This window comes from Danio rerio, chromosome 6 (assembly GCF_049306965.1).
Source record: "Danio rerio strain Tuebingen ecotype United States chromosome 6, GRCz12tu, whole genome shotgun sequence".
Lineage (NCBI taxonomy): Eukaryota > Metazoa > Chordata > Actinopteri > Cypriniformes > Danionidae > Danio > Danio rerio.
In genome coordinates, this window is record NC_133181.1 from 52,274,420 (window position 1) to 52,346,508 (window position 72,089).

General features: G+C 36.3%; 1 protein-coding gene and 1 long non-coding RNA gene across 2 annotated transcripts; one reads left to right on the plus strand and one right to left on the minus strand.

Moving 5' to 3' along the window:
• Nucleotides 1-1,071: 1,071 nt before the first annotated feature.
• LOC141386361 (uncharacterized) lies at nt 1,072-38,202 on the plus strand. The gene is made up of 3 exons (XR_012408215.1): nt 1,072-1,180; nt 4,436-4,522; nt 35,819-38,202. It is a non-coding gene; the product is annotated as an uncharacterized lncRNA (long non-coding RNA).
• Nucleotides 10,960-33,505, minus strand: apcdd1l (adenomatosis polyposis coli down-regulated 1-like). Its single transcript, XM_021471845.3, has 4 exons — nt 33,134-33,505; nt 17,607-17,790; nt 15,437-15,965; nt 10,960-12,998 (listed from the first exon to the last, which is right to left on the minus strand). Exons 1-4 carry the CDS (start codon nt 33,192-33,194, stop codon nt 12,234-12,236), a joined length of 1,539 nt encoding a protein of 512 aa, XP_021327520.2. The 5' UTR covers nt 33,195-33,505; the 3' UTR covers nt 10,960-12,233.
• Nucleotides 38,203-72,089: the final 33,887 nt, after the last annotated feature.

Here is a 72,089-nt window from a genome sequence, read left to right on the forward strand (position 1 = left end):
TAAAATATTATTTACTGTCATCATGGCAAAGATGAAATAAATGAATTATTAGAAATGAGTTATTGAAACTTTGGTTTTGTGTTGAAAAAAATATCTCTGTTAGACAGAAATTAGGGAAAAAAGAAACAGGTGGGCTAATAATTCTGACTTCAACTGTATATCTATCAGGCAGTAAAGATCACTGATTTTTAAAGAAACCAGAGCTTAAACGTGGCTATTTTATCATGGACAGTTCACTGGAAGAGCTGAAGCTGGCTGGCTGAATATTAAAAGTCTGTGTGCATTTATCACATTGAAACAAATGTAATCATTAGTCCCTTCAGCAAGAGTTATTGGCCCTTGTTTCTATACGTTATTTCCTAATTTATTTTATAATATTTCAAATAAAAAAAAAACATTACTAATTGTATTAACTAATGCAGTATGACTTTTAAAATGATTACTTGCAATAAAAAAGATAACAGTGAAAATCAATGCTGAATATTCAAGCAGAATCTGCCTTTGCCTTTATTTGCTTACCAGTCTCTGTCCTCGATCAGGTATGTACATTTAAACTAATTCTGATTAATTTACCATATGTAATCGACATATTTCATTTCAATTAACTTTTAACAATAAAACAAATAAAAGATTACATAAGATTTGAAAAGATTGTCTCTGAACAGCTATTATCCTCTTCTCAGATGGCATCGAGGCCAAATCAATGTTAGCGTGCTGCGTGGACCAACTTTGGCCTGCGGGCCTAGTTTGGCCATCTCTGCCCTTGATCATACTGTAGGGTATGTCGTTTTTTCCTTTAAGAAAAGGACTATTCAATAAAGCCTCCGTTGTAAATGATTTTTAACATCACAAAAAATGGAAAAACAAATTATATAATCATTTACATATTAAAGTCAAATAGTTTCTTCTCCTATATAAATATTCAAACATTTATAAATGTTATGTGATTATAATTCGTGATAGAATATAGTAAAAATATAATAATTGTGCTAATATAGTGCAATTTCTTAGCAACATGCTGATTTGTTGCTAACGGTGAGTTTATGGACGCGGTCTGCTGACGTTGAAGACGTACAAAATAGAAAAGCGGAAGGTTTTCAGTTGGCCTGCCGCTTCAAGTCAACCGTCAACATGGATCTGTGACCAGTAAGGACAACGTTTCTAAAGAGCTCCAATAAAGGTATTGTATGCTTGAGTATTGTGATAATATTGAGAGAATTTGACAGCTGTGACTTCGTTTCACATCAAATTTAATAAAGAACAAAGCTTGCTGCAATTTATTGGATTGTAGGAGTCTGTTTGATAAGTTTTGTTCACACGTTCAACTGCCATCTTATTCGTGAGACTTCAGGTTCATTGGTACTGGAAGAAAAGTATATTTTGAGTACAACTCTTGTAATGTTAAATATAATGTTGGAGTTATGTTTGTAATGTTATAGTTTTGAATTTCGCAGACACATGCCTAATGGTTGTGGTTAAAACTAGTAAACATGTTAGACTTGTGATATTAGCGTTAATAAATCCAGCTCTGGATCTATCGCAGTGTTTTTGATGTTTTTACACACAATTTGTATAAGTTATAGAAAATGACAGACCCGCTGTTAAAATGTTTACATAGCTTTAAAAAGAGTGTGTAGGTCTGTTCCAGCTAGCATAATACGCTTGTTTGGATTTTATACATTTGACCTTGAAGGGGTTTTGGATCCAGATTTGGTCTTTGCTTGTATAAAATGTACTCAACTCCTTCCAAATTTTAGAAAAAATACAGAGCAGGTTTTGGTCTGCACTCTTAAAGTCCCAATGTAATATGAATACTTTATTTATAGCTGGTGTTTTTAATAATTTTTTTTCAGCAGAATATCATCAGTTTTTTATCAGTTTATTGTTTGCATCAAATGTGCAGTCAACAGTTTTTACATTAAATTAAGCTATTAGCAATTCAAGAACATATAAGGAAGTACAGACAAAGTGAGAGGGGTCTGGATGCAGACCTTGTGCAGTGCAATCTGAGCTGCATCCAATGCTTTTTAATGCACTCACCTAACCCCACCCTTAACCCTATCCGTCACAGTGAAGTCACTCACTCCATTTGAGTGCAGTGTCTGACATTGCATCGCTGAGTGATGCAATCTCAGCTTGCATCTTAAAGGCTGCATCCAGATACTATTAGACAAAGTGGGTTAAACATAGTTCCGTGACATACAAAACTGTTTTTTTAGAGTAATAATTATGTTCTTATAAAAATTGTTTTCATTCATTTATTTTCTTGTCGGCTTAGTCCCTTTATTAATCCGGGGTCGCCACAGCGTAATGAACCGCCAACTTATCCAGCACATTTTTACGCAGCGGATGCCCTTCAAGCCGCAACCCATCTCTGGGAAACATCCACACACACTCATTCACACACACACTCATACACTACGGACAATTTATCCTACCCAATTTACCTGTACCACATGTCTTTGGACTGTGGGGGAAACTGTAGCACCCGGAGGAAACCCACGCAAAAGCAAGGAGAACATGCAAACTCCACACAAAAACGGCAACTGAGCCGAGGCTTGAACCAGCGACCTTGCTGTGAGGCGACAGCACTACCTACTGCGTCGTCAAAATTATGCTTTTATAAGTAAAAACTCAATTTTTTTGTAAATTTGTCGTGAATGACGTGAAATTGCAAGTTTAGAACCAAGCTTATTATATTAAATAGTATAGTTTAGTTACAACTAAGGCTGAGACTGAAATATTTTTTTTTTGTGGAAATAAATAAAAACTGTGTACGGAATCAGCTGAACGTAAAGTAAATATAATCAAAAGCTAGACTCAAAAGTGCAAAAAACATATATTAAAAGTTTATTTCTAAACTAATTTTGAGAGGATCACATGCTTATGATTGTCCACAGCTGATCCCGCATTAGATAACATGGTTCACTAACTGCATGTTCTCCCTGTGCCCGCGTGGGTTTCCCCCGGGTTCCCTGGTTTCCTACCACAGTCCAAAAACATGGGATCTAAGTAATTGACCATGCCAAATTGGCACTATATACAGGCTCTTATGCTGTGTTCACACCAGACTTGGATGAAGCGTCAAGCCTGAGTGATTTACATGTTAAGTCAATGCAAAGATGCGAATAGGCATCCTGCAGTGCAAATGTCAGCTAAAGTTCACATTTTCTAACTTGAACGATGCGCTCGGAACGCACGATATGCGTGTTAAGAATGTCAAGCGCACTAAACGATCAACTTGTGCAGCCTTATTCATGGGAATCGCACCATTTGCGCTGTCTCATTTGTGCAAATTGTGGCACAGAATGCCTATTCACGTCTTTGCATTGAGTTAACATGTAAATCACTAGCGCTTGATGCTTAACGTTTTAACCAATCAGCTCAGCTTAGTCGGAAGCACCGCTGAAAGCCTCCATCATTCAGGAATAGTTTCTGGAGGGGTTTATAAACTCACAGAGCTAGGTGAAACTCTGAAAGTATCTAGTGGACTCAGACACAGCGTCGAACGAATCTACGCTATTTTTCAGCCTTCTTAAAGCACATAAAGCTACTATCTCAATAAAATCCATGTTAGCCATTTATCAATAAAGCTAGAGTCACCAGGCAGACAGAAGCCCTGTAGAAAGTGCAAATCTGCTTTTATTGTGAAGTGAATTTGATACGCGAGTAAACTAACAATGTTTATGTGTCTTTTGTAAACACAACATTAGTAAGCAGTATAGCTATCCCTATAATCTGTCATTGGCCATCAACAAGTCATGGGAGTTCATTGAAATCTACCTCAATCTCCCCTCACCCCCTGTTAACGGGAGGGAGCCCAGTGTTCGAGAATCTTATAAGCTCAGGGCTCTCTCTATTGACAGCATGCAAAACATGCTTTATCATCAATCATCAGCTAAGTGTGAACTCTTCAAATTAAATAAAATGACAAAAATATTACATAAAAACAATTATTAATATTATCTTTCAGGTCTGTCTGTCTATCTTGGTTTCTACGAAGATTTGCTGTATTTCGGTATATACAACAATACACACCTTTTGTGTGTGAGTGAGTTTTGCTGAAAAAAAAAAGCAGAGCTAAAAATATTACAAAAGACTACACATGAAATGAGGTTAAACTTGGGGACATTTCCTCTGGTTTTCATATGGATGTCATTTGATCCAATGCAGGACCTCACACTTGCACTTTGAAAGCAGATACCGTAGAAGAGACCTTATAGATGTGTAATGTCTTTTAATATTTCCTCTTGTGAGTGGTTTAACCTGTGGGTTCTAGTCGATGTTGAGATTTTATTAGACAGCTGCAGCTCATATATACCGAACTGTACGGCCTTGTAATGGATGTTTCCAATGGAGTTTGCGAATGGATGTCTGCAGTCGAGAGCCTTGGCCTTGACGTAACTCTTTTAACAATATGACTTTGTCTTTTCAGATGATGGTGTATTCATGAATTGTGCATATTGAGGCCTTTACTGTACTTTGGAAGACTTTTACGAAGCCACTTGCTTGGTCTCAAGAGGTATTGTATCATTTTGTGGGATGAACTCAGTTTTATAATGGTTTGGGAAGGAGACGGTCAAATAATGACTCTTTTAAATAGTGCAAATGCTTACCATGTGTTAAGAATACTTTTGTAATGAGATACAATAACACTTTTTGTAAGCATCTAAAGTACTGTCAGTTGTCTGGCCGAGTGAGAAGATTTTGTTTTGTTTTTTTTGCCGCTGTTAAGTATGGAATGTTATCTTTTGTCATTTTAAAATTGGAGGGCTGGATTTCATCAGTCTGTTTAAGAAGTTGGTTCACATTGTTTCCTTACTAGGGAATTATTATGACGAGCCCGCAACGATTCTGAGGTTTGGACACATCAATTCGCTGAAGGGAAGGGAAACTTTTTTACTTTGGCATTGTGTTGTTGTAGGCTTTTTATTATTATTTGCCAGCCAGGAATTTGTTCTCCTGCTTGATTAGAAAATGGGAACTTCACGCCATATATGAACCGCTCCACCAGGGTAAGTGCGGACGTCAAGTCTCATGGATTTGATCTTTTGGTTCGGGTTTTTCAATGTTAAGCCCAGGTTTGAATCCAACAGTCCAGTCCAGGAAACATACGTGCAACTAGTTTGTAACAAACAAGGCTGTAATCGTCGTAGACTATGATCGTAATGAAATAATGTTCATTTTTGGAGGAACTACTCCTTTAATGATCCTCTCTGCATTACCTTACAAAAGTAATCAATTACAAATTACTGACTACTACTCGAAAATTGTCATTTGATGACTACTTCATGTAAAAAGTAATCAGATTACTAATTACTTTACTTTGAAGTTACTTTTAAAACATATAAAATATAGATACAAAAATACAAAATCAACTGCAGCTCTTTCAGTAATTTAATATTCTCTGAAAAACTTTACAATGGGTTGGTCACAGCAGCTTGACATTTTTAAAATACCTAAGGAGTTTGCCCAAAACTTCATCATTTACTTTTTCCAAACCAGTTTTTCTTCAAGACATGAAGAAAACTGAACAACTGTAACTACTGACATCCATAATAAGAAAAAAGAAGTGTATGGGTGTTCTGTGTTTGTTCAAGGTAATTAGTCTACCGAAATGTGTATTCCATACAAAGCATGAAGCTGATCGGTCAGTTCTTGTCACGTGACAAAGACGAGATATGTCGACTTAAACTGAACTAAACTGAACTTAAACTCTGAAAACTGGATGAACACAGTTTAAATTTACGATAATATTCTATGTTAAGCTGCTATGACACAATCTACACTGTAAAAGCGCTATAGAAATCAAAATGAATTGAATATGTGAACTGCCCCACACAACTATGCTTCTCTTCACATTCAGAAGATACCTTCACTCCCGATTCTGCACAAAAATACAGTTTTAGCCTGTTTAGGTTTTTGTTGTGTTTTTGGGTGCTGGTGTCTTCCTTGGTGACGAATGTTGACAGAATGCTTTCTGTTCAAGTGCTTGAACAAGTTGCTGGTCGAGTTTAAAGCAGTCAAAGTTCTTTAGAGATTGGACATAGACTGAATTTCCCAAGAATATTTTTGTTTTTACGCTCAATTAAATCAAAGTAATATCTGTATTTCCACTTGACGAAGCAGCCACTCTCGATAGCAACCATTTCAGCTCGCATTCTCCAGCAATTTAAATACGCATACTCATTAACTGACATTGCAGCGGGAAACGTGATTTACAAGAAGCATTTTTTTCTTCTAAAAACTATATTTGTATCGCTAGGAATGCAATTACATTGACTTTAGTAACTGTAATCAAATTACACAAATTTAAAATGTAATATGTTACATTATTGCATTCCTCAAAAATGTCATTAGAATACAGTAATGCATTACTGTGGAACACGTTACACATAACTCTACTCCTCTGTTTGTAGTTCAGACAATGACATTTTAAAGGAGACATATTTTGCAAAAAATGCAGTTGATAAATAAAGTCGTGTGGCAACAGTGTGTGAATATAACCAGACACTAATGACAAAAAATAATAAATTAGTTTTTTTATAATCGCACTGCATAAAAACAGTTTGCAGAAACACTTTGATCGACATTCTCCCTTTTGTAGATCTCATCAGATGAGGAAAACCCCACTCATGAGTGACAATCTCTCCCTCATTAGCATAGACAGCCCTGAATGAGAAGCAGCCGTCTGGCTTTAGAGTTTTTACCTGCTGAAGATAATGTCAGCGACTAGGAGGATTATAAATGTAGAGTTTTAAGGTGCACAAATGAACACTGCAGTCTCTAAACTGCCTTCTTCTGGACCACTTCTTTTCACATTTTCAGTTTTCACAGAGATAACATTTGTCCTGTTTTGAATCTATGGTCACAGATAAGCATTCCTAGCTCCTCCCTCTTTTGAAAAGAGCATAGACTTATTAAAATTTAAAGTGACAGTCACCAAAACAGAACTTTTTTTAAAGCCTAAAGGGGCAATTTCAGAGGGTTGTAATATATTATTTGTGTGGTATTTTGAGCTGAGACTTCACATCCTATAATGAGCTGGACATTCAGATCCTATAATCTATCAAATTTTTCTAGGTCAATATTTTTCAATTACTTTCCCTACCATATGTGGAGTCACACGACCCCACTTTAAGGCTAAATGATACTTTTTTTTATACTTATTATATTATTATGATATTGTACTTTTGCCAAGAGCATGTGAACAGTCCGGCGCAGCCTTCACATTCTCCTGCACCTCTCAAAAAATGTACTAACACATCACAATGATGTGTAGAAAAAGCTTTATGATTGGTCAGTTTGGTATCGTGACGACAGAGGGCAAAGACCACCCTTCATTCAAAAATCTCTCACTTTTATAATGCGATTGTATTTACTCTACAAAACTTGTCGATGAACTATGTGGGCAATAAAATAAAAAAATTAAATATTCAATCATTCATTAATCGTAATCAAGATAAAATGTTCAATTAATTGAGATTTTGATTTTTGGCCAAGTCGCACAGCCCTATGATAAAATCAAAGAAGGTGGGACTCGCCGGATTTAAGATACTCGTATGTTCAAAATCAGTGATCTACGCTGCCTGATTGAGAAAGAATATAAAGTGGTTCTCAAATCAGACAAGAAGCACTACATTCAATTCCATTGCTCCTGATAGCACTTAATGTACTTTTAAATGGCTTTTCATCTAATTTTATGCTTGAACAATCAAATAAACGGTTAGGACTCTATTTTTATTAAATTACAAAATCAATGCTGTTAAGCAAATCTTATGAAATTGAAGATAGTCACATCAACCTTTTAACCGGAGGTTTTTTGTGGCTGAAAAACACTTCAGTGCATTAAGCCCATTGCATGCTGCTATTGTCATGTAAAAATTATCAATAGGAGATGCACTCTTTCCCTCTTCATATGCACCCAACACTTTCTTATAAAGCCTCTTCTTCTTTGGAAGAATCTTTTCTCTCTATGTATATGTATTTAAAAAACTACACATCTATATAGTATTGGTACTCTATGATTTGAAGCCATTTGTATGTCACTGCTTGTAGGTGTTTCCCAATCCTGGCTTGCAGTTGGAAAGGAATACGTTGCATAAAACATATGCGTAATAGTTGGCGCTTTATTCCCCTGTGGCGACCCCTGATAAACACGGGACTAAACCAAAGAAAAATGAATAAATGCTTCTAGAAACCAGTATATTGACCACACAATCTAATTTCCATGTTCATCCTTTTTGGAAGTGAATATCTTGCAGTCAGTGTCTGTTTTTCTCCACCTTTTGTAGTTTTGTTCTTGCTTTTTGAGAATGTCATGCTTTTTCTGCTGGTTACTGATGCAGACAGCCTTTGATGTGCCTCTTTCCATTTTAAAAGTTGATAAGCTGGTTTTATTTGTCATTCTGACTTGGCAGGACCCACTAGTTTAGATCGGCTACTCTAGCACGTTGTTTTGCATCAGAAAGCCAATGATCAAAGACGCCCATCCCATTAACAATAATAATTGGAGCAGTGGAGCATCACGCAAAGACATCGTAACTAGGACACAGTCATGCTTCTACGCTTCATAACTTTTCACTGAACAGAGTAAAATAGGCCTTGTATTAAATCTTTTTATAGATTCTTTTGACAAGCAAGAAGCGTGATTACGAGCCTCAGGCTTTCGTGCAACATGATCTCCTGACAGTTGGATTTTATTAGTTTAACTGTAACCACAGAAAGAAATTGTCACTTGTTTTTAATCAGTTTCACAGCATTTGCTTCAGTTCATCTGTTGTTATTGGCCAACTTGTAACAGATGCAGCTGCTTTTGAGTGTCAGTATGGAAATGTGACTTATTCTCCCTCTCTCCATTTAATATTTCCAAAATCCCAGCCTTCGTAACTCTTGTTACAACCAGAAAGCATTACCTCATGGCACCCAGAGCCACCATCCTCGACTAGATTTAATATAAACAATCTGCTGCCTTCTGGATGTGACTCACAGACTCGTTCTGAACTCTCTTCCGTTACGTCCCTCGGCCAGCAAACATTATTTCATTTCTTTTAACAGAAAAACCACAAAGTCCATGCTTTCATGCTTCCAAAAGAGTTAAGCCTGCAGATGGTTATTATGATAGGATAAGTTAATGTAAAAAAAGTAGTAAACTGAAGTCTATGGAATATTTTGGCCAATTAATTGCGTATTATGAGTTTGCATTGATAAACGTTGCAAAATTAAGCATCCTAATTTATTTTCATGCTCAGCTTTGAACTTTGAATTTTTTGAAATAGCATTTAGTATAAGACAAGACTTCAATATGTGACTAAATATGTACCATTAATTTTTTAAAATTAATTTTCAGTTATTTAATAGATTTTATAGTATTAATTTCTAATATTTACAAGCATTAAAACAAAACAAACATCGATCTGTGAATCACAACATTTCAGATAATTTTTTTTTTATAATTTTGTATATTTTGTGTGTGTGTGTGTAATGTGTATATACTATATATATATATATATATATATATATATATATATATATATATATATATATATATATACTATGTGTATGTATGTGTGTAAGTGTGTGTGTGTGTGTGTGTGTGTGTGTGTGTGTGTGTGTGTATATATATATATATATATATATATTTATATATATATTTATATATATTTATATAAATATATATATATATATATATATATATATATATATATATATATATATATATATATATATATTTATATATATATATATATTTATATATATATTTATATATATATATATATATATATATATATATATATATATATATATATATATATATATATATATATATATGTATATATATATATATATATACACAGTTTAATTTTTTTTTCTTTTTTAAATATTTTCCAAATGATGTTTAACGGAGAGAGGAAATTTTCAGAGTATGTCTGATAATATTTTTTCTTCTAGAGAAAGTCTTATGTGTTTTATTTCGGCTAAAATAAAAGCAGCTTTAAATTTTTTATGAACCATTTTAAGCTATATTTTTTCGACTGTCTACAGAACAAACCATCGTTATACAATAACTTGCGTAATTAACCTAACCTGCCTAGTTAACCTAGTTAAGCCGTTAAGTGTCACTTTAAGCTTTAGTGTCTTGAAAAACATCTAGTCAAATATTATTTACTGTCATCATGGCAAAGATAGAATAAAAAAAGTTATTAGAGATAAATTATTAAAACTATTCTGTTTAGAAATGTGTTTTTTGTCAGGTAGTATAAGTATATAGAAAACCCTGCTTTGTTCATTTACTTTTAAAAATTCAAGCATGACACATTAAAAGTCATTACAGTGCCCAAAATACACATTTTAAACCTTTATACTATGCTATTATCTCTATAAACCCTTGTAACTAATATAGGATACTTGAGAACATTTCTTTAAGATCTCATTTTGTATATTGGTGTATACGATATGGTTCAACAGTAGTAGTAAATGCTTTGGTAATTTGCCAACCATTGTTCATTTGTGTAAGGGTCATGTCAAAACTATAACAATCAGTATTATGAATACGCTTTTATGTTTGACGGATTCATTTGGATGTCTTGGAAATGTTTTTTTTTTTTTTACTTCCAAAGATTGCCTCCAGAACAAGGAATCGCTCCACTCTGTAAAAACAGAAAATTGCACGCTCTGCTAAACTAAGACTGAATGAGTTGAACACTTCCTGCTCTTCCAAATAAACAGTGGGAGAGAATTGTACGCAGATTTCTGAGAACTCGTGCTTCAGATATTGGCGAGCGCCAGCATAATGTGGAAGCCATATGACAGCTCTTTTTAAATGTCTTGCACATGTATTCAACATTGGATGTAGAGAATTCAATCATTGTGCAAGAGCTCACCAAACGTGCATATGGTCACACGATAAATTATCTGAGTGTAAACATGCAAACTTATGTTTCAAATAAAACATCAATGAAGTTTCTTATCAAAATTACTTTAATGATAGCAATAAATATGTTCACCCTCACCGTTATTAAAAGATTAATGCTACATAAAATGTATTAGATGGAAGAATGAGACAAGTCACCTTGTCTTGAAGACAACAGACCAATGTATGAAAGAATACAGAGTAGTTTATGTCTGATGTAGTCCATATGTGCCCTTCAATGAAAATAAAATCTAATTTCTTCATTCCCAGTCATCAGATTGTCCATCCATATTTCCCATGTCTTTGGTTTGAAATCTGAAATGTGCCCTTTCTGCACTCGAATTACAAAAATAATGATTATTTCTGAAAGATACACAACTCTCAAGTCTCCCATTGGTCAGTCTCAACTAAAGTCCCGCCTCAAAATCACAGCATTGGTGCATCGTTTGCGTTTGACTGTTAATCTTCGGTAACTCTACTGGAATGTCGTTAAATCTACAGTTGAAGTCAGAATTATTAGCCCCACTTTAAATTTTTTTCGTTTTTTAAAACTATTTCCCAAATTATGTTTAGCAGAGGAAGGAAATTTTCACAGTATGTCTGATAATATATATATTTTTTTGGACAAAGTCTTATTTGTTTTATTTCGGTTAGAATAAAAGCAGTTTTTATTACTTAATAACCATTTTAAGTTCAAAATTGTTAGCCCCTTTAAGCTATCTATTTTTTCGAAAGTCTACAATACAAATCATTGTTATACAATAACTTGCCTAATTACCCTAACCTGCCTAATTAACCTAGTTAAGACTTTAAATGTCACTTCAAGCTGTATAGAAGCGTCTTGAAAAATATCAAGTAAAATATTATGTACTGTCATCATGGCAAAAATCAAATAAATCAGTTATTAGAAATGAGTTATTAAAACTATTATGTTTAGAAATGTGTTGAGAAAATCTCTCTGTTAAACAGAAATTGGGGGGAAAAATAAACAGGGGGGCTAAACATTCAGGGGGGCTAGAAATTCTGACTTCAACTGTATATTCTACAGAACAATTGCGTTTTAAATGTGGCATTTATCTTTATTAATTCAAATATTAAACACAATAGACATCAAAATGAATGCTGATATAATATATGATTAAAAGATTTTCTATGTACATTTTTGCTAAATGAAACTCTCTTCAGATAAAAGTCTTATTTCAGAGCATTTGCAGCAAGCGTTTTGTCGTAGCACCTAAGTCAATGATCCTTCTCTAGTTTTTCCACCTCTAGATTGTAAGTCCATAAAATTGAACAATGCATGTGAATGGCTTGTCATATTTTAGAAAAGATGAATAATCCATGCGTTTAGAAGCGACAGCAGGATCACCGAAGAGTGCAGTGCATTAGCAGAGCTTTTCTTGGGTCCTTTTGAATGATCGCTGTAGGGACTGTGGTGTGGCTCCACCCTGACGCTTGTGCTGCATTGCACCATTGGTGTCTGAAATGACGTTGGCCTTTTTGCAGGTCGTTCCGGGCTGGATCCATCCGTTGGCCTTTCCCCATTGAATAACAGTGGATGACCTTTACGATCCACCTCCATCTTAAACAGCTCATACTCTTTGTGTGGAAGTCGTATCCCCAATGCATCGCAACCGTTCGTCCAGGTTATGTCTTGCTCAATGCCTGCTTCCCATCCACCTGCTTGTCCACATCTTCCATTTTGCGTTGAATTCAGTTCTCTTAACAACGCCCGGTCGAACACGATCACTTTTGCGTGTGTCACTTTGAAGACAAGTTCGGTGGCTCCACGTACTTTTATGGACTGTCCCACTTTAACGTAATTACCTGATGCTGATAGTGTAAAGCTGGGCTGGCGGCACGTTGGGTCAGAGTAGTGGTGATATGTGCCCTCCCATGTGTGTTGCTCCTCGTTGAAAACAAAGAGGCGGGTGAGGAAGAGGACGGCGGGACGAGACTCGCAGCGTTGGCTTACCCAGTTTCCATTTAGATTCAAAGGGATGGAAGGGGATGGAGGGAGAATGGGCGGATGCTGCTCTGAGGCTCGATATACCAGGCCGCACACTGGGCATGGGTGGATGTGATGCTGAAAGTAAAAAACAATGTTTTGATTGATTGTATTAATATGTTTTTTTATTATAATTATTACAGCATATTATATATTTTTACATATTATTAGTAATATAGGGAGTAGTGCATTTCTGGAATGATAAAAGGTCATTTTAATCTGTAAGTATGCGTTAAACTGATAGAAAGTGGAGATATTTATATGGTTTGCAAAAAGTTTACATTTCAAATAAATGCTGTTCTTTTCAATTTTCTGTTCATTAAAGAACTGGAAAAAATAATTTCCACAACAAAATGAATTAGGCGGTTTATTCCGCTGTGGCGACCCCAGAATAATAAAGGGACTAAGTCGAAAAGAAAATGAATGAATGAATGATAAAATTCATTATTACACAACATTAATAATAAGAATTATTTCTTGAGATCCAGATCAGCATTAAATTATGTCTAAAGGAGTATCAATGTGGAACTGAACACATCTGAGCACATTTTTTTTTCTCGATTGTAATTTTTTTCACAATATCTTTATTTTGACCAAATAAATACAGTCTTTTTGTACATCAGATATAAAGAGACCTAGATACATAAAAAAGATACCAACCCCAAATTTTTAAATAATACAGTATATACATCTACCATTCACTTGCTTCTGTGTAGTGGAACAAGCTTATTTCTAGCCTTATTTGTGCAGTTAAACTCACTTAATCAAAATCAGCTTGATTATTAGTAAAACATATTTTTAAAGTTGGCAAGGAATATTTTGTTGGCTCTAATGCAAGGAAAAAGTAACAAACCTCCATTTTCAGAGACACTAAATATTCAATAATTTGTGCCAGTGCTAAAAAAATAAAAGCTGGATGTGCTTTTATATAGGCAAGCTTCCATGAAATTATAAATTTGGCAAGACTGAAAATAGTTCATAGAAATCTCAACTATAGCATACATTGTTGCATTACCATGCATCCATTGCATGCCAACAACTTTGGCATGAGTACATCAATCTCTACGCTCTGTTTCTTGTACAGTGGCAAAGTGGGTAGCACGTTCGCCTCTCAGCAAGAAGGTCACTGGTTCGAGCCTTGGCTGGGTCAGTTGGCATTTCTGTGTTGCGTTTGCAAGTTCCCCGTGTGTATGTGTGTGAATGATTGTGTATGGGTGTTTCCTACTACTGGGTTGCAGCTGGAAGGGCATGTGCTGCATAAGTTGTCATTTAATTCGCCTCTGGCAACCCCAGATTAATAAAGTGACTAAGCCAAAAAGAAAATTAATGAATGTTTAACAGGGCAAGGAAATTTTCACATTATCTGATAATATTTTTTTTTTTCTGGAGAAAGTCTTATTTGTTTTATTTAGGCTAGAATAAAAGCAGTTTTTAATTTTTTTAAAAACATTTTAAGGTTAAAATTATTAGCCTCTTTTAAGCTATATATTTTTGTGATTATATATTTTTTGTCTACAGAACCAACCATTGTTATACAATAACTTGCCTAATAACCCTATCTTGACTAGTTAACTTAATTAACCTAGTTCAGCCTTTAAATGTCACTTTAAGCTGTATAGAAGTGTCTTGGAAAATATCTAATAAAATATTATTTACTGTCATCATGACAAAGATAAAATAAATCAGTTAATAGAAATTAGTTATTAAAACTATTATGTTTTGACATGTTTAGTCCGTTAACAGAAATAGTGAAAAAAAAAAAAAAAAAACGTGGACTGATAATTCAAAGGGTTTAACAATTCTGATTGCATATATATATATATATATATATATATATAAAAATCATTTATCGATTTCACACGCATCTTAATACCAGCCATATATGTAAAGCAAAAATAATGTTCTTCAATTCAGTTACGTCCAGCGGCCGTCATCCTTCATTGTAAGCTGCTTGCTTTTCTGTCTGTTCCACTGCTCCGTTTGTTAGATGTTTATTCCCACTTTCATTGCGGTCTGAAACGCGTCAAACGTACACAGTGTCCAATTCACTCCACAGGAGGTCTAATCCCATCTTTGCATTGACTTTACATGTAAATCACTCGCTTTATCAGCGTCTAATTACTGCATAAGTTGCAAAACACCCTACCCCTCTCAATGTAAGGGTGCAGGTGGGACGTCATTTTTCAAGAGACGCCCAAATACATCTCGTGGGCTACGTATTCAATGTCAGTAAGTCATGTAAAACAATTAATTGCAAACTAAAATAAATATATTTTGATTATATAGTTTGGAATTGAATGTTTTATGATATCATTTACATTTTTTGCAATTATTTTGCATTTAAATTAAGAATTTTGCAGGATTGCAAAAAATTTAAGCTTTTTGATGATATTGTGTTGGATGCAGCGATCACTGAATCGTGAAAAACTAGGGAGTTTGTATAACCATCATATCAATCATATTAGCATACCAAAGGCACTTTTAGGCAACAAATAAAAAGTAGTCTTAACTCTCACCATTGCATTTTGTAATGGCTCCTGGTAACCACTTGGCCTATAGTGCACTCTTTCATTCCATTCTGTGTGAACATCCCCTAAGAACAGCTCCTGAGCCGGTCTGCCGTGTGGATGATGATGCGTCTCCACCCGCAGCAACTCCAGCTCCATCATGGAGAACCCAAGAGCACCCAGACAATCTTTCTCTGCTTTGGCATTGAAGAGTTCATAGAAGCGATGGAGCACCAGGTGTCCTTCAGCTTTGAGTCCCAGGCAGGAGGAGGGCAAGCGGGTCGCAAGATGATGGATGGCCTTCTGACTGTGAATGACCATCCCTACTTTATGGAGGTGGTGCTCTGCTTCGGTGGCTCCACGGGTGATCCACGAGGCCTGACGGAGCCGCAGTTTACCCCTTATCACAAGAGAGTAGGTTGGGACTTGGCACTCGCTGTCGGAGTAATAGTGTTGGAGGGCCCTGAAGAGACGCGTGGGGCTTTGGTAGAGTGTGTAGGATCGAGTGAGGAATTCTGGACCAGGCCGCACTTCACATCTGAGTGGGAAATAAAGGATTCAAGTCAATAGGTTTGTCAGCTTGGCAATTGAAAACTATTTTCTTCTATAATGGGATGGAATTCTAGGAATTTTGAGCATTGTTTAAACCCCTGGTTTTAACAATTATTTGTTGACTGCACATCCATGATGATTATATAATTTTCCAGCACTTCCTAAAGATACTTAGTTGGATTGAGATCTGATGTCTTTAAAAGACATTTGAGTAAATTGAACTAATTTACAAATCAGTTTGACATGATTTGAGCTTTGTGATATGTTGTGCTATCCTGTTTGACATAGCCATCAAAAGAGGAGTACACCTGGCAGGTTGTGTTGTTTAAATGATTGTCAGCTGATTCTGAGTGACCCAAAGTGTGCTAAAAACTAAACCACATTACACTGGTTGTCTGAACTGTTGATTCAAGATAGTATGGATTCATGCTTTCATTTTGTTTTGTTTGTTCTGACCCCACCATCTGAATGTCATAGCAGAAATTGAAACCTCAAGAAAACCTTTTTTATTGTTCTGATGAAGCATTTAGGTGACCTTTGTGAACCTTAGCCTGGGTTTCTGTTCTTTTTGACAGTAGTGGCACTGGTTTGATCTTCTGTTGCTGTAGCTCATCTGCTTCAATGTTAAATGGGTTGTCATTTATAATGAGTTGTTGAGTTACTATCTTTCTATCAGCTTAAAGCTGTCAGGCCATTTTCTGACTTTTGGTGGTTTATTCCACTGTGGCAAACTCTGACAAATCAGTGATTAAGCTGAAGGAAAGTGAATGAATGAATGAATAAATGTGTCAACAAAACCATTTCTGCTACAGAACTGCTGCTCACTGGTAATGTTCTTTCTTTTTTGACCATTTTTTGTAAACCCAAAACATGATTGTGTGTGAAAAGTTTGGTTTCTGAGATACATATATAGACCAGTCCGTTTGGCACCACAAAAATGGCCCTTTGATTTAACCTTTCTTCCCCAATCTCAATGCTCAGTTTGAACTTCAGCAGATCATCTTGACCTCATCTGCTTGCCAACATGCACTGAGTTACTGCCATGTGATTGGCTCATTAGGTATTTTCATTAACAAGCTTTTGAACAGGTCTACCTATAACGTGGCTGGTAATTGATTGTGGATGTATCCGAAATCACCCCCCCCCCCCCAACCCTCATTCAATATTCCCTACATTAGTCCACTTTTTTCTTTGTGTAAAACGATTTTGGATACAGAGTGTGTGTGTGTGTTTGTTTTCCATTTAAATAATATCTCTTACGGCGAGGCTGTGGCACAGTAGGTAGTTCTATTGCCTCACAGCAAGAAGGTCGCTGGTTCGAGCCTCGGCTGGATCAGCTGATGTTTCTGTGTGGAGTTTGCATGTTCTCCCCGCGTTTACGTGGGTTTTCTCCAGGTGCTCCAGTACCCACACAGTCCGAAGACATGTGCTTTAGGTGAATTGGATAGGTTTAGTGTATGAGTGTGAATGATTGTGTATGGGGGTTTTCTAGTACTGGGTTTCGGCTAGAAGTGCATCCGCTGCATAAAACATATGCTGGATAAGTTGGCGGTTCATTCCACTGTAGCAACCCCTGATTAATAAAGGGACTAAGCCGAAAAGAAAATGAATGGATAATATATCTTACCTGCTTGACACCCAGTGGCCCTCTAGTTTCGGTGGTATTGTGGCTGTGATTCTCCCTTCATTCTGTAGGTGGCGCAGCTGAGCCTGACACTGTGGCTCCCAGAACAGTCGGGTGCTGAGGTTGGTGTGGGGTACAAGAGGAGCAGTGGGCACTTCCCAAAGCTTACTGCCTCTCACAGACAGAACTGAAGACAAACAGAGAAAATATAATCATTTTCAATCATGTTAAAAATTTGCAATAACTGTTCAGATTATATTTGTGTCTGGAAATGTTTGGAAAGTTTTTTTTATCTTTCAAAAATTCTAGTTCACCCAAAAATGTAAATTTTACTAATGTTTACTTATCCTCCAATTATTTTAAACCTGTTTGTGTTTCTTGTGTTAAACACAAAGGGATATTTACTGAAAAGATATTGACCTCCATAAGATTTTTTTGTTCCTACAGTGGATGTCAGTAGCTATGTTTCCATCCAAAACTGTGAATAAAATTTATACGCAAAACAGGAATATTGCATAAAAGGCGTGGGAATAAAGCAGTGTTTCCATCAAACAAGAGAACAAAATTGTCATGTCTTAAATGAACTGGTGCCAAATATCAACAGTTAAAACAGAATTTGCTGCGGTGGGAAAAGCTGCATGAATCTCTTCTTTATTTAATAAATTACTTGCGCCTTAGAAGGCAAATGCCGACATGCAATGAATGCGTGTTGGTGTTTGAAGGTATGAGACACTCTTGATTCTAGCGGTAATTAATAATATTATAACACTTATACTGGCCGTTCATTCTGTGGCGACCCCAGATAAATAAAGGGACTAAGCCGAAAAGAAAATGAATGAATGAATGAATGAACACTAATTCTCAAACGGTAAGGCATTTTAGGATGACCAAAACAACATTTCAGATGTTTTACAATGCGGTCAGCCTGCTGGTTTCTCCATTCACACATTTTTATCATGACATGAACTCTTAAACAAATTCACATGACTTTTTAATGCGCATACTGGAATTTATTTGGTAAAAATGTTTCCATCGTAGTTTATGCGCATCTTTTCTTATTGAATCAAAAGTTTATCCTACTCAGTCATGCGCATACGTTTATTATGTGCATTTTTAAAACTTATGTGCATCATAGCGTTTTCATCAACCTCTTTTTTTGTGCGCATATCCAAAATGCAATTTGATGGAAACAAAGCTAATGGCATGCTTTTTTGCAACATTCTTCAGAATGCCTTGCATTGTTTTCCACAAAAGAAGTCTGGAACCACTAGAGTGTGAGTAAATGATGAGGAATTGTTCATTTTTGGGTGAACTGGGCCTTTAAAAAAAGTTTGAATCAAAAATGGATGATTGTGGTAGGTTATTCATGGATTTCATGTGATTGACAAGTTGATCCCAATAGATATTCAGTAAAGAGAGATCATTGAAGAGGTAGAAGCTATTTAAATCAAAGATTACAATAACACATTCATAAAAAATGTCCTAAAAATACAGCAATTTTCCATTAAAATAAGAATTGTCAATTTTTTCATGTCATGTTAACTGTTATCTTGATTAAAAATAGCTGAAAATTGCATTTTAAATCCTTAAACGTAAATGCATTTTCTGGCCTCAACATATAATTAACAGATTGTGTGGACTGTTTTTGCTAAGTCCAAACTGGATTGTTTCAGAAGGTCTACAATAATGTGCTGATCTCTTTTCATGACTCTGCAGCCACATTTCCATATAAATTAAGCCTGTAAAAAACCTCAGACACTTCAAAAGGCTTTGATACCTCCAGCAATAAAAAAAAACCTTCAAGAGCAGCATTTTCACTTCATGGTCTTTTACGGTCCATAAACAGGATTCTGCTGAACTGGAAGTGGTTGAAGGATTTTGCATTTCTGTAATTTTCCGTGTAATGAAACGTGATGAGGTCTATTAGAGCCATATATAGATCCAATCCACGATTTGTGGCGAAGGGCGGGAGGCCAGAGGTTTGGCATGTCACTTCAATCAGACACCATCTTCAATGGAATGGGAAAGGATATGAGGAGCTGGCCAATAACAACAATTTTTTGACATTTTTTTAAACAGACAGAAAAGCAAACATGGCTCCGACTTATGAGATTTGTCAACATGGCAATGGGTATCTTTGTATGATCTTTGAATCTCCTTGACCAGAAGGCTGTCTTTGAGGAAGAACATTGTAGATATATGATGGTGTAAACCTGATTAGCAGAGGGAGAGCTTTGGGAAGTTGCATGCTGAGAAGTGCTTCACTGTATGAGCTCATAAAAACATTCACTTCTATCAGATGTCTTCCAAAGAGGAAGGATGGGAGAGAGAAAAACATTGGGACTTCATTTATTAAATATCAGATAATCATTGCAAAAAAAGAACAGCAAGGGGAAATTTCACCCCAAAAAACAGCATATGATGTGTAGTGAGAATACAAAGTTTAACCAGCTTTTTTTGATTAATGGAAAAATTTAAAGTCTGTAAATAATATTAATAATAATAATAAACTTTGTTATATACTTACTTACCCCCAGAGCCATTTATATTGAAGTTGATATTTAGCTGCACCATACAGGTGTTTCGTAATATCTAGATTTTGGGGGACCAGAACATACACTCATACACTGTGGACATCATAGCTTACCCAATTCACCTACAGCACATGTCTTTGGACTGGGGGGAAACCGAAGCACCCGGAAACACACGGGATCACGAAGAGAACATGCAAATTTCATACAGAACTCAGCTGGATCTCGAACCAGTGACCTTCTTGCTGTGAGGTGACAACACTACACACTGCACCACCATGTCGCCCCCAAACTTTGTTATATAGCGCCTTTAAAAGTAGCATCTCAATGTGCTTTACATTCATATAACAAGTACAGAGGAAAACGATACATACAAGGATACATCCATAAAAAAACTTGAAAGTTTTATTTGAAATCCCTTTTAAAAATCACATAAAAGCTACTATAAAAATTAAGTTATTTTATATGTACTACCCTTAAAAGGTAAATATATAAATATATCTACCTTGTGTTTACCTAATAGTTTATTTATAAGTCAGATGGAATGTTTAACAAAGTAATAGCATGTCTGCTTTCAGAAAATCAAAAGCATGTATTCCTATTTGTTAACCGTGGTCCTAAAAAAAGTCTGATTGCCGAGCATTTATTGAGCATGTCATGAGGCTTTAGTTGTTTGCTCCCTAAAGAAGGGAATTATTTCCTTATGCTCTTTGAGAGGAATCCAGACCCTTTTTGAGAGTTTTTCACTCACCGTGGAGCCAGTGTGAAAGCAGACTTGTTGCAGATCACAATATTGTGATAATGTTTGATAGAATTAGCATGTGCTTCTTGGCCGCCTCAGGTCTTTTTAATGGTGAAACTGCTCTAATCAAGCTGAGGCTTTCTTACATGTTTTATTTTGAATGCAATGCAAGCATGTTTCATGTTCGTTTCAATCATCTATCAATGACAGAGAGGCTTGGTGATTTCATTCATTCATTTTCTTTTCGGTTTAGTCCCTTTATTAATCAGGGGTCGCCACAGCAGAATGAACCGCCAACTTATCCAGCATATGTTTCACGCAGCAGATGCCCTTCCAGCTGCAACCCTTCACTGGGAAACACTCAATAACACACGTACACTACGGCTAATCTAGCTTACCCAATTAACCAGGATATGTCTTTGGAATTGGGGAAACCGGAGCACCCGGAGGAAACCCACAGCGGAATGAACCGCTAACTTAACCAGCATATGTTTTACACAGCAGATTTTTCCAAAATCAAATAATTTTCATTAAACTATTAGAGTTACCATATTTTATCCAAAACCACCAGAAGATAAAATAGTGGTTTTTAGTAGTAAAAAAACAACAACATGCAAACGAAAATCCGCCTTTAAATTACTAGTTTGTTATAGGATTGGTGTGTTTACGTTAACAACACAGCAATAGTGTCAGCTGCTGCAGACTGATTTTATAGCACCAGGTTAAACGTTTTGACATCTTTATGGCAAGCAAATACAGTATATTAAAAATAAATGCAGGCCACAACTGAATATTGAGAATGATCTCTGATTGGCGGTCTCCAAAATTAAACCAAGATTAGACTTGTGCTGAAAACATTGTGCCCAATTAAACAAATTAATAAAAGACTATAAAAATGATATGGTTGTTAGACTGTTACACTTTTTGTGTTGTCAATATGCTCATTTTTATATAGGCCTATTGTTGTGTGCAATGCTTGTATGTTTATAACTTCCTCTGAGGAATTTGGGGGTAGCGAGTCACTGGCATTGTTATTTTTAGGGATTGCGGGCTGAAAAGATTAGGAACCCCTGGCCTAGTTGCCCGTGTAGCTTGAATAAGTCATTTCTGTCTTTCACACCTTTGGTTACTCAACTTTATTCATTCATTCATTCATTTTCTTTTTCGGCTTGGTCCCTTTATTAATCTGGGGTCACCACAGCAGAAGGAACCGCCAACTGATCCAGCATATGTTTTACGCAGCGGATGCCCTTTCAGCTGCAACCTATCACTGGGGAACATACACACTCATTCATACACATATGGACAATTTAGTTTACCCAATTCTGCTTTAGTGATGATATTAAGATATGTTTGATATTAAGCTATGTTTGCTATGTAAGCCGCCATTTTTCTAAAATAATAATTATAAAAAGATATATGTCGTTAAGCTATTTAGTTTGTGATCTGTGTGGGATTATTATTATAACCATAGCTGTAGCTGTTAAACAGTCATAACCAGTTAGCAAATATTACATTTGACCACATGTTAATAACCCAAAAGTAAGAAAATTTATTACCATTAACATTTATTTGCATGACACGCATGAATGCTTTCGTTAAGTCGCTTTTGCTAATGTCGAAAAAACAAACTAAAATCTTCTTATTATTATTTTTGAAAATGTCTTTGGATCATTTTTCATGGTGAGTTACTGATTTTTCTTGTAAACATCGTTTTAATTGTTTTTGAGACTGTTTATTGCGTTATTATGACTAGCTTTCACTGTAGAGACGCGAGTTTACATATTTTGTGAGGAAGTTATTTTAAAATCCTAGTTGATAATCTGTCCTTCCTGACTGAATCTCAGGAAGTCAAACCCGCAGTACATGATATTGGTCAGCAGAGGGCGCTGTGGGAGAATGTGTGTGGTCTCTTTGCTTATAGGCAATTCCCTTTAGTGTGAGCCAAAGTAAACTACCTGTCCTAATATTCCTACCATTCAACACCCCCAGACACACACACACACACACACACACACACACACACACACACACACACACACACTGGAGACATTGATTTATAGAAGAAGAGAGGCCAGTAAAAGTACCTCTGACTGGTTTCATGTATTTGTTTTTATTTGTCATTTCAATTTGGACAGCTTCTCTCTCAGCCGTAATGCGTCATTACTAAAAAGTGGCCAGAACTAAAATATCCCCTTCCTCTCCACCGCTGTTCCTCCTGCCATTTGTTGGCTATTTAATAGGATGTGAATGAACATGAGGCTGTGAGTGACACAAGTGCGGTTTTGATCATTCATTCATTTAAAACATTGAAAACAAGTCATTTCAGAGGACTGAAAGCTCTGAATTTAATAGCTTGTACATATTTTCCATTCATTTTAATTTTATTTAAAATAGTAATTTTTCACCATTGTTTAAACACTATTTTAGTTTTTTAGTCGTTTGAAATAAATATATGTATGTTTTCTGTTTTTATTTGACTTTTTAGCAACATTATTGTGTTCTTGGTCATTTAATTTTTCGTTTAAGTTAGGCTTTTAGTTCATTTAGTGGGTATAAACTTGACTTGGCAGTAGAAATATTAATTTAATTTAGGTCAAATTTTGAAAGTTTTATTTTTTACACATTTATTCAAGTGCAACTGAACAAATGGATGCAAAACTCTTTTTAAAATTTAATAGCCAGTGTTGGGCTAAAGCAATACAACCCACATGGAAAGAACTTGTATAAACATTCAGTTGAAGTCAGAATTATTCGCCCCTCTTTGAATTTCTGGTAACACTTTACAATAAGGTTCATTAGTTAGTGCATTTACTAACATGAACTAATCATGAACAACACATGTACAGCATTTATTAATCATAATTGAACATTTACTTGTGCATTATAAACATCAAAGTCCATGCTTGTTAACATTAGTTAATGCACCATGAGTTAACTTGAACTAACAATGAACTACTGTCTTTTCATTAACTAATGTTAACTAACACGAACAAATACAGTAGTAGATGAATTGTTCATTGTTTGTTCATGTTAGTAAATGCATTATTTAACATTAACTAATGAACCTTATTGTAAAGTGTGACCGAATTTCTTTTTCTTTTTTTACATCTTTCCCAAAAGATGTTTAACAGAGCAAGTAAATTTTCAGAGTATGTCTTATAATATTTTCTCTTCTGTAGAAAGTCTCATTTGTTTTATTTCGGCTAGAATAAAATCAGTTTTAAATTTTTTAACAACCATTTTAAAGTTAAAAAATTGTTTGCCCCTTTAAGCAAATTTTTTTTTTTGATAGTATACAGAACAAACCATTTCCACATTTATATAATGTCAGATTTTTTTTGTCATACTTCATAATATATTGTACACTGTAAAACCTGATACGTTAACTCAATTTGTTTGAGGAAACCAATTGCGGCAAACTATTTAGTTTTTGAAACCAAATGGTTTAACTACTGGAAATGTATATATGTGTATTGAGTCATATACAAATACAATAGTTATGCTGATATCGTCAAACTTTTAGAGTAATCATTCATTCATTTACCTTCAGCTTAGTTCCTTTATTCATCAGGGGTCGCCACAGCGCAATGAACCACCAACGTATTCAACATATGTTTTACACAGCGGATGCCCTTCCTGCTGCAACCCAGTACTGGGAAAAATCCATACACAATCATGCACACACACGGTTTGAGTTCTGCCTAATATAATGTTTTTGAGTTACCATAACTCTTTTTCGTTAACTCAAAGTAACTTTTAAACTAACTTATTTTAATTAGTGATTTTAAAACAATGAACTAGAGCCACTGGATTTACTACCTGACAAAAGTCTTGTCATCGATCCCAGTTGTAAGAGCAACAAATAATAACTTGACTTCTAGTTGATCATTTTGAAAAGTGGCAGAAGGTGGATTTTTCCAATGAATCATCTGTTGAACTGCATGCCAATTATCACAAATACAGACCTACTGGAACCCGTATGGACCCAAGATTCTCACAGAAATCAGCAAGTTTGTTGAAGGGAAAATCATGGTTTGGGGTTACATTCAGTATGGGGGCGTGCGAGAGATTTGCAGAGACATTTGTGCTGCACATTATATTACAAACCATAGAAGAGGGCAAATTCTTCAGCAGGATAGCGCTGCTCCTCATACTTCAGCCTCCATATCAAAGCTCCTGAAAGCAAAGAAGGTCAAGGTGTTCCAGGATTGGCCAGCCCAGTCACCAGACATGAACATTATTGAGCATGTCTGGGATAAGATGGAGGAGAAGGCATTGAAGATGAATCCAAAGAGTCTTGATGAACTCTGGGAATCCTGCAAGAACGCTTTCTTTGCCATTCCAGATGACTTTATTAATGAGTTATTTGAGTCATTGCAGAGATGTATGGATGCTGTCCTCCAAGCTCATGGAGTCATACACAATATTAGCTCTGTTTCCACTGCACTATGACTGTATATTCTATACTGTACATTATTTCTGTTAACTGACAAGACTTTTGTCTAAAGTCAGACCTTACTGTCCTAATTAAATAATTAAAAATCAAGGCATGATCATATTTTATTTAGGTAAAATAAGCATAATCTAGAGGCCTTTGCCTTTCATATTAGCCACTTCCGATACCAAATAATCAACTAGAAGTCAAGATATTATTTGTTGTTCCTAAAAACTGGATAAATGACAAGACTTTTGTCAGGTAGTGTATATATCAAAGCACCATAATATCTTGCACCATCATCATCATCATCTCTGTACTACAGTATACAGCCACATAAATGAAATTGCCGCTTTCAGCATTTAGCAGTCTTTGAGAGTCTCTCTCTCCCACACACCCCTGCTTTGAAAAATGAAAAAACTCCTATTTACACCTCATTTACTTTGGATAGAGCTCAGATTCCTTGCTTCCTCTCTCTCTCTCTCTCTCTCTCTCTCTCTCTCTCTCTCTCTCTCTCTCTCTCTCTCTCTCTCTCTCTGTGTGTCACACTCTTTTTGTCTGATGAAGTACAGTTACAGAAAGGTAAAGTTTCCTACAGAGAGTGAAGTCAGCGTGTGTGTGTGTGTGCATGCACATGAGCGCTAGAGGCAACAAAGGTGTGTGTGAAAGTTTGTGCCTATGTTTGTGAAAGCAGTAGAAGGATGTATGTTTGTCTATTGATGTGTGAATAAGATTTGTGAACAGAGCGGTTCAGAGGTGAATGTGTGTGATTTAAAGTTTTTTTCTCCCCAGAATCCTTCTCATCGTCCAACTTCTTTACAAGTTGTTGACTTTTCATGAACGCTAAACCTGCCTAATCCAGCTGTTGTTTTTATTTAGATAAAGGATTATGAGAAAGATTCTTCTCCAAACTAACAGTCGCCCCTTAGGTTAACTCTGTAACTCTGATACCGATTAACCAGCAGGACTCTTGAGTTTCTTATTATTTGAATATATTTCACAATGGAATTTATTCCTGTGATGCAAACCCACATTTTTAGCATTATTGCTTCATTTTGTTTGATGCTTAAGACACATTTCATTTTAAAAATATTAAATTGAATTAATATTCCTAGAAGACAAAGTGCTCAACACTAATAGTGTTCAACACTATTTTAGTACAAATAGTTACATATCATTTTCTTTGTTGTTATTGTTGTTGTTGTTGTCTGTTTTTTTTTTTTTTTACATTTTTATTATTTTAAGAAAAATAATATTAATAAAAAAAATTAATGATAATGAGAATAAGGGGAAAATGGAAACAAGAGTAATAAAAATGTACAGAAAATTACAACCAACTGAATGCAGACATTCGAAAATCACAATCCAATGTTCAGATACATTGTCAACATTGAAAGTAAATGTTTACATTTAACCGGTATAAGATAATAATAGTTAAAAACAAACAAAAATGAAATTACTAGGAAATAAATATATTAAAAAGGAAGGAGAGTACGTCTATTAAATGGAAGGCAAGAGAGTTAAGGCAAGAGAGTTAAAGTTATAAAACATTTTTATAAAATTTGTTTACCCAGAGTATCTAACTTTTTCTAACTTTAGAAAATGCATGGTGGGTTGTACAGTAGTTAGAAGCTTATTTGATTTCCAGCGAAGTAGAATACGATGCCTAGCTAATAATGAGGCCAAATATCAAGTTATTTAGAATTAAACTATGACCAAATCTTTGGAACCCCAAAAAGGGCAACATAAGGAGATGGGTCTAAATTTACCTGCAACACCTTAGACATAATTGTAAAATAGTTAATCCAGTAATTGTGTAACATAAGGCAAATAAAGAACATACGACGTAAATTACACTGATTCTGTCTCATCTGTCATCAATATTGGGAAAATTTTCAGATAGCCTGGTTTTTGAGAATTGGATTCTATGAAATACTTTAAATTGTATCAGGCTAAGGGGAGCACAATTTGTACTAGAACGTATTCTCTGCAGTGCACCAAGCCACTATTCTTCCTCGAAATATAGTTCAATTCATTTTTGCAAGATTTTTTTATTTTAATAATAGAACAATCCTCCAAGCTTAAAATGCACCCATGGACTTTAGAAATGTGTGATTTGTGTTGAGGGTTTAGTTGCAGTAACTCTTCACATACCTGCAGCTTAGGCAGACAATGTGCTTTTTAGTTTTAATTCTTCTGTTTCATGATTTTTCAGCACTGAAATGGTCAAAAGAAAAGCATCTGTTTAAAAGCAGAAATCTTTTTTTTTTTCAATGACTATGCATACCTGCTGGATAAATGTGGTTTATAAAGTTTTTAAATGGTAATGTTATCATACACTCTGAAATGACACAATTATTGTGATTTTTTATTTATTTATTTTTTTGAAACAACTGAATTTTTATGGTTTAAGCTTATTTCTTTGAGTTTTATGTTTAATCCACTTAAATTTGTTAAGTCAAGTTTTGTTTGATTTACAAAATCAACAAAAACTAAAAACAAAAATGTATTAAAAATAAAAACTTTTAAAAATACAAAATTACAAAGAAATGCAACAAAATGGCTAAAACCCAGATTTGACCCAATATTTGGTAACGACAACCCAACCTTTTTGTACTGTACACTCAAAAAATTAGTTTTGATGCTTATTCAAAATACTTACTTAAAATAAGCTGAAGCAACACAGTTAAAACAATAAAAACAAGTAAAAACAATTAGGTTAACTTAATCAATTTGTGTTGAGACAACATGAAGGAATTGTGTGGAACCCATCATTTTTTACAGGGTATGTTTGTACAGTATGTACTCTGTAAAAATGCTGGGTTGTGAAGGGAATTCCTTCATGTTGTCACAACACAAATCAATTAAGTTAACTTTATCGCTTATACAAATTTAAGTGGATTGAACATAAAACAATTAAATTGTCTCCCAAAGAACCTTAAGAATTGTGCTGTTTCAACTAATTTTAAATAAGTTGTTTGAACAAGCAGCAAAAGTTATTTTTGAGTGTATATGACAAATGCAAAACGCAAAAAAAGAAGGAAAAATTATAAATATATTAAATATAAAATAAAATAAATATATTTGAAGGTGTTGCGGTGGCGCAGTGGGTAGCAAGATCGCCTTACAGCAAGAAAGTTGCTGATTTGAGCCTTGGCTGGGTCAGTTGGGATTTCTGTTTGGAGTTTGCATGTTCTCCATGTGTTTTGGTTTCCCCCAGAAGTCCATAAACATGTGGAGGTAAATTGGATAAGCAAAATTGTCCGTAGTGTATGTGTGTGAATGAGTGTGGATGTTTCCCAGCGATGGGTTGCAGCTGGAAGGGCATCCACTGTGTAAAACATATGCTGGATAAGTTGACAGATCATTTTGTTGTGGTGACCCCTGATTAATAAGCTGAAAAGAAAATGAATAAATGAATGAATACATATTTTTGGTATTTTGCATGTCAACCAGCTCTAAACTAACCACTTGCTCACCTCATACCACATCAGGTGACATGAGAGTCGATTAGCAACTGGCCTGATCTTTCTCTTCTGCATCTGACTGATGGTTCTGAATAGTTGTGCTGAGCGCTGGGCCTCCTTTTATCTGTATACAGCTGACAGCCTTGCCTTATGAATATTACTCATGCATCACAAAGCAGACATATTTTTTAAATGGTGGAATGGACAGCAGGAACACACAGTACCGAACAGCAGGAAAAATTATTCTGCCAATATTGGAAAGCATTCATGCTTTATCGATGTTAAGGCAAAGTCAGGTTTTCTTAAATAATTTTCCATGTTTCATTAGATAGGATAGGATACTAGTCAAAATAGAGGGAAAGATGACTGCAGCAATGCACAGAGACATCCTGAATGAAAACCTGCTTCAGAGTGCTCTTGACTTCAAACTGGCGTGACGGTTCATCTTCCAGAAGGACAATGACCCAAAACACACCGACAAAATATCAATGGAGTGGCTTCACAAGGATTCTGTGAATGTCCTTGAGTGGCCCAGCCAGAGCTCAAACCTAAATCCTATTGAAAACCTCTGGAGAGATCTGAAAATGGCTGTAGACCGTCACTTCCCATCTAACCTGATAGAGCTTGAGAGGTACTGCAAAGAGGAATGGGCAAAAATTCCCAAAGACAGGTGTGCCAAGCTTGTGGCGTCTTATTCTAAAAGACTTGAGGCTGTAATTCCTGCCAAAGTTGAATCAACAAAGTATTGAGCAAAGGCTGTGAATACTAATAAACTTGTGATTTTACAGGTTTTTTTATTTTTAATAAATTTTATTTTTTTACATTGTCATTATGGGGTATTGTGTGTAGAATTTTGAGGAAATAAATTAATTTAATCCATTTTGAAATAAGGCTGTAATATAAAAAATGTGGAAAAAGTGAAGCGCTATGAAAACTTTCCAGATACACTGTTCATGTAATAGCTGCTATAGTATTTTTTTATGTAAGTACTGTATTTAAGATCAGTTTTGAATATTCAAGCATACTGGCAAGCCATTTATCATTTCCGCAGATCTAATGAAGCCGTTTGATAGAAGAAGAGAGTGTTTTTTAAGAAAAGAGAAAGTACAGGCTGCACGTAGATGCACACATACTGACCCTGAGGTCATGGGTAACTGCCATGAGTCACTCGGAGGGCGGGTGTAATTATGCCAGTTTTTCTCTTTGCCTGATAGTGAGAACAGAAGCCTATTGCTTTCTTCATCACCCTAACCATCCCTGACTGAAAGGAACGAGAACGTAGAAGAAAAACAGCCACTAAATGGCACAGGAACAGAAGGGGTCGTTAATGCCTCTGGCCTGCTACTCTAATCATTATTTTAATGGTGGCATTAGTTCCACGCCTGTGATCTGCTTTCACAGGAAACAATGGCCTCTTCTGCACCCCTGCTTACTTTAAAAAGAGCCTGGAACAAAAACGGTGGTCCGGGGCCCGTGGAGGAGACTGACAGGTGAAAAGAGCGGTGCATGGGGAAAGGTGAGAATAAGATCACCATGTCCAGCCAAAATTTTTTTCCCATTTATAATAGGATCTCTTTAAACTTCACCTGACTGACTTACACTCATTTTCCTGCAAAACAAGCCAAAGTTCTGTTACTCGTGCAGTCTTAAAAATAAAACATCCAACCTTTAAAGTCACTTTAAAGTTTTTGAAGTTTTTGAACATTTCTTTGGAAAACCATCTGTGTGGTGCTTTAAAGAATTCAGGTTTTTTTTTTTACCAACACAAGTAAAAATAAATGATAAAAGGTGCTGCTGAAGTATTTTGTTATTTATTTATTTATTTATTTAGATTGTGGGGTTCAAACTTTTGAATTTTTAGTTCAACACCATTAAAAAATGTTTTTGCAACTTATTTAAAATGAGCTAAAACATCAAAATTATTGATTTTTTTTGGGACAACTTAATTGTTTTATTTTTATTTATTTATTTTTATTTTTGTATTCTTCAAGTTTTGTTTTGTACAAAATCAACTAAAACTAAAAACTAAACAAAAATGTATGAAAAATAAAGACATTTAAAAAATACAAAATTGCAACAAAATGGCTAAAAATTATTAAGTTTAATTGAAAACAATAGTTTGTCCATATTTTACTTAACATTGGGTTACAACAACCAAACATTTTGTACTGTACACTCAAAAAATTATTTAAAAACAGTTCAATTAACTGAACTGGTTTGTGTTGGGGCGACATGAAGCAATTGTGTGTACCCCAGCATTTTTTACAGTGAACCCTTAAGTGAAATTCAAACTATTCTTATTCAGGCTGGCCGTGGCTCACTAAATTGTAGGCCTGAAAAAGTCTTAAATTGACTGAACTGTTGTGTTGTAGGTCTTAAATTATTTTTAACAGGTCTTAATTTAGCTTTGTCCAAGTAAAAGCTACTCAGGTCAACATCCATCCCATCTCCAACAATACATCTCAATAAAATTAAAAAGAGATTTTTAATCTCAATGTGTCTTTCCTGGTAAAATAAAGGTTATAATAATAATAATAATAATAATAATAATAAATCTTATTTTTTTACATTTAAGTTTTTTTATTACAAAGAGATATTCTATTCACAAAAGGAGTTAGACAATATTACAACAAATTCCCCATTAAATCCCCTAATTAGGGAAAGATAACTAAAGACAATTACTGTATATGATTGCTCATTATAATACCAGGTTATTAAAAAATGATTATTGTTTAACCCTGTATAAGTCTAAAATGTCGTTCTTTATAGTCTTAAAAGGGTCTCAAAAAGTCTTTAATTTGACTTGATAAAACCGGCAGAAACCCTGTCATTTTATAATCTGTAATGAAAACGTTTAATGCAACCCCATGTCTATTTTTTTTCTAGACATTCGTGCCCAGTTGCATGTTTTAAACACATGCACATTTATCCCACAAGCATCAGTAATGATATCAACCGCAACAAACAGCCTGTATTTTAAACAGCTCAGTGTAAAAGTGAGTAAAAGTTTCTGAAATCAGTTTGTTTAATATGTCTGCCAAGCTAAACCACTGGACGTCTTTAAAAATAAAGAGCAGACATTTACAAATTACATAATAAGGACAAAGCAGCGATTCCTGTATGTATCCCAGTGTGTGAAGACTTTTTTAGTCTTATGAGATGATGTCTTGTAACACAATTTCAAATTACTCACCAGGTTTTCTTTATAATATTGCTATTTAGTACGTTTGTCTATAGTAACTGTGTAGATCCTGGTTCTACATTTATTAGCCCTGCCAGTGATCATTGGTATTATGTGTTTGTATTACTTTGTCATGTACCAGAAGAAAACAATAAAAAAAACAAATAAAAAATCAAATAAAAGGCAGAAGACCTTTTTTGAGTTACCTCCATAAACTCCATAAACTAAATGGTTTAGTTATGGCGTGGGGGTTATGAAGGTTAATTAAAGCTGAAATTGTTCAATAAACCACAAAACTGTAGCTGAACCTGATCTTGAGAGCTGTGCGTCTTTCTTTAGATCTAAATTACGCTTGTAAAATTCAGAAGTGGTGGGGGGAACGCAAATGAAAACCCTTCTTGATACATACGAAAATGTTCAGACATGTTGGTCTTGATAATGAAGGTGTTTTGCTTGGCAGTCTACTTTAACACATAAACAAGCTCTGAAGATATACTTCAAGCGTCTACTTATTCACTTCTGTGATTATTTGCAGTTTTATTAATATAATACACAAAAGTCATTCATTTAGACTCAAACATAGGTATGCTTTGGATTTATAATACTGATTTTGTGAGATTGGACAAATGTAGCTGCTCAAAAAAATGATAGCAAAGTTTAAAGTTTCATCATGATCCGCTGAAGAAAGGAATTTCGAGATTGATCAAGATAGTTTTGTTCCATTAAAGGTACTTCAAAGCAGAATACTTATATTTATTTAAAAAAAAAAGCACATTTTTGAATGACGCACTTAATTAATTCACCCGATTTATATCATCACCTCATTATTGGAGGCTCAAAGAGTTGAATTGGGTGTGTCAGATAAGAGAGACAGTTAAAATGACCTGGACTATTATTGAAAACCTCCGCTTTAAAGCACCAGATCGTTTTCTAAAGAACCAGGGGATGAAAAGCTCTTTGTATGACTTGGAAAGCTTATTTAGTGGCATCACAATATAAAACCGTTTTGGTACTGATGGGAATCTTTATGATTAAAAATGCGAAAGTTCTTTAATGACGAATAGTTATACAGTGTCTCTTGCTTAGTATCTCCAATAGCATCCTGAAGAATTTTAAACCATTTGCTTTATTTAGAAAGAGAAAGAGAAGGTTAAAATACTCAATAACTAACCTTGCATGAGAAATACCATCCAGATTGTCCTCAGCAGGTGAATAAGTCTCTCCCCAGCCATGATCGAGGACTTCCCAAATCAATTTAAAGATAAATCTAGGCTTCAAAAGAAAGATCTGGAAATTCTTGTCTATATTCTCCAGGACGGTCACATCAATGAGAGCATTCCAGATGAGATTTTACCACTTGTGCAGATCAGTGTAATCCACTTTTGATCAGTTTCATCTTCAAGCATGAAGTTTTCCATTCACGGTAAAACTCCTTGACCGACTTTCCAAGATCTCCTTTCTTGATGGTGCTTGAAAGTCTGTCCCTTGTTGATTGTCTGCTCTCCCTGGTGATGTTAAACCTGTGTGGTGCTTGTTAGAGTCTGTCTTTGGGTTACTCAGCTGAGAGAGTGAGCGAGAGTCTTGTGAGAGGGAGGGAAAGAGAGAGAGAGAGAAAGAAAGAGGAGGGAACTTGTAACCTCCCAGCATTAACCCTCTGGGGAGCACTCTGGGTAAGGTGCAAAAGGGCACAATCAAAGCCAGCAAGTTGGGAAACCTGCCCACAACATTAGATTCAACATAAATGTGCTAATCAAATACACACGCTCGCATATGTAAACACAGTTTGACAGATGCAAAGTAAGCACACGGTTTTCTGCATAAACTTTGTAATTCTTTAAATCCTTTCTCCATTTACCTCATACAAACATGCAGTATGTGCTTAGTAGGTGTTAAAAAGCAATGGCGCTTTGCCATCTTTGAAAAACTTTTTTTATTTTTTTATTTGCCATTTTATGTATGTTGACATTCAAACTCGACTTTGCCGGTCGCTATGGTTTACAGTAGAGATAACAGACGAAATAAATCGGTTAATATATGACATATGACTCTAGATAGCATTAAAACATCAGCTCTAAATCCTAGAAAATGTCCTATATAAAGAAATTAACTGGATTTAATGCATGTGAGGTTTCTAAGTAGTAGTTTAGCCAGACATTTAGGGTGTTTAATGTGTTGGGAGAACGTTGTGAAACGGTGCTTTTCATATTTCAGTGCTGCGTCGAGTATGGATTGAAAAGTTAATGACCTGCGTGATTTAGATTCTACAAATTCAAGTGTTATCTAATATGTTTAGATACAGAAATGCATGGCAGTTTTCAACACAATCTCACAGCAATTTGTAACTTTTTGATTCAGTGGCTAATTCATATGAATTCAAACAATCTCATTCATACAATTTAGCACGATTTGCTTATTCGCCAATGAGGGTTGGGTTTAGGGGTGGTGTTGGGTGCCACTCTTCCTTTTTAAAATCATGCATTTTAGTACGACTGAATTTGTATTCTAATTATTACAGGGAATGACTCCTATATAAAGAAATTAAATAGATTTTATGCTTGTGAGGTTTCTAAGTAGTAGTTTAGCCAGACATCTATGGTGTTTATGGTGTTGGGAGAACGTTGTGAAACGGTGCTTTTCATATTTCAGTGCTGCGTCATGTATGGATTGAAAAGTTAATGACCTGCGTGATTTAGATTCTACAAATTCAAGTGTTATCTAATATGTTTAAATACAGAAATGCATGGGAGTATTCAACACAGTCTGACAGAATTTCTTAACTTTTTGATTTTGTGGCTAATTCATATGGATTCGAACAATCTCATTCGTACAATTTAGTACGATTTGCTTATTCGCCAATGAGGGTTAGGTTTAGGGGTGGGGTTGGGTGTCATGCCTCCTTTTTAAAAATCGTACGTTTTCGTACGACTAAATTTGTATTCGAATTATTACAGAAAATGTCTTCTATATTAAAAAAATGAAATGGATTTAATGCTTGTGAGGTTTCTAAGTAGTAGTTAAGCCAGACATTTATGGTGTTTAATGTGTTGTGCGAATGTTTTGAAATGCTGCTTTATATTTCAGTGCTGCGTCGAGTATGGATTGAAAAGTTAATAAACTGCGTGATTTAGATTCTACAAATTCAAGTGTTATCTTATATGTTTAGATACAGAAATGCATGGGAGTTTTCAACACAATCTGACTGAAATTCTTAACTTTTTGATTTTGTGGCTGCATAGTCCATGGTGTATGTGTGTGAATGAGTGTGTATGAATGTTTCCCAGTGATGGGTTGCAGCTGGAAGGGCATCCGCTGCATAAAACATATGCTGGATAAGTTGGCGGTTCATTCCGCTGTGGCGACCCCAGAATAATAGAGACTAAGCCAAAAAGAAAATGAATTAATGAAATTCAAGTGTTATCTTAATTGATTAGATATAGAAATGCTTTGGAGTTTTCAACACAATCTCACGGCAATTTGTAACTTTTTGATTTATTGGCTAATTTGTATGAATTCGTTGGATCTTATTCATACAATTTAGTATGATTTGCTTATCCCCCAGTGACGAATGGGTTTAGAGGTGGGGTTGGATGCCACGCTTACTTTTTAAAATCGTACGACTGAACTCGTACGAAATGGCCACTAAAGCGTAGTGACAAAATGTAAAATAGTTAGAGCTTTTTATGTGCATCTGTAAGCCACAAAACCTTTTTTTCTCATATGTTGGCGTGCAAAATCTCATTAACGCTATATTTTGAATCTGAATTCTTGTTAAACCTCTGTGATATCATTTTTTTGGCTGCAGCCTCAGTACTGTTTGCGTCGATCAGTCATTCATTTAGCAATGTGTTTGTTGCAGTTAAGAAGTGACGAGTGAGAACAGAGTTGGACTGCGGACGTAACCCTGAGGAACGCCAGACCATGTTGCTGAGTTTCACCACTTGTGGTTTGGTGCGATGATAAAATCCAATGTCTAATTGCCAGGCAAGCTGCACAAACTCACTGCTTCACTCTTCAAGAGTTTATTTGAGGAAATAACAGCTGAATTTTCAGAACTGAAGGTAACGGTCAGTACAGTTCATGTTCCATCAGGATCACTGTGGTTTGGCTTGTAATGAGAGATGGCATGAACTCACAGTTTATTGTTATTTCAGTGTTTTGCTCAAACAAATCTGAATAGTTAAGTTTGATCAGATATGTTTTTCTGTTCTACCTTATTATGCCAGATCATATTAAAAACCTATCGTGTTTTTAAAACACACAGATATGCATACAGCACAGTTTTTAAGCATAACCTCAACATTTTTATTTGTTTTTAGCCATTCATTTACATGACAACTTTATTTCGGGGGCCTGAAAATCAAAAAAGAAGTTGAAAAGGTTTCAAAGTGAAAGCTTTAAAAAAATCTACCATTTAAACAAAACATAGTGTGATTAGCTGCATCTGAAATCACATACTTCCATACTATATAGTACACTAAAATCAGTATGTCCAAATTCATAGAATTCGAAAAACCATAGGCGAAAAGCACCCGCATGACCTACTACTTCTGGCGTGCTTCTGAAAAGTGCATTGGATGGACGCTATGCTATCTCATGATGCACCGTGAGAGAATTCATGAACGGGAGTAAAGTGACGCAACTGATGCGGGTAGGTCACGTGATCATTACAAGATAGCAGATGTAGTACGTCCCGAGTTCCATTCATACTACTCACATTTGTACTGTATAAACATACTTTTCTAACAGCTGAGTGACATGTTTACTGCCTAATCTTGGTTAGGACACTCTTGTAAAAGAGATTTTTAATTTCAGTGTGCTTTCCTGGTAAAATAAAGGTTATAATAATAATAATAATAATAGTTTGAATTAAATTCAAATCCAGTACCTACTGAGTACTAGGCGATTTTGGACAGCTATTGTCTTTAGGCATGCACAAGTACTTTAATACTAATTGTACTTTATTTGTGTACATGTGCAGGCACGTCTTTACAAAGTTACTACTGGCCTGTTATATGTTGTACTGTTATACTACTGGCCTGTTATATGTTGTACTGTTATACTACTGGCCTGTTATATGTTGTACTGTTATACTACTGGCCTGTTATATGTTGTACTGTTATACTACTGGCCTGTTATATGTTGTACTGTTATACTACTGGCCTGTTATATGTTGTACTGTTATACTACTGGCCTGTTATATGTTGTACTGTTATACTACTGGCCTGTTATATGTTGTACTGTTATACTACTGGCCTGTTATATGTTGTACTGTTATACTACTGGCCTGTTATATGTTGTACTGTTATACTACTGGCCTGTTATATGTTGTACTGTTATACTACTGGCCTGTTATATGTTGTACTGTTATACTACTGGCCTGTTATATGTTGTACTGTTATACTACTGGCCTGTTATATGTTGTACTGTTATACTACTGGCCTGGAATATGTTGTACTGTTATACTACTGGCCTGTTATATGTTGTACTGTTATACTACTGGCCTGTTATATGTTGTACTGTTATACTACTGGCCTGTTATATGTTGTACTGTTATACTACTGGCCTGGAATATGTTGTCGTTCCTTTTCGCGCTTACTAGTTGACCACTTACCTCCATGTGGACAGGTTTCACTCTGTTACCAGTTTTTCCAGTAGCTCGCCATGCACATCAGAGGATTTGAGACGCAGAACAGAGTTGACTGTGATGATGGAGTTTGAGTCCAGTGAAGAACGATTCTTAAAAGCAGCTCAAACAAAAACAAAAGCCAAAAAACAACCAAACATGTAAATAACAGGGTGAGATTGTGGTGGTCTTTTTCTGGATTGCTTTTGAAAACACTATTGGTTGGGTTTAGGGAAGGGGGTGGGTGCTCCTTAATCGGTTCTTTTTAAAACAATATCGGTTGGGTTTAGGGAAGGGGGTGGGTGGGTTGATCGATCGATTGGTCAGTCAGTTAATTAGTTGACAGCGGCCTCTGGTGGATTTATGCGAGAACAGCAAGTGTGAATGGCACTTGCGAGAGAAATTTATGATCTCAAAAAGCGTACACAGCGGCCTCTGGTGGAAACGTGGCTTCTGCGACATATTGGGTGTCTTCAGAAATGTATATAAGCGTACATATACAGAATAAGCCTGGGTTGGACAAACCTGTTTAAAGACTATCATTATAATTTTTTCATTTTGTTTTATTTTTGTTTGTTAAGATAAAAATAACATGTAACATGACCATTCAATACATCAGAAATAATGTGTTGTCGACTGAATTTAAAACCGGATAAATCCAATTTCAATTGGCAATTTATAGTAAGAACAATTATGGATCCTTCCAAACTCAAATTGGTCCCTTTTAAGTCCCCTTTTGAGTAATTTGTGACACAAAATAATGCAAAAGTATTTTCCAAAGAAAAAAATGTTGGTACCCTACTTGCTTAATCCTATTAAAGCTTTCCTTCATGGCATAAACACCTTGAAGTAATTAGTGCATAGGGATAAGCCCTCCATAATGGAACGCAGCCATTTTTTTAGCTCATATGTAAGAAGAAGAGAAGCTTTACATCATATTCCCAAGACATGATTACAGCGCCCCCAACAGGACCTAATGAGTTTCAACACACACACATGAACGTATTCCCTCACTTTTTGCTCTCTTTTCCCTTCATGTTGCTCTCCATATAATGGCGACAGCTTCAAAACCCAACACACCCATGCACCCAAAACCGCAAACGTCTCTCTAATCAAAACCTTTCTGTCTCACTGCCTTCTTTGTCACACACTCTTGCGTACAGATTCGATGTCATTGAGGTGCAAAGCCTCTTTTGGAAAACCACCACCCATTTCATTCTTGATTCCCCCCTCTCTCTCGTTCCCCCCGAGGCCTGTGCAATCAGTCATCTGTTTGATCATGTGGAGATGTGGCTTTAGTGTGTGTGCGTAATTCTCTCTTGGTGCTTTAAGATATAAAAGAGAGTATCCCCCTCCCGATCTTCGCTTCCTCAGTTTAAACCAGAGAAACCAAACCAGTGAAGGCTTACACATGGCGGGCTTCCAAACAGCAGGAGGTCCAGGTGGGCGAGAAGGGGGTCTGGCAACGGGACAGAAAAGCAAAATCATGCCCCTGTGCATATGATAAGATCCGCGCTCTAATCATCACACATTCGCATCCCTGCTTGCTATCGGGCATCTGGGTGACTGCAAATGCACACTCAAACAAACTTACATACACACACTGATAGGGTTGCCAGGTGTCCCTTATATACAGTGTTTTTTTTTACTAGTTTCTAAAGTATTTAGACACAAAAAGGCAGTGTGTTAAAAGTCATATTCGCATTAGATGAAGAGTCAAATGTGTTGCCTAAGGAAATCTGTTTCATTTTGCAACGGGTTGTCTCGTGGGAGTCGTCAACTTGCAACAAATGCTTCTCATTTTATCTTGGTAATCGGCCTGATATTTGACACTTCTGCATGTGGAGTAAATGAATCGTGGCATTACTACAATTGCAAAATATACTGAAAACTAGTCTTGTTTAGTGAAGCAAGCAAACAAAAAACTTGAAAATTATAAGCAATACTCACATGACATGTGAAAACTATTGCCAGTGAAAACCTTCCACCAAAATAATTATAATTTAAAGATTATTAACTGTTCCAGTGTTTATTTTGTTTAATTTTATAACTTATTTACTATTATATATACTTTATTCTATTACAGTATCTATTAAATAATTTACAACAATTAACTATTTAACATTTTACAGTATCTATTTTTCAGTTTTTAAAAGTTTTCATTTTTACTTTGAGGCGCAGTGAGTTGATTGATCGCCTCACGCACTCAAAGCGCTTCACACACAGGGGGGAATCTCCTCATTCACCACCAGTGTGCAGCATCCACCTGGATGACGCGACGGCAGCCATTTTGCGCCAGACCGCACACCACACACCAGCTGATTGGTGGAGAGGAGACAGAGAGATGAAGCCAATTGGAGGCCATGATGGACAGAGGCCAGTGGGCAGATTTGGCCAGGATGCCGGGGTTAATCCCCTACTCTTTTTCAAAGGACATCCTGGCATTTTTAATGACCACAAAGAGTCGGGACCTCGGTTTAATGTCTCATTCGAAAGATGGCGCTCACTGAGCAGTATAGAGTCCCCGCCACTATACTGGGGCATTAGGACCCACACAGACCGCAAGTTGAGTGCCCCCTGCTGGCCTCACCAACACCACTTTCGGCAGCAACCGAGCTTTCCCATGTGGTCTCCCATTCAGGCACTGACCGGGCGCAGCCATGCTTAGCTTCAGTGGGTGACCATGTGAGAGTTGCCGAGAGCTAGCTGCCGGCTGACAACTAAAATGGTCCTGTGGTCCACTACAGTGGACATGCTGTAAAATTAAAAATAAAAATGTAAAAACTCTAAATTGTAGAATTTTTATAAACCCAAATGATGTAGGAAATCACAGAAAAAAAAGAAAAAAAAATATTTGGGTCTCAGAAGGATAAATAGAGATTATTGACTTTAAAGCGATGTGTTTCATACTTTTGTACTATTTGTCTTAGGTAAAATCACTGTCCATTGAGACTAAAATCCCCTTTTCCTGTTCTTCAATGCAGTCAAAATAATAAACACATTCTTTCGTTGACCGTGTAATTCATTGTGACTAATTTTAATAAAGCAATTTATTTCTTAAAAGCTCATTAATTAAACTAAAAAGTAAAGCTCATTACATAAAAAAGTAACTCAAATATTATTGCTTAATTTTTAAAAATTAATGTATTTAAATATGCAGCACAGTGGCGCAGTGGGTAGCACAATCGCCTCACAGTAAGCAGGTCACTGGTACGAGCCTCGACTGGGCCAGTTGGCATTTCTGTGTGGAGTTAGCATGTTCTTACTGTGTTGGCGTGGGTTTCCTCCGGGTGCTCCGGTTTTCCCCACAAGTCCAAAAACGTGGTATATGTGAATTGGGTAAGCTAAATTGTCTGTAGTGTATGAGTGTGAATGAGTGTGTGTGGATGTTTCCAAGTGATGGGTTGCAGCTGGAAGGGCATCTGCTGCATAAAACATATGCTGGATAAGTTGGCAGAGATTAATAAAGGGAGTACGCTGAAAAGAACGTTTAATAATGCTCTTATTATGTTACTCGCATTACTTGTAATGTGTTACCCCAACACTGGCAGTGACTGTTTTTTTAAACTGCAGTGAGAAAGATCCTTATTTTCCTGAAAGAAACTCAAGCTGAACTCACCCTAAAAACACGTACAGGACATTTAGTCTATATATATAGTGTGCTTAATGACTCGTAAATATCCATGCATTAAACCTGTGGTTGACTTTTTTATATACATTCAAACAAGCTGTGACTGTGGTTGAAAACGTTTAGCTTTAGTCTGTTTGCTCTTTGGTTGCTAATTGAAATTCTTGCGTCAACAGTTTTGCCGCTCTGTCTATTTACGTTTAATAGTGTCTATTTCTAGGCGGCAGAAGTTGCCTTGTGGGTTTGTGGACCTCCTGCTTCGGATTCCCTCAGTGGTGGTCTGGGACGGCGGAGATTTTGCCTTTGCCTTTCTGATACGCCGCTTTCTCTATCAGCACTGATGTTTATCTGCAGATCTGTTTTTGCATAATCAGAGCACAAACAAGTCAGAGCACAGCGACTCGGGAAGCATCCCGGCAATGTTGCTCTTCTTTCATCCAGAATTCCTCAAAGACACAGCCTGGAATATTTCAATTCCGGTCAATTCCGGTCTGATGCCACATGGAAGATGCATTAGCCAGATGACCTCTGACCTTGTGTGTGTGTGTGTGAGGCACAAAAATAAACATTTGTATGCACAAACATGCAGAGTAACAGGCCTTTGGACACGCACATACACACACAGAGGGTCATTACTTTAGTGCTGCCAGCAGGGCCTCGCTTATCCTTCCAGAGGTTGTAGTCTGACAACAGCTGCAGCTTTCAAATGATCCAGAAACTGGAATAAATAACAAATAATGATGCTGAAACATTTCACGAATTCCCCCACGCAGACCTCTCTGGTCTCTAATACAGACCCAGATCCAACCTGAAAGACAAGGCTCAAATAGTGTTTGTAATGCTGCAGTGTTAAATCTTTTTAAAGCGTCTGGGAGTTTTTTTAATGTAAATATGTAGTCACTTAGGAAAAATACAAATTATTTGATTAGGAACACACATTATATCCGTATACAACATTAATTATTGCCTGATATTAGTGATTTAAGAGAGCTACTATATTTACTATATTGCATTACTAACATAATTACATTACATAATATGTTACTATTTTATTAAAGATAAGACTATTTAAGACCTGACTGCGGCATTTGACACAATATATCACAATATCCTGATTGAGTGTTTAAGATTGTGGGCTGGGATTCAAGGAAATGTTTTGAATTGGTTTAGTTCTTATCTCTTTGGGAGAACCTTTTCTATTGAATTGGGAAATAATTCTTCCTCATCTGCACGTTTGGAGTGTGGTGTCCCCCAAGGTTCAATTTTGGGCCCAGCTCTTTTCTCCATCTACATGCTTCCCTTGGCGGCTATTTTTAAGAAGCATTATGTAAGCTACCACCTCTATGCTGATGATACTCAGCTTCACTTGCCCAAAAAAATGGGAGAAAATTCAGTTTTACAGTCCTTTTTTACCTGTTTAAACGAGATTAAGGGATGCCAACTGACCCAGCCGAGGCTCGAACCATCGACCTTCTTGTTGTGAGGCGATCAGTCGCCTCTGTGTCACCGTGACGCCTAATATGTATTATTACTATTATATTACTTTTTAAATGTCCTATTTTTTTATTTCCTATATTGTTATTATTAAATTACGCTGTTTATCATTATTTCATTATTTATTGATTTTTATAATTTGTATCATTATATTGTTTTGTCTTGTTATAGGAGTTTACAAGAAAAACGTGGAGAGTTTCACTGTGTCTGTCATATCAAGAAGCATTGATGTTGTTTTCCCTCAATTAAAAATATTAATAATAAAAACATTAATTATATTAGGGCCAGACAGAATCTGTGGATTTTTTTTAAATATTTCTGTGCAGAATATTGTAAAAAAATCAGCAGATTTATGCAGAATGATTTTGAGTGTATTGTAACTAAAAACTTAATATGTTAAAATAAAGAATAACACCTTATTAACTTTTATTTAATGATTACAATGCAAATCCCATTAGATCCATTTATTTGTTAAACAAAGCAAGTCTCTCATAATATATATACCATATATCTACTAAAAGACAGTAACTATTCGTGTACAAAATGCAATGCACTGTAAGTATATCATATGAACATTTTCATATTGTAATATTACTGAAATTAATAAAAAATAACTTAATAAATATAAATTTACACACAGCTAAATAAATAGACTCAATGATCTGCATATTTCTGCATGCGCAGATTCCTTGTAAGCCTAATTATAAGCAAATACGTCTTAGATTGATTTTATTTGATACTAATTGGCATATATAATATGGGCTTTTTATACTTCACATCAAAAGGCTGTGATGCATAAGTTTTGATTCAAATGTAATTTCAAATTAAGTAAAAAAATAATGAATAAAAGATTTGAACTGAATTAAAACACTTTTAAAAACATATTTATTTCTTTAATATTTTTCGTTAATTGTATTTCTTTTTCAAGTAAATATTAATGGTAAATAATAGTATAAATAGTAATATTAAAATAAATATTCATTTATGGGCAGCGCAGTGGGTAGCACTGTCACCTCACAGCTAGAAGGTCGCTGGTTGGATTCCCGGCTGGACCAGTTGGCATTTCTGTGGGGAGTTTGCATGTTCTCCCTGTGTTGGCGTGGGTTTCCTCCGTGTGCTCCGGTTTCCCCCACAGTCCAAAGATATGTGGTACAGGTGAATTAAATAAACTAAACTGGCCGTAGTTTATGAGTGTAAATGAGTGTGTATGGGAGTTTTCCAGTACTTTGTTGCAGCTGGAAGGGCATCCACTGTCTAAAACATATGCTGGATAAGTTGGCGGTTCATTCTGCTGTGGCGACCCCTGATGAATAAAGTGATTTAACCGAAGGAAAATGAATGAATGAAATCGGCCTTAGTGTATGAGTGTGTGTGTGTGTGTGTGTTTCCCAGAACTGGGTTGCAGCTGGAAGGGCATCCGCTGCATAAAATATATGCTGGAATAATTGGCGGTTCATTATGCTGTGATGACCTCTGAAATAGAGACTAAGCTGAAGGAAAATGAATGGATGAATGAGTAACTTTTCAAACATTGCAAATAAAAATGTCATTTAAATACAATTTTAATGTTGTAATTAATCACTTTTTGAAGTAATTTACCCAACACAGATAGTGACATCTAATTAATGTTGACCAGAATGTTTAATTCCCTAATTACAAAGAATTAGCTGACATTTTTAATAAAGCAAACGAAAGTCTTTCCTAGCATATGTTTTCATTATTGTTACAAGTTATTATAGCACATTATTATTATTAAGAAGATTATCTCGAGGCATTAGCAGAGATGGACGTGGTTTCTGCAAGAACAAAGGATTTCTGTAATAGTGTGGGATTAGCGGAATGGAAAAATGGAAATGTTTTTGAAAGGTCTACTCAAAACATATTTCTCGTCATGCTGGAGTTTCCTCGCTTTTGGCTGGAAGACATTCCCCAAGTGAGAACACGCGCAAAACAGCAAAACCCCAGCTCATTGACTTTATCATTAATCTCTGTAGATCTGTGAGCAAACGCCTGGAAAAACACAAACCCCCGTGGCATGCTTGCTAGCTCGACCTCTTCTTTTGTGCTTCTTTGGCTCTCTCCATTCAACATTTGCTGTCTAGTGTTAGAGATAAGACTTGTTGCCAAGAGTTGGAGCAGATTAGCAACTCTCTCTCAGTTTGTGACATGAGTGTGACTTGATACGCTGAGCATCTCGCTCTCAACACTTCAATGCACACCTTCTGATCTCAGACCGGCTACCAAACCATGATTGTTGTGTGCTGAGGAAACATTAAAACACATCTAGTATCAGCAGAGGAATGTATCTTCAGTGCAGACATTGAGATATCAACTGGCTCTCTGCTGATAGAAAGATTAACATACCACTGGCTGACTAATTAACTGCCTCATCATTATCTAAACTTGTCTCAACCATGAGGCCAAGCAAAGATTAGCTGTTGTCATGCTCACTTAAAGCAACATGAGCGTATGAGAGATTTATGACTGTATCAACGTTGCCAAGCACAACATAGCTTAGCCATATATGAACTCCGAGTACACAATATTTTTGGTCTGTTAAATCAGAATCAGAAAGAGCTTCAATGTCAGGTATGTTTACATACGAGGATCTACACAGGATACTAAAGGAATGGTGGCTCAGTAATTAGCACTGTCGCCTCACAGCAACACTACATTTGAAATGCTAACAAACCGCTCTCTTTGATTTGTCCGGTATTCCCAAATGACTCTTTTTGTACCCTGTGTGTGTTGTCAGATGTCAGTTAAAGACAAGTGTGTTGACATAGCCACATTCCCACTTGTGCTGAGAGACAGAAAAAAGCAGGAATCCTCTGTGACCTGTAACACGAGCGCTACAGATTCTGACACCGCAGATATTACTGTACATCAGTCTATAAATGTGTGTGTGTGTGTGTGTGTGTGTATGTTTACATTGGGGATACGTAAGATTTTAACAAACAGTCTGTGGGGTATTGTCATGGGTAAGTGGTGTTGCTGATTGTGTTCAGTGTGTTTCTTTAATTACTTTTTAGAAATGTATCTGCTGAAACAGAAATGTCCCATGACTGTGGTTTTGCTCTTTAAAGAAACTCAAGGTATTTTGTTGCATCTTGTATACAATGACAGTAAATCTTTCTGTTCTATTCTATTCTTTTCTATTCTATTCTATTCTATTCTATTCTATTCTATTCTATTCTATTCTATTCTACAACACCAAATGAGAAAAAGTTGTGACAGCATGGAAAAGCAAATAAGAAAAGAAAGTAGTGTATTTTGAGTTGTATTTCATTGCAGACAATACAACAAACATTATTTAATGTGTTCCTCAAGATTTATATTTATTTATTTTATTTTATTTTTTTCAAATTAAATATCCTAATTTTGGTTCTTGCAACACATTTAAAAAATGTTGGAGCAATAAAGCATTTACCTTATTGTAATGTTTTCATTCCTTTTCACAGCACTCACTATACTTTCGCCTGGTGCCACATTGCACTCCTCTGATGACTGCATGTGCACCTCGCCAAAAGGACAAGGCTTTTTTACTTTTCTTTTTTGCCGATGTGATATACTTTAAAAAGACAGGGGGCAGTCAAAAGAAACTAAATGTTAAATCATATGTACAAACAGAGAAGTAGGAAGTTTCCGGAACTGCGTCATGTCAATAATATCATTCAATATTTTTTAACTAATTATTTTTATTGTTTTTATAAATTATTTTAATGATTATAAGCATTTTTATAACCATTCAATATTTTTTTTTAAATCAAACTTTAATGCATCACTTGCTTTTGTTCATATCTTGGACAGTTCTACCTATTACAATTTACTAAAATATTTATGACAACAGAACAGCACGAGTTGCTCTACAAATCATCACCTTGGAAAGGTTCTATCTGCGTTCTGAATGATTTTGAGATATTGAGCTTCAAAGTTTTTGCATTTCATAGCAAACATTATGTGTGAAACATTTGTTTTTAAAATAAAAAGTCTTAAAATGTAAACAACTCATAAAAAACATCCCATAATGTAAATAAGTTGTCATTTAATAAGAATATGTCAATAACTCAATTTTGACAAAAATGTCAGATAGAACCTTCTAATTCTAAGGTGACAAAATATATATTTTATTATGGCAAGAATAAAAGCAAAAGCACACATTACTGTCTGGCTAGTTTCTGTCCTCTTTTTATGCTAAAAAGGCAATAATGGTCCAACATTCCTGGGCATTATCACCAATAAAGCCTACAGTATACTATAAACTGATAGGTTCAAATATTCCTTTCCAGTTATCCAAGACATAATGTGTTCCTTATTTAGTTTAGTAACTATTAAACTGTTTTAAATTCTAAATTAAATATACATCAGTGTAAAACTTTTAAATGGTGGAAAAACACATTTGTAAACCTGGGTCTCCACTTTTGCCATGACCTTAACAAACTTATCCCTCAGGTTTTTTAAACCTATTAACAAAACTTTCCTCCTTTCCTACGGCTGTTTCAATTTCTAGCCAAGAATTATTGATCATCTGGTTATCTCTATGATCACGGATCATAATGATGTCTGCACAGGCTTACGGTTTCAGACAAAATCTTATAAAAGTGTTTCATATTCAACTCAAATCAGCTGCTGCCCCACGCAAACTGTTTGCTCGAGTCTCAAAAGAAATCTTGTGCTCCGTTGGCCGAAATCATGTCGCGCTCGCCCAAAGTGAATTTCCGCATACTCCGCAATCATGTCACATTTGACGTGCTCATTCAAACTAACTAGCGGATGCATTGAGTATAAACCAGGCTTTAAAATGCGTTTCGAACGGAAGACACCAAGCGATGAAGTGTTTCAGGTGTAATTTTGTTCCATTCTTCCTACAAACAAGTCTTAAGGTGGGCAACAGTTCGGGGTTTTTGTTGTTGCATCTTGCACTTCATAATGCGCCACTGGATACAGGTCAGGACTGCAGACAGGCCTGTCAAATATTTGTATCCTTTTCCTCCACAGTCAGGACTTTGTTATGTGTGCAGAATGTGGTTTTGAATGGTCTTGTTGAAATATGCATGGGAAAGAAGGCAGCATATTGTGCTTCAAAAACTCTATGTACTTTTCAGCATTAATGATGCCATCACAGAAGTGCAAGTTACCTTTGCCAAGGAGTACTTACAAAACCCCATACCATGACAGACCATGGCTTTTGGACATGTTACTAACAGTCTGTATGATTCTTTTCATCTTTGATCCGGAACAAACATCATCCATTTCTCGCAAAAAAAGCCCTGAAATATTGATTCATCTGACCACAGTACACATTTTACTGTGTGATGGTCCGTCCCAGATGCCTTAGAACCTAGAGAAATCAAAGATACTTCTGGACACTGTTAACATAGGGCTTCTTTTTGGCATAGTGCAGTTTTCACTGGCATTAATTGATGTAACTATGTAATGTGTTACTTGACAGGTTTTCAAAAGTAGTCCTGAGCCCATGTGGTGATATCGCTTATATCTTAATAAGGATTCTTGATGCAGTGCCTCCTGAGAGATCAAAGATCATGGTTGTTCAGCTTAGGCTTGTGCCCTTTTCCTTCATGTACTGAAATTCCTCATGATTCCTTAAATCTTATCATATGAAATATTCAAATGTCTTCCCGTTTTTCTTTGAGGAACATTGTTTTTAAACAGTTTAATAATATTCTCATGTATTTGTTGACAAACTGGTGATCCTCAGCCCATCTTTGCTCTTAAAGGACTAGACCTTTCTTGGATGCTGCTTTTGTACCAAATTATAATTACAATCACCTGCTGACATCACCTGCTTCAAATAGCACCATTATTTAACCAATTTACCTGATCACTAGACCCAGATTGCTCCTGTTCCAACTGTTTTTGAATGTGTTGCATGTATGAATGACAGCAGAGTGTGTAGATTTGAAAATTTAATTGAGTTGACCAGACAAAACATTCAAGATTTTGTGTTCAAATTATTTTACTATTTACTATTATTTTAATTAATTTAATTATTTACTATTTTAATTATTTGACTAATTTTAATTATTATTACTATTTACTATTAAATTTGGAAATCACTACTTTCCTTTTTTAATTTGGGCTTTCCACACTGACCCAACTTTTTCTGATTTGGGTTTGTATTCAAGTGCTCACACTTGATGAAAAAAAGGCTCTGGTTTCTCCCACACTCCAAAGACAAGTGGCATCAGTGAAATGGATGAACTAAACTGGCTGTAGTGAGTGTGTGTGTCAACTCAAGAGTGTATGGGTGTTTCCCAATACTGGGTTGTGGCTGTAAGGGCATCCACTGTGTAAAACATATGCTGGAATAGTTGGTGGTTCATTCCGCTGTGGCAACCCCTGATAATCAAGGGACTAAGCTGAAGGAAAATGAATGAATGAATGGTTACAGTGTGGCTTCCAGTGTGGGATCAGCGTCAATGCTTGTGGTTGATGCCTGAAAGTCATGCACATATTTCTTCATTGGCAAAGTGTTCAATAGTATCAGAGATGCAGTGCTGGAATTGTGATACTAGGACTGCAGGTGTGAGGTAGAGGATGTGACTGGGTGGTCATGGGAGAGAAACAGTCTGTTTTGAGTCTTGCAGCAACAGGTAAACGCTTCTCTCATTTCATACCTGCGTACAGGTGCTTGGCAAAGTATGAAAATGGAGGGTTACACATCGAGAGGATCAAGGAGAGTTTCCACACCCTTCCGCCCTCACGATACAAACATCCTCTTTCAAAGAAAGGATGTTATCATGCACTAGTAAACATCCAGTCAATATCAAAGACTTCTTGATGCCTTTGCATTTTAACATGATGAAATCTTCAAAAATAAATCATCATTGTGACATTATATCATAAAAATTTGTTGTTAGTTTTTGTGTAAATGTAACAGTTAAAAGTGTATGTTTACATGATGTATACCCTTTACCTTTTTGTACCCAACACTGTAAAAAATGCTGGGTTCCACACAATTCCTTCATGTTTTCCCAAAACAAATAGATTAATTTAACTTAATTATTTTTACAAATTTTAATGGATTTAACATAAAAATTTAGGTTGTCCCAAAAGCAACTTACGAATTGTGTTTTTTCAGCTTATTTTTAATAAGTATTTTGATCAAGCAGCAAAAGTTAAAACAAAATTGAGTAAAATAAGTATGTTTTTATTTTCAATAATTATAGTTTTGTATGTTTTTTATTAGTTTCTTATTCAACACCAAAAAAGTGTTAAATATATGAAATGTACAATAACTATTGCCCTAATAAAGCTACTTAGAATCCAAACTTTTACTTTTTTGTTATCTTTCTTTCTTTTTCTTTCTTTCTTTCTTTCTTTCTTTCTTTCTTTCTTTCTTTCTTTCTTTCTTTCTTTCTTTCTTTCTTTCTTTCTTTCTCTCTTTCTTTCTTTCTTTTTCTTTTTTTCTTTTTTCTTTCTTTCTTTCTTTCTTTCTTTCTTTCTTTTTTCTTTCTTTTTCTTTCTTTCTTTTTTTCCTTTTTTCTTTCTTTTTTCTTTGTTTTCTTTGTTTCTTTTATTTCTTTCTTTCTTTTTTCTTTCTTTTTTCTTTCTTTCTTTCTTTTTTCTTTCTTTTTCTTTTTTCTTTCTTTCTTTCTTTCTTTCTTTCTTTCTTTTGTCTTTCTTTTTCTTTCTTTCTTTCTTTCTTTCTTTTTTTTCTTTCTTTTCTTTTTTCTTTCTTTCTTTCTTTCTTTCTTTCTTTCTTTCTTTCTTTCCTTTTTTCCTTTTTTCTTTCTTTTTTTCTTTGTTTTCTTTGTTTCTTTTATTTCTTTCTTTTTTCTTTCTTTCTTTCTTTCTTTCTTTCTTTTTTTCTTTCTTTCTTTCTTTTTTCTTTCTTTTTCTTTTTTCTTTCTTTCTTTCTTTTTTCTTTCTTTCTTTCTTTCTTTCTTTCTTTCTTTCCTTTTTTCTTTCTTTTTTTCTTTGTTTTCTTTGTTTCTTTTATTTCTTTCTTTCTTCTTTCTTTCTTTCTTTCTTTCTTTCTTTCTTTCTTTCTTTCTTTTTATTTCCCAAGTAATGTTTAACGGGGAAAATTTGAGAATTGATTCTACATGTCTATAAACAAAAAAAAATTTATTCCCAGTTTCTACTGGTTGCATTTTCCGAAATTTCATTGCCAATCTTGAGCAAATCGTAATCGTTTGTTTTGATTATTTTGGAATTTTCCCAACTATTGCAGAGCCCGAGGGATCAGAGTGAGTGCTCCAGCTTGGCCCCACCCTGATTCTATAAACATAATTTTAATATCTATTAGGAAAGTCCAGATCGTCTCGATCATGCCTCTTGATCAAAATCAGAGGTTACCTCCCGATATAGTTGAAGTCAGAATTATTAGCCCCCTTTTGATTTTTCTTTTCTTTTTTAAATATATTCAGAACTATGTTTAACAGAGCAAGGACATTTTCACAGTAGGTCTGATAATATTTTTTCTTCTGGAGAAAGTCGTATTTGTTTTTTTAGGCTAGAATAAAAGCAGTTTTTAATTTTTAAAAATCCCTTTTAGGGTCAAAATTATTGGCCCCTTTAAGCTATTTCTTTTTTCAAGAGTCTACAGAACAAACCATCGTTATACAATAACTTGCCTGATTACCCTAACCTGCCTAGTTAAACTAATTAAACTAGTTAAGCCTTTAAATGTCACTTTAAGCTGTATAGAAGTGTCTTGAAAAATATCTAGTCAAATATTATTTACTGTCATCATGGCAAATATAAAATAAGAATTGAGAATTGTTTTTAGAATTTAGTTATTTAAACTATTATGTTAAGAAATGTATTGAAAAAATCTTCTCTCTATTAATCAGAATATATATTATATTATATTATTGTTATATTATATTATTGTTATATTATATTATATTATATTATATTATATTATATTATATTATATTATATTATATTATATTATATTATATTATATTAAAATCTTACCCTACAGTTTCTTTAGAATTTTAGAGTGCTGTGTGACCCAGACATGTTCTTGACAGGTTTACTGAGAGCCACTTATACAGAGCAAGAGAGCACTGATCTTTATGTCGGCTACCTTTGCCTGATTTAAAGATGCTGACAAACAGAGGCATCTCCCGCACATCGCTTATGGTGTCATTCTATCTTCATAGTAATCGATCCAACATGTTGACCAGTGCAAACTCCCATCTCCATCCCTTTCCTCTTTAAAGAGTCTCTCTGCTACCATTTACAACAATACACTTTCTATTTCCATCACTTTCTGATGTTTGATTTATAGCAATACTCCCCCGCCTCCAGATCACGAAGCTCCATCTGTAGCTTTTTTTAAATCTGAATTTACGACAAACAGCCGGTTTACAATTCTCTGCGCTGTATAGAAATAACAACCGAGTGCGACGGCATGTAATGCACATAATTATTTACAATCACGCCTTTCCTGCAGGGACGCTCGGCAGTGATACGGGACAGAGAGTTTGTGGGAATAGAATTACGTTTAAGATTTAGGGATCTTTAAAAAGAAAGGCTTCCCTTGTTGGATTGGTTTACCTCTCCTATGTGGAGTTCCCCTTCTGGAAATGGTTGGAGGAATAATCATAAAAACAGCATTGCGAGAACAAGTGAAATGAGAGTTGCTCATGTCGGGTCATGCGTGTAACCACACAAAAAAATACCTGAAAATGGAAAAGGAGAAGTATATACTAAATTATCTAGTATATTAACGTGAGTGACACATCTTCTAAAATTATAGTAAAAAATATACTGTATATTAGTAAACCATTAGACATTATACACATTAAAAGGTTCAGTGTCATTATGATTTTAGTTTATAGATATATATATATATATATATATATATATATATATATATATATATATATATATATATATATATATAAACAGTATATAAAATAACATATATATTTATTTCATATTTATATAGCAAGGATGCATTAAATTGAGCATATGCACCGCAAGTGTTTTCTGTCACCAAAACACTTTCTATAAGACTTTTAAATGTTTTTCATGTTTTCTTATAGAGCATCAATAATAATTTCATTAAATGGCTCCTTTGATGCAAAATCAACTTTTGTAAGCTTTCTACAAAAGTTGATTTTAAGAGAGATAGAAACACAAGTTTTTTTTATTATTTCCTGACGGTAAAATAGGATCCAAATCCTTGCAATTTTGACGTTGGAGTGCGGTATTTCCTGCCCACCGAATTGATTAACAGACGGTTATTAACATGTCTCCGTAGTAACATGTACAGTGAATCCGGAAAGTATTTATATCGCTTCACCTTTTCTACATTTTTTTATATTACAGCCTTATTCCAAATGTATTTATTTCTTCAAACGTCTACACACAATGCCCCATAATGACAATGTGAAAAAGGTTATTTTTAATTGTTGCAAATTTTTCTAAAATAAAAAACCTGAAAAATCACATGTATTCCCAGTGTTTGCTCTGAAGCTGTAAATTGAGCTCAGGTACGTTCTGTTTCCACTGATCATTCTTGAGATGTTTCAGCAGCTTAATTGGAGTTTACCTTTGGTAAAGTCAGTTGATTGGACATGAATACACCTGTCAATATAAGGTCCCAGGGTTTACAGTGCATGTCAAAGCACAAACCAAGCATGAAGACAAAGGAATTGTCTGTAGACCAATTGTAGACCGGATTGTCTCAAGGCACAAGGCTGGAGAAGGTTACAGAAACATTTCTGTTGCTCTGAAAGTTCCAGTAAGCACAGTGGCCTCCATCATCCATAAGTGGAAGATGTTTGAAACCAGTAGGGCTCTTCCTAGAACTGGCCAGCCAACTAGCTGGGTGATCGGGGGAGAAGGGCCTTAGTTAGGGAGGTGATTAATAACCTGATGGTCACTCTGTCTGACCTCCAGCGTTCTTCTGTGGAGAGAGAAGAACCTTACAGAAGGACAACCATCTGTGCAGCAATCCACCAATCAGGCCTGTATGGTAAAGTGGCCAGATGGAAGCCACTCTCCACCTGAAATTTGCCAAAAGGTATCTGAAGGACTTACAGACCATAGGAAACAAAATTCTCTGGTCTGATGAGACTAAAATTGAACTCTTTGGAGTGAATGCCAGGCGTTATGTTTGGAGAAAAGCAGGCACCGCTCATCACCAGGCTAATACCATCCCTACAGTGAAGCATGGTGGTGGTAGCATCATGCTGTGGGGATGTTTTTCGGCAGCAGGAACTGGAAGACTAGTCAGGATAGAGGGAAAGATGAATGCAGAAATGTACAGAGACATCCTGAATGAAAACCTGCTTCAGAGTGCTCTTGATCTCAGACTGGGATGACGGTTCATCTTCCAGCAGGACAATGACCCAAAGCACACTGCCAAAATATCAATGAAGTGGCTTCACAACAACTGGGTGAATGTCCTTCAGTGGCTTAGCCAGAGCCCAGACCTAAATCCTATTGAACATCTCTGGAGAGATCTGAAAATGGCTGTACACCGTCACTTCCCATCCAACCTGATTGAGTTTGAGAGGTACTGCAAAGAGGAATGGGCAAAGATTCCCAATGACAGGTGTGGCAAGCTTGTGGAATCATATTCAAAAAGACTTGAGGCTGTAATTGCTGCCAAAGGTATATTAACAAAGTATTGAGCAAAGGCTGTGAATACTGATGTACATGTGATTTTTCAGGTTTTTTATTTTTATTAAATTTGCAACAATTTCAAAAACTCTTTTTTCACATTGTCATTATGGGGTATTGTGTGTAGAATTTTGAGAATTTTCCCATTTTGGAATAAGGCTGTAACATAAAAACATGTGGAAAAGGTGAAGCTCTATGAATACTTTCCAGATGCATGGTATAAACATGTCCACAGAACAGGATTTGCAAAGAAACTGGGATTAAAAAATCTGATCCAACTATCAGCTGCACCCTAGGAAAGAGTTTAAAACACCCATACATGCTCTGACACACACACACACACACACACACTCTACGGCCAATTTAGTTTATTCAATTCACCTGAACTGCATGTCTTTGGACTGTGGCAGAAACCCAGAGGAAACCCATTTGAACTTGGGGAGAACATGCAGACTCCACACAGAAATGCCAACTGACCCTGACCGGGACTTGAACCAGCGACCTTCTTGCTGTGAGGCGACAGTGCAAACCACTAAACCACCATGTTGCCCCCTAAGTGAAATCAGAAGACACATTATTAAATATTACACAAGTCATTTATTGATTGCCATTTACTGTCGCCTGTTTTCAATGTCAGTTTGATTGAGTTGTCTGATGGTTTTCATCACCAGCACCTCTACCTCTATGATTTTAAAGGGTCTCTGAAAGAAAGCATGCAAACATCTGCTAAAGAGATGGACTTCTGTGGCACATTAATTAAAACAGATCTCTAGGTGTTTTGTGAAGGAGGAGACACATAAGCAGAAATATAACTTCAGTATATTCAGTAAATACCAGTGGTATTTTGAGCACATGTCTATAGCAATTGAAAAAAACACATTGGATTGGTGAAATTTATACATTTTTCTTTTATGCCAAAAATCTAAGATATTTAGTAAAGGTCATGTTTCATGAAGACATTATGTGATTTACTGTATATCAAAATTACATTTTTGATTAGTAAAATACATTGCTAAGCACTTCATTTAGACAACCTTAAATGTGATTTTTTTTTTCAATATTTAGATTTTTTGAAACTCTCAATTTCCAGATTTTTTAAATAATTGAATGTGCCTAATGTTGGAGCACATCTGATCATTTCTGAAAGCTGATTCCAGCAGTGGGGCGCAGTAGCTTGAATGCTTTGACTAAACTCTTGGAATTTCTAGTTTGTTTGATCCTAGAGATCTGAGTGATCTGTTGTGTTTGTATTCAGTGAGCATATCTGTAATATATTGAGGTCCGAGGCCATTTAGTGATTTATAGACGAGTAGTAATACTTTAAAATCTATTCTGTATGTAATTGGGAGCCAGTGTAAAGACCTGAGGACATTTGTGATGTGCTCTAATTTTCTGGTTCTGGTCAGAATCCTGGCCACAGAGTTCTGGATGAGCTGTAACTGTCTGACTGTTATTTTGGGAAGGCCAGTGAGGAATCCATTACAGTAATCCACCCTGGTGCTGATAAAAACATGAACAAGTTTCTCAAAGTCCTCACTGGAAACAAACCATCTAATTCTTGTAATGTTTTTGAGATGATAGTATGCTGATTTAGTTACTATCTGACTCCAGAGTCACACCTAGATTCTTGACCTTATTTATTGTTGTTTGACCTTTAGAGCCAAGGTACGCATTCACCTTGAGAACCTCATCCCTGTTCCCAAACGCAATGACTTCAGTTTTCTCTTTGCTTAACTGAAGACATTTTTGGCACATCTAACTGTTAACTTCATTAATGCACTGGCAGAGGGTGTAAGTGGCGCTGTAGTCATTAGGCAGTGAGGTTAAGTAGATCTGAGTGTCATCAGCATAGCTGTGCTAGGAAATTTTGTTCTTTCTCATTATTTGGCTCAGTGGGTGCATATAAAGGGTGAACAGAAGAGATGCCAGAATCCTAACAAAACATACATCAATGGAAAGATTATTTATTATAAAGATTATAGTTTTCCCATTTTTTCAATCATCCCAAATTCAATCGTCCTAAATACTTTAAAATATGTTGGGTCAAATACGGACAAATCCAATCAAAAAAGTGTTATATTGGATTTCTTTTTAAATGATCACAACATTTAGTTTGTCCATATTGGACCCAATGTTAGGTTATAACAACTCAGCATTTTTTAGAGTCCAGTGTGCATGTAAAATTTAAAGGTCACATTTTTATATAGCGTTTTATAATGGGGAATTCAATTAGTAAGTAAAATAAAATCTGTTAAGCATAACTCTGTGGTACTTGCACATTTTGGTCTTGTACCCCAAACATTATTATATGTTTGCTCATTAGGAACATGTTTTTTAAAATACAGCTTCAAAATTCATCATTCATTCATTTTACTTTGGCTTAGTCCCTTATTTATCAGGGGTCGCCACAGCAGAATGAACCAATCACTATTCCAGCCGCAATTTAGTACTGGGAAACACCAAACACGTTCCCATTCACACACACACTCATACTCTATGGCCAACTTCATTCATTCATTCATTTATTTTTGCCACAGCAAAATGGATCGGCAACTTATATGTTTTACACAGCGGATGCCTTTCCAGCTGCAAAACAGTACTGGGAAACACCCATACACGCTCATTCATCCTCATACACTACAGCCAATTTAGGCCCCGTTTACACTAGTGCGTTTTAGTTTTAAAACGGCGTTTTAGAATGAAAACGATCCGCGTCCACACTCGCGTTTCACCCAGCGTTTCTGAACTGCTCTCCGTCCACACCAAAACGCTGAAAACGCACATCACGTGACCACACACACACTCTCAGGCAAGCGCTGTAGCCAATCTACCCAGATGAGAGCTGTGCTAGTCGGACTTCTCATCAAGCATCTCCCGCTGGATCTAACCTCACTATATTTATTAAACGGAATATTTCTTTCATCTTGTTGTCTTTATTTAACGACATATTCATTGGACATTGGAATCTATTACTTGTTCTCAGGTAACGTGTTTTGGCTAAGCGCAAAGATAAGTTAATGATTAATGTAACCACGTACATTCTGTATATTGACTGATCGCTTGCCTTTATTTCCTATAATGTATAAACTTATTGTATGTTATACTTTTATAATGGCCATTATCGATTAAAACTGATATTCAGCAAAGAGAGGGTGTGTTTCGTATTTTCACTGAAATTGAAAGGAGGCAGTTGTTGTAGGCTCCGTTTTGTTATAAATATGCACACAGTGAAGATGACGCTCATATTTGCAGCACGGCGCCTCAACATTTTTGCTGTCTGTTTAGTTGCTAATATTAAAATGAAAATAGGCAGTTCCTTATATCATGTTTACATTTTATTGTTGAGAAAGTAAAACAACGTAGCCAGGGTGATGTGAATGAAGTTATAAAGTACACTGTTCCCTTTGAAGATTTACCCGTGTCCTCGGTATAGTCTGTTTTCCATATCAAACTGAGAAGAAGAGACTGCAGCGTTGATCAAACTTGCAAAGTTTTAACTTACACGGAGAAGATGCAGGACTGAACTGTGCGTGTTAGGCTACTTAATATTCAGGAAAAGCCCCAATCAGAGAGGCGAATGTCTGCAGGCCCGCCTCCGTTTTCAAATGTCTCCGTTTTCCATCATCCACACTGAGACGGAGCAGCTGCGTTCCAGAATGAAAACGGCCTCTCCAGCGTTTTCGAAACGCTCCGTTTTCGGCGCTCGAGAACTCCGGCGTAGTGTGGACGGATGGCGTAACCGTAGCAAAACTTATGCGTTTTCAAACTAAAACGCATTAGTGTAAACGGGGCCTTAGTTAATCCAATTCACTTATACTGCATGCCTCTGGAATGGGGAGGAAACCGGAACACCCGGAGGAAACCCACGTGTACACGGGGAGAACATGCAAACTCCACTCAGAAATGCCAACTAGCCCAGCCGGGACTCAAAGCAGAATCCTTCTTGCTTTAAGGTGACAGTCTTAACCACTAAGCCTCTGCCTCAAAATTAATAATTTTTTAAATAGGTGTCTATAGGTGTGTGTAATTGTAGATCATATCTAATTTACTTACATCAACCTCAGACATTTTTTACCCATTAAAAACATTTGAAAACCCCATAGAATACAATACATTTTTTATTCATAATTTTTTGAAAGAGAGAAGTTCAAACATTGGGCTAGAACGAGTCTCAGTTTCACCTGCATGTGTTTTTGTGGTAGTATATGCTTTGAAAAGCTGTGTTCGACACTATTTCTTTCTTCAAGGATGACCTGAAAGGTTATGAGGAGGAACAGACCGTTCGCTGTTCTCCGTGCTACACTGAGTCTGGAATCTTGGGAATTCTGTAGCCCTCAAGTTCAATATGGAGCAGAGAATTCGCCGTTCTGGAGCTGAACTTGGCTTAAGGGTCACGGGTTTCGGAGTTTCCTCTGTTCTGGTTAATCGCAGGCTCAAGACCGCTCTTTAAACATAGTACAGTATGTAGACAAACATTAGAGGATCCAGGGATATAGTGGGGCTGGAGGGTCTTAAGCAGGCGGATCAGGCACCTGTGGGTTTGCCTCTGAAATGACCCTCCCCCACGTCTGACCGGCCTGATCCGTCTCAAGTGGTGGAGAGAGTACTGTGAAAACTCAAGTAAAAAGACCATTACCTGCTGAACATATAGTGCAAGTAGAGTAAAAGTATCTGAGCCATTCCAGCGTTATGGATGTGACTATCGCAACAAAACTTAAAACATACATTTACAGAGACAGTTTATGTTAACATTAAATCAGAACATCTATTTATATTTCCCTTAACAACTAACCAGAGTTATGGGATCAGAAACATATCAGTCAGTGAACATTTTTTAGATTTGAAATGAGGAAAATAAACATGCGTTATGGATGTGACCAAAAAAAGTACAGTACACAGCATACTTTGTAGAGGTTTCTGTGAATTAAACTGCACAACCCTAATGTAGCAGTGCTTATCAAAAGGAGAAGAGTTGGCTCACTAAAGAACAAAAATTCATGTTCTTCTGTTTAGTCCCTTTATTTATCAGAGGTTGCCAGATCGGAATGAACCTCCGACTTATCCATCATATGTTTTACATAGCAGATGTCCTTCCAGCTGCAACCGAATAATGGGGAACACCCATACACACTCATTCACACACATACACGGCTGCCAATTTAGTTTCTTCAACTCACCTATAGCACATATCTTTGGACTTGTGGGGGAAACTGGAAAACCCACACGAACACTGGGAGAACATCCAAACTCCACACAGAAACGCCAACTGACCCAGGCGGGACTCAAACCAGCAACCTTCTTGGTGTGATGCAACTTTAACAAAAATGTATTTTATTTGACATGTTTGCATTTTTAATGTGAAATTGCCAGTTTTGTGATTTTGGTAACTAATATGTTAGATTGAAAATATAGACAGAGACATTTTTACAGTCCTGTAATATGCAAGCCTATGCATACAATGTGGAAAGGGTTTTTACAATTTTTTTATTTTTTTTTTCATGGGAAGGTTGACATTTGCATGGAAATGCTCATCAGGCAGTACTCAAGCACTACTCAAAGTATGAATAAAAAGTAAAAAGTAGTCCTTCTAAATGTACTGGTGAGTAGTTTCAGGTACACTCTCAGAAAAAAAGGAACAGTTTTGTACTTTTGTAAAAGTTGTACCTTATAGTACAGAAAAGACCTCTTATGATACTGTTCTGTACCTTTTATGGTACAACTGAAATAAAGGTACAGAATTGTACTCATAAAAAGGGTACATAAGTGTTCCTTCAACTCCTTCATTAAAGTTTCTATGAAAATAATTATTATTGGAAAGGCAAAGTGATTTATAAATAATAGGGCTCGAAATTGCGACAGTTTTGTTCGCATATGCGCCCAAAATTTAATCTATGCGACCTCAAAATACATTTGGGAGCATTTGTGCGACTGCATAAAATTGGTGCCATGCGATTTTCACTGCAAAATGTTCACCACACACGCAGATTTAAGAGACATTCATGCAGAACGCATCTTAGCACCTGAGACGCCAAACGCAGCGCTCATGGATAGTTTAAAACAGTTGTCAAGTCAACTTGCGGCAGAAAAACAAAGCGAGTAATGCTTCCCTCGCCTTCATGCTCTTCTGATGGGTCTATTGCTTTTGCAATTGTTGCAAACAGATTTGTTAATATCAGCTGTCAATCACTCAGTCGATGCCTTTCTTTAGATGACAGGGAGAGCTACAATCGCGAACATATAAGGCACTGAAGATAAGAGAATAAAAAACAACACTGACAGATTTAGTTTTAGAAAACATACAAGTTTCAAATAATGGTACATCTGATCAGTGATCATGTGCTGAATGTCAAACCAGCATTTATATTTTTCGAAGAGTGGATAAAAAGACTTCTAGTGTTTAAAGTCCGCTATAAAAATAAAGCTGGTGTGACGGAGTTTGCAAGCTATTAGTAAGTTATCATAGTAAGCTATTATGTCAGTATTATCTGTGCAATATTACACAGCACTCGTGAGAACAGCAAAGTAATTATTGTTAACCAAGTTTCATTCATGTCAACCAGTGCGTGCAGGGTGCATGCAGATGTCGTTCTGTTTGTTTGTTATTTAATGTTGATTTCAAATGTAGTAAATCGGTTTATATAACATTAAAACTTATAGTAATAGTGCTTAATAATAATAATAATAATAATAATAATAATAATAATAATAATTCCTTACATTTATATGGCGCTTTTCTGGGCACTCAAAGCGCTTTACACAATGGGGGTGGGGGGTGGGGGGGATCTCCTCATCCACCACCAGTGTGCAGCATCCACCTGGCAGCCATTTTGCGCCAGACCGCACACCACACACTAGCTAATTGGTTCTGAGGAGACAGAGATGAAACCAATTGGAATATGGGGATGATTAGGAGGCCATGATGGACAGAGGCCAGTGGGCAGATTTGGCCAGGATGCCGGGGTTAAACCCCTACTCTTTTTCGAAGGACATCCTGGGATTTTTAACGACCACAGAGAGTCGGGACCTCGGTTTAACGTCTCATCCGAAAGACGGCGCTCACTGAGCAGTACAGCGTCCCTGTCACTATATTGGGGCATTAGGACCCACACAGACCCACCAGTGTTACCAAGCAAAAAGATTCATTTTGAGCCCTGATAGTTCTTGAAGGAACACATATGACACTGTTAAGGTATAAAGTGTCTTGTCACTGTAGTGGTACCTTCATGGATCAGATTTCTACCTCTGATGAAAGTATAATATTGTATCTGCAGGTTTTAAAAACCAAAGGTACATTTTGGTTTCCCATGGTACAAATCATGTTCCTAAAGGTACAAACTGCAATGGTACAAATTTGTTTCTTTGTCTTAATGTACAATTCTGTCCCATAAAAAGGTACTGCCCCAGGGACAAAGGTTTGTACCTTCTTTGGTACAACAATGTACTATTTTTTCTAAGAGTGTAGGGGTCAAACTGTGCAGAACACATGCCCTTTTTCCTCTTGGATAAGTGCTCCCTGCTCTTCAGTTCACAATCGTCCACCTACTCCCCCTCCCCAACAGGTAGCGAACAATTCTGACCCAGATTTGGCATAAAGCTGGCTCAACATGCGATCAGCACTGGCACTGGCATACAGCATGTGGGCCAAACATGGCCCGGGTTTGGCAGAGGTGGAATCATCTTTAAAGGGTCACGAAACACCAAAACACATTTTTTGAGCTGTTGACAGACTTATATGTGTCCCACACTGCTTAAAACATTATTAATACACCTATATTTCACTAAAAAGTGTAAATTGGTTGTTTTTGCGTTATTTTAAGCAAATTCGTACTTCCGGTTTGAAACGAATTTTTGAAGCTGCGTCACGGTCATGAAATAATAGCGTGTATTCCAGCGTGCAGACTGGGCGTCTGTGCCAGAGTGTGTCTTATTACGTCTTACAGTGTGATGCATTAATGCATGAGTAAGGCTTGGTTCAAACCAATCAGCGCGCTCTATTGTGCAACTTCATTAATATTCATTACTGTCACAGTATTTAGACGACACTCACACCACGTTGTGTTGGCAAAACAAGCGTGAAGTGTTGCTTTTATAGTTTGCTGCAGTTAAGTTTCGTTTTCATTTTCTCTCTGTGAGAGCGCAGCTGGAGTCACGTGTGGATTAACAGTGTATGCGACGCTCGACAAAAATAACTTACGTGTCTAAGGAGGAACATTGTTTACCTGAGAGCTGTTCTCATCTGCAAACGCTGAAATCCCGATTCGCTTGTAGTATTCTCTTCATAAAGACGCGGCTTTTGTTGCTGGTGATTGTCCTGTCTCTACAGATTTGGTAAGTGAGCGACCAGTGCTCTTTGTTTATTCAGTTTGTTCGTATCGAACTAAGTTAACTATTGCACCGAGTGTAAACATGTAAGCACTACAACCAAACTTTAACCTCGTGTAGGGTTTTCACCGCATTTAGTGACCGGAATAATACACGCGGCTTTCTGACACTACCTGTCGTGTGCATCTAAGTTTCCCGGAAAATGCGGAGGGTTTTTTTCTCTCATTCGCCGTGCAGTATCAAACATTGCATGAAAAATACACGCTTAGAGCAGTTCCTCGAATCAAATATCTCGTTTCTCGCAAGGGGCATGAATGAATTCCCTGAATGAAAGAGCCAAACTGCAGTTAAAGTCCACCATTTAATAATTTGGCAAATAATTCGACTACAGATGTCCATGTAGGTTAAACACCATCACTTTCTACTGTGTGTGTGTGTGTGTGTGTGTGTGTGTGTGTGCGTGTGTGTGTGTGTGTGTGTGTGTGTGTGTGTGTGTGTGTGTGTGTGTGTGTGTGTGTGTGTGTGTGTGTGTGTGTGTGTGTGTGTGTGTGTGTGTGTGTGTGTGTGTGTATTTTGACTCGGAAACTCGCGCGTGCCCAAATAGACACTCCCACACCATCCCACTTTTCTTCCTCCGACACTCCCCCCTAAACAGAGCTGGACACGCCCACTTTTCTGACTTTTTCCAAAGTAGAGGTGTGAAAACACCCTGCTGAAACGAGGGGGTTTCATGGCCCTTTAAGACGGCACACAAGACTTGGGCCACATATCAATAGAATAGCATTTGGACCAGATGTTAAAAATTGATATGTGGGCCATGTAAGTTTGACCTATCTTAACCCACTTTTAAATTATTTTTGAGTAAAGAAAAAATTCTACCAATCAGGTTGCTTCAAGAAAAAGCACGCCCATATCGTGCCGAAATCAAAATACTTTATGGGTTTATTGAATTCATTGCAGTCGTGACACACCAACATATCTGGCCCAGTTTAGGCCCAGTTATGAGTTATGTTGGCTGAGACTTCGCTTAGATATGGTTCATGTTTGACCCTTGTATGGAAGCCAGACTCGGTCCAGTCATGTACCGTAATTCACTGTGACATGTGGGCCAAGCAAAAGCTGATTGTATGGGCCAGATCTGGGCCAAAGAAATTTTGCTATGTAGGTTTGATTTTTTTAGTCTTTCGCATCCGAAAATGTGTTTCAGAGCTTTTTTGACTGTTCAGGGCCACTATATAAGAGAAAGCCAAAATCTAGAGTAATGTCACACAACGTGGAGCACTTTATGACAAACAAAGTGTGTAATATGAAGACAAAGTGTGGCAAGACTGTATGTTGCTTTCGGTGTCTTCTGGTGAATGTGTATGTCTGTGTGTGTCTGTGTGTGTGTGTGTGTGTGTGTGTGTTTCTCCATACCACTGACGTACTGCCAGTCTCTGTTCAGGATTCGTCTTTGTGAACGTAATATGTAGGGCTGCACAATATTGGAAAAATCTTTTAAACAGTAGTGTATTAAAGCCAGCAAACATGAGTCCAGTATACGTTCATGCTTAATCATACTAAGCATGCTACTTTACACTGAGCTTTGATAAGTATATTAATCTAGTGATGAGAGATGTAAAAATAACAAGCAGCATTGTAAATTACGGATATCCCAGACGCTTCACACATACCATACAAAACATCTGCTGTGTTTGGCAAGAGAAGTGAATATCTTATTCTCTTCTAACAGAGGAATTCAAACGTATGTGTGTGTGTGTGTGTGTGTGTGTGTGTGTGTGTGTCTCCATATAGTGGATATCATGTACCATATACTACGGTAAGAGGAGGTTTTATCTGCTAGATGATCACACTGTTTCACTTGCTGCTTGACTGGCCGGTGATAAGAGTGGTATGTCTGTGGTTAATGAAGTGTGTGTGTGTGTGTGTGTGTGTGTGTGTGTGTGTGTGTGTGTGTGTGTGTGTGTGTGTGTGTGTGTGTGTGTATGTGTGTGTGTGTGTGTGTGTGTGTGAGTGTGTTCATATGCAGTTTCGATCCTTTGATCTTCAGTGTTGATGGATGATGATAAAAGAGAAGCAAAGCTGAATGTACTTTTCCTACCATGGAAAATATCTTCTGCAGTCTCTCTACTGTACGTGCTGTCAGATTCCATTACAATAATAATAATATGTTTCACAAATTAAAATTCACGTATTTAAATTGCATGTAAATAGCATCTGTTTGATTAGCACAGTTTGGTTTTGTTCTAAAGTGTTTGCGTTAGGGCAATTTTAATCATTTGATATATATTTTATTATATTATTTGTTTACTATTTATCATTACAAAATCAAGTTTGTTTTAGTTTATTTGATTATTATTATTATTATTTGAATATCTGTCTTTCTACCGCTGGCAGTATTTTAATCCTGTTCATACCTTTTAAATTAATAACTTTTTTCAGGGGTGGCATGGTGGCGCAGTGGTTAGCACTTTCAACTCACAGCAAGATGGTCGCTGGTTCAAGTCCTGGCCAGTTTCCATTTTTGTGTGGAGTTTGCATGTTCTCCCCGTGTTGGCATGGATTTCCTCTGAGTGCTCCGGTTTCCCCCACAGTCCAAAGACATATATAATAGCTATAATTGAATAAGCTAAATTTGCTGTAGTTTATGTGTGTGAACAAGTGTGTGTGGATGTTTTTCAGTACTGGGTTGCAGCTGGAAGGGCATTTGCTGGATAAGTTGGCGGTTCATTCTGCGGTTCATACCCCTGATTAATAAAGATACTACGCTAAAGGAAAATGAATGAACTATTTTCACAGTAATAGATTTATGCAGATTTTCAAGCTATTTAATGAATGCACTTTGAAAAAATAATTAATAATAAGCTAAGCCATCGTTTTTTACACCAAATTTTTATTAAATCGCAAAAAATTGCTCATCCTTAGGCCAGCCAAGGCTTTCTTTCGACCTATGTGTATTCATTCAGAATATGTACCCCTAAATACATTTCTAGAAAGTGCCAAATACATCCCAGGAGTTTTTTTTTTTTTTTTTTGCAGTTTTTGTTTTTGCAAATCCACCAGAGGCTGCTGTGTAGCTTTTTGAGATCTCAAATTTTTCTTGCGAGTGCCATTCGGACACTGTCGACTGACTGACTGAATGACTGACCGATCGACTGACCTCCTTACCTAAACCCAACTGATAGTGTTTTAAAAAGCTCCGACTGACCGGCACCCACCACCTTTCTTAAACCCAACCAATAGTGTTTTCAAAAGCAATTTAGAAACAGAAAAGCCCCTGTGAATGCCTGATTTTAACCACATTTCAGATTTTACCACATTTTTACTTTGTGCTTTAATTTTTTATTTTATTATTTGGCGTCTGCTTTTGTCTTACCTGTTTTTTGGTTCTTCGTCGATCTCAAGCCCTGTCATCACAGTCAACTCCTCTCCACATCACAAGTCTGCTGACATACACGACGAACCACTGGACAAACTTGTAACATCGAAAGAGCCGTCCATATGGAGGTAACAGTCAGCTGGTAAGGGCGAAAAGGAACGACATCATACCGCCCCGTGGCTTTTGTTTTGAAGATGAAATGCAGCCATATACAAACCTCTGGCTATTCACAATCTCCAGAAATATACAAAGGGGTATGTTTTCAGAAAGAGCCTATGTTGCTTTCTTTTCACCAGTCGAACATTAAAGAAGATTTTTAGCTTGAACTATGATCTATAAGCATTTGTAATGAAATTTATCAGATACCAGTATCCTGAGAGTAATAGAAAAAACATCAGCCAGAACAAAAATAATACATGTGGCTCATGAAAATACACTCGTGAGATGAATCGGACAGTCTGTGAATCCACATTGATGGAAATGTACTCTTATGTACATCAAATCACATATACAGCAGTGCATATGTCACATTCTGTAATACTGTGATGCTTTTTACGTTTTTTATTTGATTTGTAGGCAGCTAGGCGACCATCAACCATTTTCTCAGAGAATGACAAGCTGTCAAAACATTGCTCTAACTCTCATACAAGGTTCATTTATGGAGAAAATTGTAAAGCACTGCAGTGTTTGGGTGTCGGAGATAATTTGTGTTCCGAAATGTGTAGCTTCCAAGCTGAATTTGACAACAAGCACGAGCACATCACGCCGCACACCTCCATTGGAAATAACGAACTTGTGCAAACTCTAGAAAAGATACGATATGTGAACATCATTTGCAATCTCCAGCAGTTGATCTTGCACAGACATGCTGGATTCACCTGATTTGTTGACAAATGGGTTGTGGATCTATTCCTTGGCAGTTTGTAGGTCTTTCACTTTCACACTTTCTTACTTATTTTGCTGCCTGTGGGTTAAACTTAAACTGTGGGCACTCAAATTACAGAGTTGTAAGTGGAAAGATTTTTCAAAATAAAAGATTGTTCACACACAGATAATAAATAAAACGGAAACAATAATTTCTTGTGCAGCTCGGTACCAATTGATCCACGGACCGGTACCGGTCTGCGGCTCGGTGGTTGAAAACCACTGCTGTACATCACAACCAGTCTTTTTCTTTGTTATGACAACTTGACAATTCCTACAAAACATAATTTGTCATAAATCTGTCATAAACATGATTATTATGTGGTCATTATTATAGTTTTATTAATATTTTTCTGATAATTTTTTTCAGTGGAACAAACTATAATTGTCTTTAAAATGTCTCATTAAAAATGTCATTACTCTGTCAAATCTATTTGAAGAGCCTCATTAATATTTAATGAAATTTTAATGACAACATTAGGCTTGCACTACTGTAGTTAAGGTCAAAAAATATATATATTAATGACAATGTTATAAAATTCTTGACATATTTATAATGCTTCATGACAATCATGTTTATGACAGATTTATGACAAGTTTTGTTGCCTTGGTAAAGATTTCATGACACTCCTTCAAGTAAAGTGTTCAACCCAGGCTCATTCTGAAAATGTACAGCTAAATACATTTCTAGAGAACGCCAAATACGTGCCAGGAGCTACATTTTTTTTGCAGTTTTTATTTTCGCAAATCCACCAAAGGTCGCTGTGTATGCTTGATAGGACTGTTTGACTGACTGAATGACTGTCTGACGGAGCAATCAACTGAACCACCCTCCTCCTTCCCTAAAACCAACCAATTGTATTGATTGACCTGCCCACCCATTTCCTTAAACCCAACCAACAATTTTCAATCCAGAAAAAGAAAAGCCCTCGTCTGCTTTTAAAATGTTTTCAGATTTCACCGCATCCTCACCCTGTTGTTTATTTATTCGTTTGCTTTTGTTTTCATCTTACCCGCTTTCTAGAACTGTTCTTTACCAGACTGGAACCCTGTCGTCATGGTCAAATCCTCTCTGCGTCTGAAGTCCGGACAAACTGGTAAGCGTACAGCTGGTCACTTTCGTCCGCGACATCTCTCCCTCTGGTCAAATGCCAGATCCGTTACCCTGATCTGTTCCAGGACCTCCCAATTTACAAATTAAGCACTGGGCTAAGTTCAGAATGAGCCTGTGTTGAAAGTGTTACCTTTTTTGTTCCTCTGGATTCAACAATCTTCAAAATATCTTCTTTTGTGTTCAAAAGGATAAAGAAGCCCATAAAGTCTGGAGTCATTTTAAAGTGAGTAAACTTTAAGTTTTGGGGTCAACTATCCCTTTAAGCATTTTTAGGGTCACCCTGTCCGATGTAAAGTTTTAAATCATTGAGTTGGACTTGCCTAATGCAACTATTTCTAAATATCAGTGTGTCCTTTGCTCTCCCTTCTTTGTCTTCGTCTCTCACACACACAAAAACCTCACATTCTTTATAGTCTGAACCTCTGCCCTTTAGATTCCATCCAGTCTGTAACACCTATATAATCATGCCACTACTGCGCCCCCTCTGTGGCATGTGCAGGGCCAATAATAGTCAGGCCAGGTAGCTCAGCGATGAGGAATTTCGCAGTGATATTTGATCCCAGCGGCCCTGGTGAGAGCGTATAGGACACAGCGCATGCCAGAGGTTTGAACATCTAAGAGCTCATAAAAGAGTAATGGATGTTTTATCAAAGCTAATAGCCAATGACAAGCAAAGAAAACAAAAGGCACTGAGAATGTTATTGCTGAGGTGTTAAGAATTGAGGGCACAGAGCTGGAAAAATAGGAAACCCCCAAAGAATTGGTGGACTGGTGTCTATGACCACTTGATTAATGCAACCAAAATAATCTAAATATTGTTGATAAAGTGACAGAAAATACAATAAAATAAAGCTCATTATAATTAAAATATTATGAATACTATTAAGATTTACCAGAACTTTTTTCTATTTGTATACATTTTAAAATGTAATTTATTCCTGTATAGTTAAGCTGTTTACTCAACCCACACTTATTCTGAAAATGTACCTCTATATACATTTCTGGAGAGTGACAAATACGTCCCAGGAGCTATGTTTTTTTGCAGTTTTTGTTTTCTCGAATCCACCCGAGGCTGATGTGTATGCTTTTTGAAATCTCAAATATCTCTCTCGAATGCCATTCGTTCCTGCTGCTCTCACATAAGTCCACCAGATGCCGCTGTCGACTGTCTGACTGACTGACTGACTGACTGATTGACTGACCCACCCTCCTCCTTTCCTAAACCCAACCAATAGTGTTTTCAGAAGCACTGATTGACCAGCGCCCACCCACTTCTCTAAACCCAACCAAAAGTTTTAAAAAGCGATCCAGAAAAAGAAAAGTCCTCGCCTTATTTTTACCACGTATTCAGATTTGACCACATTCTCACCCTGTTATTTACTTTTGTTATTCACCCTTATACTATTTTTTGGCTTCCGTGTTTGTCTTACGTGCTTTCTGGAACCGTTCTTGTGGTCAACTCCTCTCTGCATCTCAAATCTGCTGACGTACATGGCGAGCTATTGGTCAAACTGGTAACAGCGAGAGGTAAGCGGAACAGCATCATACCTCCCCATAGCATTCGTTTTAAAGATAAAATGCAGCCATACGTACTTCTGGCTATAAAATTTGCGATCGCTATGTTTTCAGAATGAGCCTATGTTGCAACTACTACAGTGTCACATGATCTTTCAGAAATCAATCTGAAATTCTAATTTGATGCTCAAGAAACATTCATTCTTTCATTCATTTTCTTTTTGCCTCAGTCTCTTTTTAAATCAAGGGTTGCTGCAGCAGAATGAAACACCAACTTATCCAGCACGTTTTACATAGGGAATGCCAGCTGCAACCCAGTAATGGAAAACATCCATACACTCTCATTCACACACATACACTACAGACAATTTAGATACCTATAGTGCATGTCTTTGGACTGTGCTAACCACTGAGCCACTGTGTCGCCCTCAAGAAACAATTATTATTATTATCAATGTTGAATACTGTTGTGCTGCTTTTAATTTTGAAGCTTTTTTTACAATTCTTACGTGAATGCATTTGAAAGTGTTTTGTTATTATTATTATTATTAGTAGTAGTATTATTATTATTATTATGTAAATGAGGGTGATGCGGTGGCGCAGTAGAAAGTGCTATCGCCTCACAGCAAAAAGGTCGCTGGTTCGAGCCTCGGCTGGGTCAGTTGGCATTTCTGTGTGGAGTTTGCATGTTCTCCCCTCGTTCACATGGGTTTCCTCTGGGTGCTTTGGTTTCCCGCACAAGTTCAAAGACATGCGCTACAGGTGAATTGGGTAAGGTAAATTGTCCGTAGTGTATGTGTGTGTGAATGAGTGTGAATGGATGTTTCCCAGTGATAAGTTGCGGCTGGAAAGGCATCCCCTGCATAAAAACGTGCTGGATAAGTTGGCGGTTCATTCCGCTGTGGCGATGACAGATTAATAAAGGGACTACGCCGAAAAGAAAATGAATGAATGAATGAATGAAAATCGCAAATGTCTTTATTGTCACTCTTGAACTGGTGTCTATAACCTCTTGATTAATGCAATTAAATAAAGCTCATATAGATTTTTTTAAATATGAAAAAAATTATGATTTACCAAAACTGTTTTTTGTTTGTATAAATTTTTAAACAATAATTTATTCCTATAACACAAAGCTGAATTACTTTCATGTCACACGATCTTTCAGAAATCAATCTGCTTTGATACTCAAGAAACATTGATTATTATTAATATTATTATCAGTGCTTAGTACAATTGTGCTGCTTCATACTTCTGTGGAAACTTTTTAATGCTTCTTCAATGAATGGATTTCAAAGTATTTTTTTTATTAATTTATTAATTTTCCTTCGGCTTAGTCCCTTTATTCATTAGGGGTAGCCACAGCACAATAAACCGCCTGCTTATCTGGCATATCCAGCATACCCAGTACTGGGAAACACCCATACACTCATTCACACACATACACTACGGCCAATTTAGTTTATTCTTCATCTATAGCGCATGTCTTTGGACTGTTGAGGAAACAGGAGCACCTGGAGGAAACCCACGCCAACACGGGAAGAACATGCAAACTCCACACAGAAATGCCTGGACTCGAACCGGTGGCCCACTTGCTTTGAGGCAACAGTGCTAACCGCTGAGCCACCGTGCCACCCAAAGGGTTTTTTAATTATTATTGTAGAAAATTATAGATGTCTTGATTGTTACTCCTGATCAATTCATTAAAACCTTGGTCAATAAAACTATTAACTAAATAACTGGCGGACTGGTGGTTTCTAAACTCTTAATTAAGGGCATTAAAATAAACAGAATATTGTGTAAAGTTGAAAAAAAAAACTAAAATAAAATAAACCTAAAAGATAGATGAAAAATATGGAAAAATATTACAGTTTGCCATAAATATTTTCTATTTGTATATATTTTAATATGTCATTTATTTTTGTAATGCAAAGCTGATTTTGCCCCAGTGTCACAATGATCATTCAGAAATCATTCAGATTTGATAATCAAGAAGATTATCAATGTTGAATACAGTTGTGTTGCTTCTCAATTTGGTGGAAACTATTATACACTTTTTTTATGCATATCATCAATGTAATAAAACCTTGGTCAATAAAGGTATTAACTAAATAAATCCTATTAACCCTAACCGTTTAATACTCTATTCTGTGTAGTGTTGGATTTTGCATTGAGAAAAAAATAGCCCTGTACGTTGATGAGGATCGTTTAAGTTGATTCATGGACTGTGACAGGTGTGTTGAGTTTCGGCTGGCTCTGGAAACATGATTCGTTTTGCTCCTCATATCATCAATCACCTTTAACCCTTCTCATGTCAAGGTGTCTAAATAGCCAGTGTCTGAAAAGTTTACTAAACACACACGAGTTCTTTTACCGTAGCTCTTAAGCGCTGCAGCAAAGTTATTACATAAACAACTGTTAAAAATAAGTCTCGTATAAAGTTTCTCTTGTAAAAAACGCTATTAAAGAATGCGCTGCCCACCCTTCGTGTGTGAGAGCGCAGATCCATCTGGAGCTGAGT

Excerpts from the sequence above, each read along its gene's own strand:
- apcdd1l (XM_021471845.3), bottom strand. The coding sequence starts at position 33,194 with ATGGCTGGGGAGAGACTTATTCACCTGCTGAGGACAATCTGGATGGTA. Across the intron at positions 15,966-17,606 it reads GGCCACTGGGTGTCAAGCAG|ATGTGAAGTGCGGCCTGGTC; the intron begins GTAAGATATATT and ends TTTCCCACTCAG. Across the intron at positions 12,999-15,436 it reads AGCCATTACAAAATGCAATG|CATCACATCCACCCATGCCC; the intron begins GTGAGAGTTAAG and ends TTTTACTTTCAG.